Here is a 72,089-nt window from a genome sequence, read left to right on the forward strand (position 1 = left end):
AAAAAAAGAAGAAGAGAGAGCTTCATAGCTCATGGGATTTCTCCAGGACAAATAAAGATTCTGGTTCTGAGAAATGTCGTGGATTCGCTGAGATTGCGGATTTTGCAACACACACGACAACATCCGTCTCCGCACCTCTGCACGGGCAACGGCGGAATTTTAGGGGGAAAGATTTTTTGACCACATCGTTCCGGAGACATCCGGGACAGATCCCCGCTCCAGCCTCATCGGACCCAATCTGTTGCGGACCTCTGAGAGAAACTCTGCGAGCAAAGTGGCTTGACAGTGGCGAGGCTGTGCAGGCAGTGGCACAAGTGTTGTGGCCGGAGGAAAAGGGTCAGCCACAACACTGCCGCGCTGTCGCCGTTTCAGGAAGCTTTTACGCAGGTAGGAGATGTATGTCTATTACAATGTTAATGTGTATTATTACAATGTTAATGTGTATTACAATGTGAATGTACCATTTTATTGGGGGATTGTTTTTATATTAGTGTGGCCTTGGAATGTGTTATTATTGTTTTTTTCTGCCTTGCCCAAGCTTGATCAATCAAACTAATATAATACGTAATGTTTTGTATTTATTCATATTTCGTGACTTGCTTACCTTTTTCTCCATTTTGCACTCCTGTGGTTTTTGTATTATTTGTTGTAGTTACTGGACATCTGCGAACAAGCGCTTTATAGCTCATCGGATTCCTCCACCAGTTTAAATAAAGATTCTGATGTTAGTTGGCAGGTTTGACTGTGTGCAGGAACAGTGTGCCTTGTCGATAGGAACAAATGTTCTCTCAAAAATAACCGCTCTCTTTCTCTTGACCGACTGAGGCACTCCAGGAGAATGTCAAAAAGCCGCCGCGGTTTCCCATTCAAACGAGCACGGGGGGACCGTGTTCATGTTGTGGAAATTCGACACGAGTATGGTAGGGGGGAATTTCTCTCCATGAGACAACCGCCCTTTCGGACTTTCCAAAAATGTGTAAAAGTTAACCCGCCCCCCGACACCAGGATTTCAACCCACGACCTTTACATCAGAAGTATATCATTCTAATCATTACCATAGTGTCAGGAGGAGGGAGTTGTTCGGCAATAGACATCACAGCTCATAACACAGGGGGGTGATAGCTGGAGCCGAATACGCAGAGGGGAAAGGGTAGGCCATATCAGTAGTACTCATTCTGTTTGAGCAATTTGTCATTCGTTCAAGATTCGTTTTTTTTTTAGCATTCACTGCATGATGCCTGCCCCGAGTTTTTATATAGCACCCTTTAGACGTGGCCACACTGCAAGGTTGGTTCTAACATTTGTAAACGCTGTTGACGTAAGCGGACTGTGTGTCCTCCTCTTTTTGTACGCATTCCACTCACTCTCCGCTCAAAAGTCGGAATCGCCACTGAATGTGATGCCACCCTGCCACCGATTGCGCACCTGCCAACCAAGGTCATGTCCTGAAATTTCGCACGGACTTCAATTGTGCGCTGCTGCGGGGCATTGCAGGCACCGTTATGGGCAATCCGTAACGCTCCGGCGGCCCCGGAACAATGGGTTTGTGTACAATATTGCTGCTTGTTGAAATGCGGTGCTCGTGCCAATATTTGGTAACCCATCAGCATTTGTTTAACAAGCCTGACTGTTGACGGGACCCAGAATGTCCAACATCAGTCGGGGAGTTTTCTTGCTTTATTAAATGCCGCCAGTGAATAATGACGGTCTGGAAAGCCAATAGGCCACTGTACTACTATGCTTTTTTTTGCATTTACGTGTGGAAATACAAAACAAAGTTATGCTTACGCATGCCCGTGCCCTGAAAGAAGATCCCTGGCTTCCTTGTTCCGCAAAGGTTTACGGGCAACCCTAAACCGCACCCGCACAATCCCTGGCAGATGCAAACACTGCATGGACGAGTGGAAAATGAAACCCTACTGGTGTGCCACTGTGGTCGCGCGTAGCAGGCCACGGGAGACAGATTCACGCACGCGGAGTGGTGCATCGTCGCAGCGATGCAGTCATCTGGCTCATCAACCGCCACAATGCAATATTAGAGTTGATGCTCTGCATCAACATCAGCAACCATACGAAGAAGAAGAAGAAGAAGACGGATCTATAGAGACCCATACACTCATGTAGAAACCCGTAGACTCATATACAAACCCGTAGACTCATATCGAGAACCGTAGACTCACAAAGAGACCCATATATTCTTTTAAAAATCCATACCCTCACATAGAGACCCATAGACTCATATAGAGACCCATAGACTCACAAAGAGACCCATAGACTCACATAGAGACCCATATACTCATATAGAGACTCATAGACTCATATAGAGACCCATAGACTCACAAAAAGACCCATAGACTCATATAGAAACCCACACCCTCACATAGAGATGCTTAGACTAATATAGAGACCCATAGACTCATATAGAAACCCATAGCCTCACATAGAGACCCATATACTCATATAGAGACCCATAGACTCACATAGAGACCCATATACTCATATAGAGACTCATAGACTCATATAGAACCCCATAGCCTCACATAGAGACCATAGACTCGCATAGAGACCCATAGACTCACATCGAGACCCATTTACTCATATAGAGACACATAGACTCACACAGAGATGTATTGATTCACACTCGGACCCATAGACTCACATATAGACCCATAGACTCATATAGAGACCCATATCAACTCATATAGAGACCTATAGACTCACATAGAGACCCATATACTCATATAGAGACCCATCGACTCATATAGAGACCCATAGACTCACACTGAGACCCATACTCACACAGATATATATGAAGGAGGCATCATCGCAGTGAAACACCACTCCACCACTTCTGACGTTGTTCTCTGGCTCAACACACCACAATGTAAAATCGCAGTTGTTGCCCTCCATCAGCGTCTCAGCTATCCGGAGGAGAAGAAGACGATGCCCTTAAAGCACTGTAACTAAATTTACCGAAAACCGCGTTTGTAAAAGTGTCCGCTCAGAAAGTAAAAACCACGCCGCAGGTTAAGAAGTTGAAGCCTCTCAAATCCAAAATTGGCATGAGCAGCCAAGGGGAGCGTGTGGGGGGTATTAGCACTGGCGCTGGGAGTGCGGGGGGGGGGACGAACACGTGGCGGGGGCAGCCGTGAACGCGCGCGTGTGCCAACAGTGACCTCGACTGAGTCTGCTCATCACTTCTTGCAAGCCAGCACCCACCCCCCCCAAATCCCCCATCCTCCAACCAACCCCCTGCTAGTTGCAGGGGGTCAGGGGTCACGGGTCGGGTCACCCGGCATGCCGCCGCACGCGTGCACACCCAAAAGCGTCCCGCCGGTGCATTCCTCTCGGCCCGCTTGTCGGCACAGCGGCACACTCCCCACGTGCCCTGTTTACTCAGAGGTCGGCACTGCCACCCCGGGGCCGCCTCGTACCGCCGTGGCCATTGGGGCTTGGCTTTAACAAAAAAAATGTCGCTGGGCTCCGGTTTTTGGCACACGTGTGCACAATCCAAATGGGGAACGGGGCGGGGTGGGTCAAGGAAGCCCGTGCCACGTTTCGTGAGTTATCGCCCGTGCAGGTGTTATTGGCTTAACCCTTTCACTTGTCGGCGTCGGGGTGCGCCGATTGTTCGTCGATGGTGGCGCTGCAGCAGCGGCGGCCATCGTTATTTTGCGCCACCCTGCGCCATCGACGATTCAACGACGGCGGTGATTCGTGTTCATTTTTCGCGAATGGCTTTGGATGGCACGTTCAAAAAAGCCCACGCCCCAGGTCAAGGAGCCAAAGGGACAACTTGGGGTGAAGCTGAGTGTATCAGCTCCGTACCTACGCTGAATTACTGAGGTTCACGATGGCTCGCAGTCCGATCCACAGACTGCTCAGGGTGCTGAGCTTTTACTGATTTTGTGCGCAAACTACGGTCCCGGGAAGTGGAGCGGTGGTGTAGTGAAACGCGCGCACTGCACGACATACCTGGCAATTTGAGTTTGATTCCATGCGGTGGCTGACATCCGTGGTGAGTGATATCAGAACTGGTCCTGCCGCTCCCCGCTGATCAGCGTGGTGGTGAAGTATGATAGAACAACCCCCTCAACCTATGTATGTGGAAGCCTTTATCTTGCACTGGATTAACAAAGGGCTCTGGGTTGTCATGACAGTTTTCTATGCATCGAGGCTTGTAATATATTTGTGATACGTGTGGCATTGTTTTTGTACTGTTCACCTTTTGACGTTCTCTGGTCTGACACTGGTGAGACTAGGCCCGAAAGAAGGCCGTCTCTCGTGTAGGCCAAACAGTTTCAAAGACAATGCATATATAATTATCAGAGTATGTTTTTTGCCTGTTCACCACAAGTATGTGTGGTTAATGCAGACTTGATGCCTTGCAAAAAGGTTTCTATTTTATGTTGGAACATCTTAACACCTCCTGTTTTATTAGCCAAAAAGGGTAAAACCCATTCTTATTTTTTCATACTTTTATACTGGCAAAAAAGGTTTCATTTTGTAATATATTTGTTGGAAGTGGAATCATATGATCATGCTGCGGTATGTTTCTTAAGCGATGTAGAATTTTGGGATCTAATAATAGTGTCACACAGTACTGTGGGTTCTTGTCCAACATATACACAAGTTAGTCTATAAACAATCTGCCTCTCGGCAAAGGCCTTCTGCACCAACGTTACATAATAGTTTTAATTTAAGCAGGCAAACACTGGAATGGTTTTGACATTCTGGGTATCATTTGCAATTTGACAGTCAGAACTGGTAACACAGTTATAACGTGTTCATTTTGTAAAATTACAAAACTGTGCTGGTGTTCTTCCTTGACTTTGTTCATAGATTGTTTAGCGAGTAACGGTTTTTTATTTATTTCATGAATGCAATGTAAAAAGTTTTTTTAATAAAGATCTGATGCTGCCAATCAGGTTGTGAGACGTTGTCCATCCCTCTCCCCTATCCACCATTTGAGGTCTCGCCTTTCAAATGAAGCCACTCGCGACCTCATTAAATTATTAAGGAGAGTTCAAATGGAGGCACCAGTAATTACATGTCGTTTAGATGTTCCAGCTATGTGGTTAGCATTATACTGTATGGAAAAACTATATCCTGCGAACACACCCCCGCACTCCACCTCTACCGAACGACGACCACCGTTGCTTCACGTCTGAAAACCAAGCAACGAACACTGACAAAGCCTCCGTGCAAGGTTTCAGATTAATGTGCACGCTTACAATTGTGTTGCAGCTTCTTTAAATAGAGTGAAACCGCGATACAGCCGCTCCTCCAATGGACAGCCAAGTTGAGCGTTAGTTGAGGGCAAAACGCTCACGGTTCACGGAACATTTGTATCGAGTTTTAGGGCTTTATGATTATTATTTTCTTATTCACCCGAAATTCTATCCTGATTTCGCGATCCGCAGCAAGTCACGAGACGAAATATCCGTTAGGATCCCTTGGAAGTGGATGTCGCAGAGCCACTTCTGAGATCCCTTTCAGGTGACCTCTGTTAGAAGGCCAGCACTCTCCCACCAAAACCAATCGTTTGAATTCTCAGGGATCGAATTTGGCCAAATTACGTGTCGAACCAAATCGAATGTCGTTTTTTTTACATGGATACATATATACCGTATACAGTCAGTGGTGGCCGGCCCGAGACCATCGACTCGCTTGAGTTGAGAACCCAGTTTAGTGACGGGCGGCTGCCTTGACTTGAAGTTAGGATCGCAGCGATGACAGCCAGCTCTGACCTCTCAGTCACCCCGGCCACCTCCTTGTTGTACTTAAAACGTGGGATGGTAGATGTGGGAAAACGCGCGAGGCAGGCAACGTTACCGTGAGGATTCCCTCTTTATTTTAGGGTGCCACGGTGGAAAGATGATTACTACTTCGCCTGGTTATACAGTAGGGCGTGGGTTTGAGTTTGCGTGTCTCTCCCCGTGGTCGGGTGGATTTTTGCCTGGGTCCTCCGGTTTTCCCCTCCACATTTAGTAACATGCGTTTCGAGTATCTGGCTCCTATAAATGTCCACGCAATAAGCCACTTCGTTGAGCTATCATTATTACCAGGTGGCTTCTGAAAAAGAGCTACACAGCTCAGTGGGCCTCGCCTGGTAAAATAAAACATATTTTATAGTTTTAAAATAGTTTGAAGTTTCCACGTTAATAAAACATTTTTATTTTGCTTGGGATACATTTGCTTTTAATTCTTTTTGGGGTTTCTGTCTTATTTTGTTTGATAGGAAAAGCAGGCTACCTCTAGAAAACCGGCGTATACAGGAGAACAACAATAAGATAAGATTGATAATCATCAGAGTAGTGAGGAGAATACCCAATAAGATAAGTTTGATCATTTTAGTAGTGAAGAGATAAACAATGAGATGAGAATGATAATCATCATAGTAGTGAGGGGGGGGGATGAGATAAGAATGATAATTATCTTAGGAGGGAGGAGAAAACCAATGAGATCAGAATGATAATCATCATAGTAGTCAGGAAAAAAACAATGAGATCATAATGATAATCATCATATATGTCAGGAGAAAAACAATGAGAGCTGAATGATAATGATCATAGTAGTGAGGGGAAAAACAACGAGATGAGAATGATAATCATTATCAAAGTGGTGATACTCATTTTTGTACATTTGGTATTTTACCATTCTTCTAGCACAAAGTTCTTATTTTTATGAACTGATACTCATTTAACAATAGTAAAATCTTGACTTAAAGCTTTCGTGACTGCAGGAATACATATTCTATGGGTCTTTAGGTAAAGCCACGTCGATAGAAAAGAAATATCATGACGTTTCAATCGGTAACACAAGCAATCGTCTTCAGGTGAGAGAGAAAGCTGCTGAGACAAGGTCTTATATAGGCCTGAGATGGGTGCATCAAACATTAACAAGTGTTCTGAGATGCCAACCAAAGGTATCAATGTGTTTGTTATTATATATGCTGGTAATAATATGCTGCCCGTAGGCCTTCTAAGTCCGTATTTTAATATATCCATTTATTGTCCTCGAATGTTTTTGGAATGTTTTGTACTAAACGTTGAGTTTAATAGCAATTCCCTGGGTTTCCAAGAGGAAGTGTAAAAAAGTAGTCAGTGTGTTCAAATCAAAATGCAAGTGTGTTTGTTGAACTTCTTTTGCACCGTACATAGCCAAGCGTATGGGAAGTGAGTTTATGGTTTACGACTCTTAAATTGTTTGGCTCTAACCGGCGACTTTTTGGCAAGGCGTGCTTTAGATCCTTGCTTTGTAACTGTGATTGTATAGACTCTATCGGTCACATTGTAAATGTGTAGTGACATATGACGCCACTACTGTGTCGGGACTGTACGAGCGTAGTGACATATGACGTCACTACTGTGTTGGCTCTGTACGGGGACTGTAGGCGGGGTGTCACAGAGGTCGCGTCAGGCCGTGACACTCTGCATGAACCCAACAGGACACGTGACCGGACAAAGTGGGGCTGGTGAACCCAGTGGGGAGCTTAGTGGTCACGTGGTAAGGGGCCCGGACTTTCCCGAAGGATCGGGAAGGGGTGCGTGGCCGAGGCCGGGGTCGGCCACGCCGCGGCAGTTATAAGCTGGGTGTAAAGAGAGATATTGGCTGTTCAACCCTTGGATGAAGACGCCATCAGTGGTCCTCAAGTCTCCGATCTTTGTCCATGACCAGGCAGCCTGTTAACCTGCCCTGGTCACGTTATGTAGTATTTCCCCCGAGTGCTGGTTAAAATAGGAATGGTGGTCACCACCTTAAGTATAGTATTCAAGTTGGTTGTTACGTGTTAATAAATAGTGTTGTCTCCAAGTTGAGTGTGCGCCTCAATCGAACCCATTACAACTGGTACCAGAAGTGGTAAAACATTTTCTAAGTTGTAGGCTTAGTATTAGTGAGGCGGTATGTTGACGCCATGCAGACAACCCACCAAACTTTCTTCGGGCGACGAAGACGAGGAAGAGACCTTCCCTCCAACAGCCATGGGGATAGCTTCCCCGGAAGGTGCAGGCGAGGCTTGGCCACCGGCGGAGTAGCGCTGCGCGATTCAAGCAACCGCATCGCCGCCATTTCGGAGAGATCGCCGCCCTGCCCACATGAGCGCTGCAGCCGTGCTGGTCGCTGAGCTCGCCGCGGGGGAGCCGGCGACGGAAGATGCTGCCCCGGAGCCGTGTGGCGCCAACCTCGCTGCCGCTGCTGTCCGCACGCGTGATTCCCCCTGGCCATTTTGGCGGGGGCACAGGAAGCGGAGCCCGCCATTTCCTCCTTCCCGCCAAGTTCGCCGCAGAAGATTCTAGCGCTGCAACGTCGACTCCCATTCCTTAGGAGAGTTTGCGGCGGCTGGCGAGGATTTGGAGGCGTTCAAACGACACTTCTCCGCAAACTGCACGCTGGCGGGCTGGACGGAGGCAAAGGCATTGAAGGCGCTTCCCACCACCCTCGACGACGATGCTTTAGCGGCATTTTATGCCATCCCACCAGGAGAGAGGACCACGTTATTTCAGGTCTTTGCACAGATGGCTGCGGTATACGACCTGCTGTCGAGCGTTCGACACAAGTTCATTGCGCGGAGACGGGGGGAGGCCGAGACGCCCCTCGCCTTCCGCAGCGCTCTCCTGTCCTTGGCGCAGGCAGCGTTCCCGAAGATGGAGCCGGCAGGGGTTGATTCTTTGGTCCTAGAATGGTTGATGGTGCTGGTGAAGGAATTGAACATCGCCTTGCCCGATGTATTCAAGCTCACCAGAATCTCAAGCGTCGAACCGGGCTGATGACGTTCACTGCACCCGCGGAGGTGCATCAGAAGAGGATGAGCCGGCCCAGGCCTGCTCCACGGTCGACGGCGGAGGTTGGCGGAGGCGCGATGAAGAGAGGCGAGGTAGACGCGATCATCCTCGCAGGAACCTTCCCTCTTCCTGGCAACAGCCCCATCATCTTCTACAACTCTGGGCTGCCAGGACACGTCTCAACAGGATGCCGCACTGAAGTTGACGGCATCCTAGATGCCGTCAACTTCAAGGAGCCCTAAGGCAAGTCGCGGCATACCACACACTCGGCCCTCATTCCCAACTCAACAATCTCATTCTCGTGTCAGTTCGCATCCGGTTGTTGTTCGCCCTCGTCAGATCGTGGCGCGTGAGGGGTCAGTTGTGTTGGGTAATGGCTGGCCACTCCGGCCGGCTCAGTGGTCGCAGATGGCCCACTGTGTTGTTGCCGCGGCGGTGGGATCGGCGGTGGTCATCGGAACGATATAGGGGGTAGAGGTGCAGGTGCTCATCGACACGGGGGCATCCGCCACCATTATTTCCGAATTTATTTTTTATATTTTGCCACGAGGATGTCGTTCCTTGCGCCCTGTTACCGTTTGGTACTTTGCCACTAACGAGGATTCATTAGGCATTATAAGCCAGATAATGGCGACATTAAATTGGCAGGGCCTGTCCTGGTTTCCACCTCCCTGGCTGTGCCCTCTCTGTTAGGGACCATTTTCCTGAGTAAAATGCCCTTAAAAATCTTGATAGATGAAGGATGTTTGGAATTACCCTCGGGCCATCTCATCACAGTCTTGTCTTCCCCCTCTCGAGTGTGCATGGCTGACGTGACTGTCCAGTTGCTAGCTAGCGTCACGGTTAAGATCCCCCCCGGAGTGCAAATGCTTGTTCCCCTGCAGCGGCGAAAACCGCTCTTTATGGGAGGCCACCGTGGGAAGGGTCGTGTTAGGACCCTCTAACAGGGTGGTCCGGGGGAAGATGCTCATGGGGGCTCAGATGGTGATCTATAGGGAGCAACAGCCGTTCATTCAGATCCTCAATGTGAGGCCGGATGCATCGGTTATACAGGCGGGCACGGTGCTGGCCCACGAGTCGACCATGAAGGAGAACGGTAACATTGTGGGGGGAGTGAGGGTCGCGTCAGCCACGGACCAAGGGCAGGTCGGCAAGGATAGCTGGGTGGATGCCCTCTGCTCTGAAAATTTGGCCTTGTCTGATGCCCAGAGGTACGCGCTGTGCACGCTGTTGCTTGAGTTTGCGAATTTTTTAGCAAGGGTAAATTTGACATTGGCCGTATGACCCTCCTAAGCCACCATATTGATACATTTGTTGCTCCCTGTCACATCCCTTCATCTCCAATCTATGAGGGCCGAGTGTCGGGTGTGCCGGGCGAGCTGGGGTGCGCACCCACTGAGGTTGTTCCTCAGGGTGGTTCTGCGGTCCCGCCCATAGGACCGGAGTGCGTGATGCCCTCGAAGTCGCCGGGTGCTCCTGCTCCGGATACTCTGCTTGATGGGGAGTGACTGTTGACCAGCCGTTCTGTTATCTCCTATGGAAGGACCGCAGCCGTCGGCCCATATTCAAGTCCCCCCCGAGCCTCCCTGGGAGCTCAGGCCCACCTCGCCTGGGGGCCCGGCCACGTGAACTCATTCTAAGACTGGCTGCTTTACATGACTTTCACACACCATGCTGTTGCCTACACCGTCGTTCAAAAGTCACACTCACATGTCAAAGGAGGTCATTGGCTGAAACTGGCCTTTTATTGTACTGTGCGTGCGTCATTTCTAACATGGGTAGGCTGTGCTGGGGGGTAAGCGGGTGAGCCAGTATCATGTACATTTGTTGTTGTAGATTCCCCCTCTTTCCATGTGTTTTACTTTCCTTTCTCCCCCCTCTCTCGGAATGTGTACGTATTTTATATGAGGTATTTATTATCAGTCGCCGGTTACTTATTGATGTTGTTTTTTGGGAGACACACTTTTCTATTCTTCCACAGATGCGTTACAGCTGGGATGGCTGTGTTACACGAGGGGGGGGGGGTGATGTAGTGACATATGACGTCACTACTGTGTTGGCTCTGTACAGGGACTGTAGGCGGGGTGTCACAGAGGTCACGTCAGTCCGTGACACTCTGCGTGAACCCGACAGGACACGTGACCGGACAAAGGGGGGCTGGGGGCCCCAGGGGGGAGCTTGGTGGTCACATGGTAAGGGGCCCGGACCTTCCCAAAGGATCAGGAAGGGAGGTGTGGCCGAGGGCTGGGCCGGCCACGCCGCAGCAGTTATAAGCTGGGTGTAAAGAGAGATATTGGCTGTTCAACCCCGGGATGAAGACGCCATCAGCGGTCCTCAAGTCTCCGATCTTCGTCCATGACCAGGCAGCCTGTTAACCTGCCCTGGTCACGTTATGTAGTATTTCCCCAGAGTGTTAGTTAAAATAGGAATGGTCGTCACCACCTTAAGTATAGTATTCAAGTTGGTTATTACGTGTTAATAAATAGTGTTACCTTCAAATTGAGTGTGAGCCTCAATCGAACCCATTACAACTGCATATGTCCAAGAAAAATGAAACAAACGTTGCATACATTTTCATTGTGTCCATGAGTATGAAACTTTTGTTGTTGTGTCGTAGCAGTATTTCTACGTTCATCCATCCTATCAATTTTCAAAATAACCATTCTCTAAATAAACCACACCTTCTATGAACAAACAAGAGAATTGGAAACCCACTCATTGATCGTTTTCCTATTTAATACACTGCTATATATCGTTGTTTCTATGTAAATGGAATACATCTGTCCAGCACCTCGCATACAACCCTACATAGAATTTTCCAAAGGCAGTGCCTCATCTACCACGAGAAGCCAGTGACTTGGCATGAGCTGCTTCACAAAACCATGAAGGACGTAAGAAGACAAAATGACTGTAATGAAACCAGCACGATGAAGTAGCTCATTGGGCTGTGGCTAAAAGTGGACATGCTCTCCCAGTGACACATGCCTAGTATGCGCCCCAGAATGCCTTGCTGCCACACAGCATTCCATTTAGGGCGCTTACAATGCAATGCCTCAGGCCATATCATCTGTATGGTATGATTTTGTTTAATGATTATAATTTAGCAATAGTATTGACACTGTTGCATCATGAGATGCGATATTGCTAGCCACGTGCATGGATGGAGCATTTTATCGGTGTAAAAGTCCTCCGTGCCGACCGTTTTAAACGTCGCTTGAGCCATAATCCTGGTGTCACCCGCCCGTCAATGAGCTCCCCCATTCTCTGCCTGGGCTCTCATGTGGACCTATAAATCTGACCACAGAATTTCATTCTTGACGCGTTCAATGTGGCTTGTTGTGACCAGGAACTGACAATCAGCCCGGGCCAACACACGAAACAAAGGAGGCTTGCCTTTCAAACGCACGCGCCCCGCCCGCCCGCCGACTCCTTTTCAACATTCGTGGCTCCAATTTCACACCCACTTTCGGCGGCGGCGATACGCCAAGGTTACATCCCCCTAGTCGCCCCCCTCCGTCTCCCGCCTCCGCGCGTCTCCCCTCCCTTCCCTCTTCTCTACGCTGCCATTTCTTTCCTCGCACGCTGCACCCCCCCCCCTCTCTTTTTTTGTGCTGCGACAACTGAGACAACAGGCGAGAGTTCCGAAAAAGGAAAAGGGGCCCATCCCTGATGGGGGGGCCACACACCCACACGCACACGCGCGCGGGCTCTCTCTCCCTCTCTCTCTCGTGTGTCGCCGTGGCCTCCCGGGCTCGTGGCTTGCAAAATAAATTTCCAGCCGAGGTGGCGGGTGGGGTGGGGGGTGATGGCTCACCGAGGCTCGTGTTGAAGCCCCGAGCCAGCAAGACGCTAATGCCACGTTCCCAGGGCCGCTCAATAGCAGGATGGCCTCCTCCGAGGAGGATCGCTCCCGCTGCATCGAAATCGTTTCCGCGGTTCAGTTTTATTTTATTTTTTATTTTACTTTTATTAATTTAAATTTTTTACCTACGTGACTTTACCGAAAAAACCTAAGAATATGAATCCTTGCAGTCACGAAAGCTTCAAATCTAGAATTGCAAGTGCGAGTTCACATTTTAAGTGAATGTAAAAAAATGTATATGCTATATATATTTCATTGAAGCTGCTTCGTAAGTGCCCGTATTTCGTAAGTCGGGTGTTCATAAGTGAAGGAATGTATGATTCACTTTCACCTGGCCAAGCGAGCTGTAGCTGGGCCACCCAACCTACGTATGCTGGGCTGCACAGCTCGTTTTGTCAATGGATCTGTTCGCTTTTCAGCCGATCTATCCTTGTAAATAGTCGTGACAGCACGGGTCCAATGCGGAAGAGATGAGCGGCCAGGCTTCTCTTGCTCAGGCCAGCTTCAGGGCCGTGTCTTCATTTAAAACACGTGGCAGAAAATGACGTGACCAATGGATTCGAGTTTGGGATAGGGTACGATGTTAAATTGTGTTACGGTCTCGAAAACGTTACGATGGCTTCCCTAACCGGCTGCATAGCAGAGCGGGATGTGGGGGGGGACAAGACGTGAGCTCTGCAAGATCACTCCGCCGAGTTTTCATTCGGACATTGCGTCTGATTCGCGAAATTATATGCGCGTTAGTTTTTATAACAATAATTATCACTATTATCGGTGACACGGCGTGGCTCAGGTCCTCTTACTAATTGTCACGGAAACACAGCGACTGATCCTGGACTGTAATCTACTGGGATAATTTAGCGAGCGTCAATGTTGTACGATGTGTCACGTACGCAGCACCTTTTTGCCAATCCACTGCTGGTTGAGGGCTTCCACTGTGCCACGTGGATTGTGAGGATCGTTTGACCACCGTGTCGTATGGTGGTGGTGGTATTCCATTCAGGCTCAATCCTGATGTGTTACCGAGACCTGACGAAAGTATGGAAGGTTCTCGGTGATTACATCAAAGGCAATACCGTACAATCATCGTGCGATATTTTAGAAGTATGCTTTAGCTTTGGATGCTTTTAACACAAATATCTAATTACATTTCACGGAAGTTAACAATGACACGAGTTACAAGGCCGGCAGACTGGAATATAATGTTTAGTCTTATTTTGTTTTGGTTGTGTCTACAGGTTTTATGCCAGCTTGTCATAGTTTAAAGAAGAATTTAAAAAAAAACATCTAGGTTTCGTCTATTGGTCTGGAGGGTTCTATCCCCTGGATCTGGAAAAAAGTGTGGTTTGATGAATGCGTGCCGGCACGTTCTACAACAACGCAATCACCGAGCAGATGAAAACAGCGATAACTGATTAATCTTGTGTTCAGCCCGGCCCAGCGAATCGGTCGTGCCCAGTCAATGCGAACACGTGGTATTCGAGGGCCTGATCGTACCACCGTTTACGTACATTTCCATGACGCCGTGAGAGCATCGGGGGACCAATCGTTAAAGGCCAAAGGCGCAGCACTGCAATTGCTTGCTCACGCCACTGCCAACGGGAAGGTCCTCACCCGATCGGAAGCTGAGGAGAACCCCTCTAGAGAGGGATTATTGAGCCAACTCTTTTCCACGTGGGCCAGACATCTCGGTAGAAGGAGCGAATATCCACACTTTACTCCACCACACACGACCTGCCAATCGAGTAACTGTGCTGGGTTGACAGAGAATAGAGAGATTGAAGAAACATTGCCTGTTGTTTTCAACGGCCGTGCCGGAAACTCTCACCAGTGACCTCTCAATTGCACATCCAGTGTGCTGCTAATCAGGGCTTAACCTGTATTAAAAGGACTCGTATAATGCACATGCATAATGTGCGTTGACTCAGTAATCTCCACCCCACGTGGCGCAAGAGCGCAGAAGCGTGGTCACCACATCTACGCCTCGATATGAGGAACGAAACAGGTGGACTTCTCCACAAATCTGGCTGTCGCCTGATGAAGCTCATTGTAATTAGTGGCGAAACGTCGTACTCAGATTGTAAATGTTGTGGCTTGGCTCTCCAACACACCGGTGTGCTGTACTGGTGATGAATTGGCACGTTCTGTTTGCGTGACAACCCTTACTAGTTGGCTGTGTCGGGTGGTGGTAGGTTTTAACGACACATTTATATATATTTACGCGATCTAACCCAAAAAACCTCTATTATGTTGAACATTCATTCAAATATTTTCAAATTTGGACAATGCCTGAGACATTCAAGCACTGGTGTGGTAGTTTGTGTTATTCGGATAGCTTTTGGCTGTACAGTGGTCACCTCTGAGCAATTTCGTTTAAAACATTGTTATATTATGAAATAATAATATTATGAAATGATTATGTTGTGCCATCTGACTGGACGTGTGCATTGCGACAGGAGAGGCATCGCTGAGGCTTAGAGGTCACAGCTCTGAGCTGCCAAGGATGAGATCCTTGGTTTTAATCCGGATTTCAAATGATGGTCAGTCTAGTCACGAATGACTCCGTAAAAAAAAATCACGTTAAATTTGGTTATCGGATAATTTCCATCTCTGAGAATTAAAAATATCGATTTGACTGTCATGTGTGTGTGTGTGTGATGGTGGACTTCTTTCGCGCCGTACGTAGCCAACCGTGCTAAACAGAGGTGCCGGGGTAGGACAATAATTCTAGATTTGAAGTTTTCGTGACTGCAAGGATACATAGTCTTTAGTTATTTCGGTAAAGTCACGTAGATGAAAAATAATAATAAAATTTGAAAATAACTAAATAAATTTAGTTATTTTCATATTTTTTAAATTATAAAAATAACTAAGTAAATGTAGTTATTAGAAGTTGTATTTATTTATTTTAAATCTCATCTACGTGACTTTACCGAAAGAACCAAAGAGAAGGTCAATAAACTAAACACAAAGGCAATTCTAAAGAAACGAGTTTTCAATCTCGATGATTTCAAAGTGCATCGTTGCAATGCCTTCCTAATATCTGGAGGGCGTTTCAGACGGCCGCAGAAGCGCACATGACAGCGAGCAAAGCGGCAATCCATTACTCTCAGTGTTTAGATCAGTGGGGGTAAGTCGTACTTTCTCCTGCGCGAAGCAGAGGATAATTGAAGGAATTTCAGACGTAGCTCCGTGATATCCGCTTTCATGGGCCGGTCATCTCATGACAAGGCTCCAAGTAGCTCGAATCAGGATGACGTCGTGGAAAAATAAAACAGCAAAGAAGTTTCAACGAAGTGAAATGCAATCGAGAAAATAGAAACTCTCAAATGTATAAAATGTTGAGCCTCTGCTGAATCAATGTGCAATGACTTAGTTTTGCATTTGATTACAAAAGATTGTAAAATGGGGTTTTGAAAACTGAAGTCATAGAAGCCCTTCTATCAAGGTACATTTTCCAGTCAATCAGAACTTCCCAAACTGATTATTATAACTTTTAATTTTTTTTATGATGATTTGATGCATGTTGTTTCTGTATCAAACCGTGTGTTCAAGGAGGTGGGTGAGGACCCATGACTAGTTCAGATAGCATCCAACAATAAAACTAACAAAAGTAAACTTTTTATTTTAGGGGCCGTCCATAAATGACGTCACGCGATTTTTGACGATTTTCGACCCCCCCCCCCCCCATCGTCACACGGCGTCACAAAAAGTCAGAATCCCCCTCAAATATGACGTCACAAAGCTCTGCCCCCCCCCCCCTCAAAATAAAACACGCTTCAAATCACTTTAAACTTTTGTCATTGTAGTGCGTATTTAATGTGGCGCTGCACTGATGTAGGAGAAAACATTTATTAAAAGTCTATTTAATTAAGTAGAACGTGTTGTCTATATTTATTTAAAGTTGCGCATTTTGATGTGACGTCACATTTCTCAACCCCCCCCCCCTCCTCTCCTCGTCCCACATCGTCACAAATGTCTGACCACCCCCCCCCCCTAGGTGCGTGACGTCATTTATGGGCAGCCCCTTACCAGGTAAGGCCCACTGAGCTATGTAGCTCTTTTTCAGAAGCGACCTGGCTAACAAAAATTGTATCTCAACGAAGTGGCTCATCATGCGGAAATGTATCGCAGCCAAATCTAAAAGCGTGTTTCTAAATGTTTAGGGAAAAACCGGAGGACCAAGAAAAAAATTCACGTGAGCACGGGCAGAGAAACATGCAAACTCGAATTATATAGGTGTTAGGATCGGGATGGAACTCACGACCTCCTGCATACCAGGTGAGTTAACCACGGGCCAGGAATAAAAGTCATGGTGCAGTGTGCATACCGCTGCGTTGTATGGGGGGGTTCTTAGTAACCATGCTTAAGAAGAAGCACCCAATAGCCATTGCCAGTGTAACATTGTGTTTAATTAGTCAATGAGAACAACCGTACAAAATGAATGTCCAGCTGTACAATGTTAAGAAAAAAATGAAAAAAAACAAATTTGCCCCATTGCTGCTGATGGATAGGTAACAGTTGCAATTGATGCTGCACAGTCACGAGAAGTTGTGTCAGTGGTTTGCGCGCGCACGTGCGAGTGTGTATTTGTGGAAGCCGTATGTCAGTCAACCCCACCTCCGCCAAAACGTTTGGCCTGCGTGGAAGAGTAGGCCAAAACACCCTTCAAGAAGGGCTCTCTCGAGGCTCCTGCTAGTTGAGGCTCTTCCGCCAGCAGCGGTGTGATCCCGGCAATTGCAGGGCTGTGCCTGTGCCATTTGCATGTGTCGGCGTGAATGTGCTCTAATGCCGTGGGCCACGTTTGTCTCTCAGTGCAGCTTTTCCTCACTCGTTGCTGGGAACCATTGTGGGCAAATCTTCTTCCGGTCGGCATGAACATCATTGTGAAAGATGTTCCAATTGCTCCGTTGCGTAATATTGTTTCCCCAAACTACATCATTTACCGGATACTGCACTCATCAGCATTCTTAAATAACAGTTACTACCATGACCTTACTTTAATTGCGAACAATACATAAACAACAAAAAGTGTTAAATGAGAAGAGATTTAAGCGGTAATTTTATGTCAGTGAAATCGTAAGCGATTAAACAATATTTTAAATACAGCAGGCATTTGTGATTCATTTTAATGTTACCATATTCTCCGGATAATAAGACGGGTCAGAAAAGTAAGATGCATCAGTAACTTGTGCCCGTTGTCAATAAAGTTGTACAAATGTGGTTACACAAAACAAAGATAAAGATCCCCCGTATAGCCTTAACAGACTGTTAGGACAAGTGCTGTTAGTGAGCACCCATGAAGGCCGGCACGGCACACGAGGGGGTGATTGGCCTTTGTCTCGCCAGTGGCGATGTTTACACATCGCACCAGGTACCCATTTGAGGCTGAGTCGACCTAGGGGAGGCCCAGGCCAGTTCAGATAATCGTCACCGGTGTCGACCGTGAGCAGGAATCAAACTCGAGGTCGCTGGGTTTGTAGCGCAGCGCGCTAACCGCTTCGCCACCGCTCCCTCCAACACACGCACTGGATTATAAAACGCATTCTTGACCTGACTATTTTTCTCAAACACACAGGGGGAGGGTGAAAGTGGTGTCATATAAATCCGGAGAACCACGGCCATATGAAACGTGAGCTGCAGTTGTGCATTTCCGGAGAACTGCGATGTCCCTTCTTAAAAAAAAACAGTGGCGGCCATCGAAAAAACAAAATATATAATTAGAGAGTCACAATGTACACAGTTACAATAAACATTAAATTACCTAAATCGTGAAAATTATTAGTATATCTTGTCGGGAATTTATTTTTATTGATAACTATCAAAAGGAAACGACCCGTACAGTATCTGCTAAGAATCCACGATGCTATTTAAAGTCCGTCACTTTTTGTGCTGAAGCCAACATATATTACGCAGTCTACCCCAAACCTGCATCACGACAAACCTGAGCTTTGTTTTTTATTGTTAAAATCTAACAACAAAGAGGTATTTGATTTGTAGAGCTATTTCCCCCCAAAAAGTGAAAGCTACCAAAACAGATCAGAGGGGAAAATCACGTGAATAATAATAATAATAGCTTGACCTGCAAGTCACAAAATGCATTTAGAAAACGCCACGGCTGCTACACGCATGTATAAAACTAATGGCTTATATGATAAAATATATATATTTGTTTATTACAGGTAAGAAAAAGTTACTTTAGATGTATGGAAACATTCCACGTGCGCCGATTGTCTAGCATTTTTTAGCTTTTAACGAACAACAAAAAACATCCTCACACATAAGTTACACGTTAAATATCGTCGTCGTATGCGCTTGATCGGGAAACTTTAGAAAAATGTTATTCCTTTTCACTTCCACCATTCAATCGAAATGCGGGCTTTAAGAACGTCACGGTGAGTCACTCCTTTGCTTGCATTTCCGGCACAAGTTTAAGAGGACTCATAACCGTGGTATCGAGACGACCATCAAGGCCTGACCTTCAAAACGATGTCTAAAAATAATATTACAACAGATGATCAAAATCTGCAACACAACAAGTATTTTAGATTTTTTTGTGTTTTTGACAGGCTGGAGTTGTAAAAATAATGCCTTTGGTGAGAGAGTTTTTCAATCGGGGGTTGTGGTTTCAACATTCTGGCCCTTTTACGATGCTGGCCACATTTTGGTTAATTTTGAATTGCGGCATATCGCCTTGCCCCGAGCCACGGCTCCCACCGACGAGCGACTCATCTTTCTGGGAACCCACACCTCGCTCTGGAGGAATGCCGCCCCCTCCCATCGCCGCGTCCTCCGACGTCATGTCCAACCCAGCAAACTCCAAGAGCTTTTTGACCTCCTCGGACAAGCTCAGGAAAGCCAGGCCTCTGTTCGCCGGGCAAAAAGTGCTCAGGATCTTGCTCTCGACGTCGACGTGGGGATGCATGGACAACTTCTCCGCCTCCTCGCTCACGTCGAAAATGTCGATCTCCTGGTTGACCCCGTCCAGAGGGTCCTGTTCAGACCTGGACTCGGGGAAAGCCTGCAGCTCGGCTGGATGCCACGACACGGGGGACGCCTGCAAGTCCACCGCCGCCGTCGAGCCATTGTGCCCATGACGCCCGAGAAGATCCAGTGTCGGGGCCCTCAACGCAGCCGAGCCTCCGAGCTCCACATCGGCGAAACCTTCACAGGAGGCTCGGGGATGACGCTGCTCGGACGCCACCGCCGTAGGCCCCTGCTGAGATGGGCAGAAGCCGTTGAGGTGCAGGCTCAAGCTGATCTGGTGGATGTAGCTGCGCTGGCAGTTGGCGCAGCGGTGGGGCCGCTCGCGAGCATGCAGGCGCCGGTGGAGCTTCAGGTGGATGAACTGCGTGAACTTGGCCGGGCACAGCTTGCACTGGAAGGGCTTCTCGCCCGAGTGCAGGCGCAAGTGGGTCTTCAGGTTGCTCGTGCTGCTGAAGCGGCGGCAGCACACCTGTGCGGGTCAAACGGAGATGGACGCACATTTTTAGTGCTCTGGATGGGAAACTGGCGTGCTGTACTGCCCTGTGTAAGGGTGTGCAGTACAGAGGTCGCAGGTTCAATTTGGATAACAGGTGCGGCGATTAAAATGATGGTGCAAGTTATTATTCTTATATATAAAATGCTTTGATATATTTATCATGTGTTCAATATCATTAAGGCTATTACCGGTACCAATGAAGCCCTTATATATTCTTCCTTGGTAAAAATAAACAAATTGCGCTTTCGATAACGCATCCTCATTGGAACCATGTTACAGTGACCTCCTACAGCGCTTTTTCCTATAGCGCTCCATTTACTAAAAACTCACCCTTAGCGCCATAAGAGATATGCCTGTACTTAATCCCTGGGTGCATCGGTGCCTGTCATGATATGTAAGTATGTATGTTGAACTTCTTTCACGTCGTACGTAGACAAACATGCTAGCCAATCGGTAGTGCAGGGGAAGGATTTAGGGTTGGCGGATGATTCAGGGACAGGGCGTTTGTGTAGGCGAGACACCCATATACAGACAGGGGCAAGGAAGTGGTATCTCTCGGAGGGAGTACAGCAAGTAGGTTTACATATATACCCTGTCATGCAAAATGTTTCTCCGAATCGCTAACAGCCATAGACACTGCTGGACAACGAACTTCCCTTGTTTAATATACTAAAAAAAACATGTAATCCAAGAATAAACTTGAAAAAAAAATACTCAAGTTTCTTTCCAAATGCCAAATAATACTCAATAAAGAACTGGCCAAGTTGAAGCTCGCCCAGCTAAAGGACTCCATGTCTTGCTGTTCAGCCCATGCTTACACGGATGCCTTACTCTGATTGCGCAATGCAACCTCCCTATGAAAAAAAAATCAGCCACTAAAAACACACACACGGTCTGGTGTAGAATATTTTTTTTCTCAAAATTGCTAAGCAGCATCGTGACGTACATGCCGAGTGTGTCAAGTGATACGTTGGTCATGCATTAGGGTGGCTCTTCGGACTCTGGTCTAAAGACAAAAATGTATTTTTTGTTTTCTCAACAACAGTCGCCCCACACTTTGCACAACTGTGAAGTGCTTTTGCTGGATTCAAACCCACCGCCGGAACCTCCGGGTTGTTGAGGCTTCCATCTTAATAGCGAAGCTGTTTCGCTCCGGAATTCGCGAGCGCTGGGGTCGTCACAAACCCCGCCCCTCCCCCCACCTCGCGGCCACGGCTGCCCCGTTACCTGACACTGGTAGGGCTTCTCTCCGGTGTGCACCAGGTGGTGTTTCTGCAGGTGCGCCAGCTGCGTGAAGCCCTTCCCGCACGTCTGGCACTTGAACGGCCGTTCGCCGCTGTGGATGCGCAGGTGGACCTGTCGGGGGAATAACATCCTCGTCACGATGGCAACCCGTGCGGCGGATGCAAGGTGGCTACTGTATCTCCCACCACGTGCAAGCGGCGAAACGTCGGGCATCGTGCCGGACAATACTGCATGCACGCGAGCGTTGACGCTCACGTTTTTAAAAGTGACGCGTGCATCGCTGCAACTTGTTCCGCATTTACACCACTTTTTTTCTCGGTATTTCCAACAAAATGAGAATAAACGTCGATTCTTCTTGTAAAACGATCAGATAAAAATGTAAATGCCATGAAACCTGGCACCACACCTAAACATCTAGGGTGACTGAGACTCACCTGAAATAAGCTGACCGACCGCCTGACCATTCCTCTACATGTACAAAACAACTTTGCAACGGACACATTGCGCTTATGGTAAAACACTTTCGTGTTAAATCCCGCAAAAGGATGAACAAAAAAAAAATGAACAAAAAACAGATGGATGCAAATACACACCTTCAGATTGGAGAGCTGCCCAAAGGTCTTGCCGCAGATGTTGCACTCGTAGATGGTCTTGCCGTTATGCTTTTTCAGCGGGTATGGCACCGTGTGACCGTTCACGCTCAGGTTCCCTTTTGCCCTCGACTCCAGCGGCGGTCGCTGGCGATCGCACGCCGACTTGGCGCCTCTCCCCTGCTGCTGGCCCTGGGCCTGCGCCGCGTAATCGCCGGGCGAGCCGTAGCCGTAATCCTCCGGTGCCACCGCCGGGCGCACCGCCGCCGGTCGCGCAGCCGCGAGCGCCGCGAGCTTCGCGTCCTCCAGCCGCGGCGAGAAGATGCTCCACGGGTCGCACCGGCTCAGCGCCGTGTGGTCCGGGGAGCGCGGCAAGCCGGGCGGCTTCCTCCTGCACGGGGACGCGTGCCGGTAGCCACTGTCGGGAGACCTCGGCGGGTAGGAGAAGCCCCGGAAGATCTCCAGCGCAGCCGCGTCCTGCCGGTAGCCCGCGTCCCCGTTCTTGGCGTCCCTTTGCGCGGCGGACAGCGCCGGTGGAGAAAAGGCGCTGTTCTTAGCCACGACCAGGCGGTTCTTGGGGCACTTCCCCGAGCCGAAGCCGAACTCGTGTTCGGCGGCGAGAGAGGAGGCCGTGGGGATGGCCGGTGAGGGTGCGACGATGGCGGGGTGCAGAGACACGGGGTGCACCCAGGAGGAGAACATGTCCATCCTGCTCACGTTCATCGGGTAGTTTGGGAACATAAATCCCTGGTACATGAAGGGCATCGTCCTTCCCATAGGCTGCAGGAACGTGGACGAGAGGTACTCGGCTTGCAGGCCTGAAGGGAAGCCCTCCAGCACGTGCGTCCGGCCGTACAGCTCGCTGAGGCTCGGTGCGTAGCTGGGCTTTGAAGGCGGCGCGCTGGACACCGAGCTGTAGATGACTGACGTTCGCTTCGGAGGAGGAGGGAGAACAGGAGGAGCAAGAGGAGGGCACATGCTCTGACTGGGACTCACTCGGTCCGAGGGGGTGGATTTACCAGAGGACAGCTCTCCGGGAGATGGGACGACCTGGTCGAAGTCACACCTCACGCCCCTGCTGCTGCCGGTCAGCAGATCGTGGTGGGTGCTCTTAGGCGGCTTTAACGAAGGTTGGTGGCTCGGTTGACCAGCGGTAAAACTCCTGAGATTCTCGTCAACTTTGGTCACTTCTGCGGGGCATTCCCTCTTCACCTTAACCCTGACCCTGCCAGAGGAGTCCACATGGCTTTTGTCGTTCGTCGTGCAGCGACTGATGGTTTCAGGGTGGGGGTGCCTCCACTCCTCTGCCACGGGCGCCTCTCGATTCTCAGGCCTGTCTCGGCTCTCCCCTCGCTGCTCCTCAACAGTGCAAAGGGGTGCTGTGCCCCTCTCTTCAGCGGCGAGAGCCGGGGCCTCCATCCGCTCTGCGTCATCGCCTCTCCTGCGCTTGGCGTCTCTTTCGACGGCCGCTGGCGCTGAACGATCATCACTCTCGGGCTCTTCGTCTGCAGGAAAGGGGAAGCAGTGGGGGGGGGGACAAATGAGGGGGGGGGGGGTGAGGGGAGTGAGAGGGCACGCAGAGGAAACGAGGTGAGACTAATGGTCCAGCACACGCAACACAAACAAGACTCTGGGTTTGGTTGGTAAGATGAGACTCGGGCTTATCGACTCCGGATATCGGCGCTAGCTACTGACATCAACGCTCCACTCTCCTCCATCCCCCACCACACCCAATCACTACATTTCCAAACCACTCCCCACGCACCCCCCCCTCCACCCATTCAACTCCTTCAATTCCTTCACTCCAACTCATGCCACCCCCACCACCCCACCACCCTCCCTGCCACCATCTCCATCCAGCCCCCTCTCCTGTTTGTCTACCGGGGAGGGGCGAGATATCGGGATTTAACAAATGACTCCGAGTGGCTCTACTGCCGCATTGTTTGGGACATTCCTGGGAGGAAAACAAGATCCCGTGGCCCCAGCTGAGAGATTTCGCTTTATCGGCTTTCGCAACTGGCCGAGATCCAGCGCGATTACCGCCTGGGATCGAGTCGCGAGCGCTATTGTCCTGTGAAAGGTTTGTTTTGTTTCTCTACTCTTTGTTTACAAAACTTCGGATGCAAAAAAAAGTAACTGTTGCAGATGTATCTCTACAGCAGAAACTGAAAGGGATGATAGCACAACAAGCGAAGGAAACGCCGCTGACGGAATTAGAGTTTCATCTTCATTTGCTGTTAGATGTTTTCTTTTTGTCCTGCACCACGTTTTGAGACGTGGGATACTTTTCAATTGTGTACATTTGTACAACAACAACAACAAAAATCGACCTGGATTGGGAATGTGCGCGCGCGTGTGACATTTGGGCTTATCATCAGCTTTACTATTATTGCAGAGCAACTGCAGGCAATCTGTGTGGCGGGGTTAGGGAATTTGTCTGCATTGGAGCCGAAGTCTGGATTTAATAAAGCAACGACAACGTCAATGATGGAACGGCGGCATCCGACGGAGGAAACACACGCTAGCAAAAGACCAAAAGGGGAAACGGAACGGAAAATTAGACCGTACGTGGGCGTTAGATCGCGTGCAGATGCATGGGGGAATCGCAAGCAGCGGTGCCGACATCCGGCAGTGGATAGAGCATGGCCTCAAAGCGAATATCTGTCAATGACGGGTCGCGTGCGGCCGCTGTTAGCGCGCGCGTCCAAAACTAAACAAAAAACCTAAACCGGTTAACATCGGAGGTGGAGGGGCGCTGAGGTTCCAGATCACGCCAGCCAGGACGATGCCAGCAACTGATAGTGCTATTGTGTTACGGGGCTTTTTTAGCTAGGGGGTGGGATTCTGGTAGAGGGTTTTAGCGAGAAAGACAGAGAGAAGGTGGGTGGGTGGGCGGCTGGCTGGGGAGAGAGAGCAAAGGGATGAGAGAGGCAGACGGGGGGGGGGGAGTCGTGTGAGAGTTTGAGCCCGGCGAAGTGAAGGCGAGTATTATTAGATTAGAAGGAGAGGCGTGCGTGTGGGTTGTAAATACCTTCCAAAGGCAATTAGTGCAGTTGTTGGGCGCAGGTCGCGTTTTAAGGTTTTAGTGTTTGGCATCCTGCACACATTCAATAGCAGTGTGACACAAACTGCCACTTTATTTTGTATTACTTACAATATCAACGGGGAGCGGTGCTTATATTCCCCGACTAACGTTACTCTTTATTCAATCACAGTAGTGCTGTGTGCTCAGCCATAATACAAGTACATGACTTCAGTCAACTTTACATTGACCTCCTATAGAGGCACAACATTGACAACATTGGTAGTGTTTCCTTGCAAATACGCAACCTGAAGGAGCGAACGATCGTCGCCTGTAACTCATTGCCCCTGAGATTGGCGGTTTTCCCCATTGAGGCACGGGAGAGACGTGACGATAGCAGGCCATGCAACATTTATACTCGGCAGGACCGTCCTGCCAAAGAGTCATGAGACTCGGCGAGGCTGGCGTGAGTAAAAACGAGCGGGATCCATAACACCGAACGCCATCCTTTCCCAAATGGGCAAGAGACTTCATCGCGCGTCGCCTTACCAACATTGCGTGCGGTGCATTACAGAGAGATGGCACGCATCAAGAGTGTGCGCGTGCGTCGGAGGTGGTGACTGAGTGAAGCTTTGCAGCACGGGGGTAAGGCGATGTGCTATGTGGCTGGCAAGGGACCCTTGGAAATGGGGATAGTGAGAGATAACTAGCCCAGCTTTTCCCAGAGGGCAGAGGGAGCCAGTCAGATTAATCACCTGATAAGCCGGCTAAATGCCGCTTCTGTTTGTTTCCTTTTGCTCCAGATAACCCCTTCTCCCCACCACCACCAAGCTCCCCACTTCCCCAACCTTCCACACAAGCCATTACTTCCCAGCCTCTCACAATTCACCAACATCTCTTCGACAGCTCTCTGCCCCCCCCCCACCAGTAACCCCCCCCCCACCTCTAAAGCCAAGATCCCCCGTATAGCCTGAACAGACTTTTGGGGCAAGTGAACGAGCACCTACGGAGTTTAACACGTCGGCTTTCGCGACCAATATTATCCGTAATGGAGCTTTTTTGGGTAGATCGCATAAATATAAATGCGTTGTTAAACCCGCCACCACCCGACACAGCCAATAAGGAAGGTTTTTCACATAAACAAAACATGCCGATTCGTTACTAGTACAGCACACCGGTGTGTTGAAGAGTGTGGGTGGTCATTACCGCACCCACCTTTGTCTCCCGAGTGGCGATGTTTAGACACCACACCAGGTACTCATTTGAGGCTGAGTTGTCCTAGAGGAGCCCCAGGATGGTTTCAGATAATCGTCACTGGTGTTGTTGGCCATGTGCCGGGAATCGAATTCGGGCGACCAGATTCGCAGCGCAGCCAGCGCGCTAACTACTGCACCACCACTCCCCCCACCACCACCACCCAACCCACCCCCACACACACACTCCCCACACACACTCTGACACTGCCCTCAAATAGAAAGGTGATACTTGAGTGTGACAAGATTCATCACGTTTAACTTAATCTCCGCAAATTCACTTCCGCTGTTATTTTTAAACACGTAAGTTTGAAGGCTCGCTGCAGTCGCGCGCATCATTTAATTAGCTGCCAAATAAAATTGGCATTCGTAATTTATGCACGTGAGCCTTGGTTGTTTTAACAAAGGTGCCCTTTTTGAAGAAAGAAAGAAAGAAAGGTTTCACTTATTGATTGCATTGTATGCATTTCAAATCTGCTTTAGCCGACTGGCCTTTGCTAAAAACATTTTACCAGCAAACATGCCGGGATGGATTGAATCGTCAATTAAATGAATTCCAAGTCAAGCGATTCGATGGCCTTCAATTTTAATATGTTCGCGGTGTACTTGTTCACGAATTGATCGACCGCAGCGCTCACCGCATCGCTCACCCACGTCGCTCACCACGCGCGCTCACCTTGCAGCCGGTGGTGTGCCTGGCCCATGCGCCGCGTGTACTCGGGCGAGTACCACACGAGCAGCTCGCGCCCGGGGGAGACCCCGCGCAGCGTGTAGAAGAAGACGTCGGCACCGTGCTGGCACGCCACCAGGTTCTGCTCGCGCCGCGACCGCGCCGGGTTCACGAAGCGCATCCAGTTGCTGCGGCTCACGTCCCAGCCGTCCACAAAGTGCTGCAGCTCCCCGTGCCGGTAGATCTGGTGGACGCAAACGGACGCACGGTCATGCACTCGCACCGGCCACGCCGCGCGATTTTGCGCGGGCACGAGGATCGTAGGGCCGAGCTACAGCGTCTCGTTAATGACGATGGCGGTGATGAGAGATCTGTTGGATGGACAGACAGATGGGTAGATGCACGCACGAACGGACGCACGGACGCGTCATGCACTCGCACCGGCCACACTTTGTAACGTTGTGCAGGCCCGAGGATCGTAGGACCGAGCTAAAGCGTCTCGTTAATGACGATGGCGGTGATGAGAGATCTGTTGGATGGACAGACAGATGGGTAGACGCACGCACGCATGCACGTACGGACGTGTCATGCACTCGCACTGGCCACACTGTGCTCGTAGAACCAATATAAAGCAGTGTGTTAATGACGATGGTTGTAAGACCTGGTGGACGAATGGATGGCACACATCATCAAACTGTAATTTTCCCATTCATATATTTTTTTAATACGACAACAATAATTCCAACCTGTGACGTGCACAGTGTTCACTCCTGACTCTTGCGGATAGAGGCACATTAATGGACCACTTGACAGGCAGGAAGGCAGCCACGCAATGAGCTGGCACCTACAGCACAACAAGCTCTGCGATCCTCCACATATATAAGATGTTGTCAGCCAATAATGAGTGTTTATAATGGGAATCACTATTTTCACCATTCTGCATTCATGCGCGCATTATGAGCGTGATTCTAACTGCACGGTACTTATAAAAAGTAACACCTGCCTTTCATCCTCTTTGATGCGCATGCCCCATTTATTTTCGTAGTGTCCTGAGATGCAGCGGCATCCAAATTGCATTGTGTCGCGTGCTGCACGGCATGCACAACGCCAGTGTAATACAGCGTCTGGCGCAGGAAACCATCGTGGTGGGGCATGCTGTGGCAGACTTAATAGGTGCTCACTAACCCCCCCTTATATGCCACAACAGTCCATAAATGATACGTGTTATTGTTACGTTTTCACCGCGTGTGTACTGTTATTTCACACCCTCTTTTAAATTGCATTGTTTCCCCTTTAATCTGAAGATTATACATTACTATAAATGACAAAGGGGCAAAAGACCATGTGTTTACTCAATCGGCAGCTGATCCATCACATTAGCACACAATGGTCTTTCCTTTCTCCTCAGTGTCTTGCCAACTAGGTGCTGAACGTCTACACATTGATGCCAAAATTTGGCTTTGGTTTCCTCTCTTGCTGACGGGACATTTCGAACCACGGTGGTCCATATGCCCCATCCCATTCATTATTGTCATCTTAAAATACAACTTTCTTTTCGCTTAAATTACACTGCAACTTGTAAGTGCAATAAAAATAAAATAAACTTTTACCAAACAATTATTATTTTACCACGTAAAGCCCACTGAGCTATGTAGCTCTTTATCAGAAGCGACCTGGCCACAAATGACAGCTTATCGTGTGGTAATTTATAACAGCCAAATACTCTAAACGCATGTTTCTAAATGTGGAGGGCAAAACCACAAGACCCAGATAAAAATCCACGCGACCAGGGGGAGAACATGCAAATGCCAAATATACAGGCGTCAGGGTTGGGATCGAACCCATGACCTCCTGTATACCTGGTGAGGTAGTTAACATCTTTCCACCATGGCGAGTATTTTAATTTTCACTTATTGATTCCAATGCACAATTGCGTTCTGATAAGCTGCCAAAATAAAACTGTTCTTTGGGGGAAAAAATAAAGCAATTGCCAAAATAGGACAGAGGTTCACTTTGACAAACAATGGATGGGACCTATACGTCAATTTTGCACCCACAATAGCGCTGCGCTCTTGCGGACGCTGCAGACACACATTGCTTCCTTTTGGTCTGCCTGCCCCTCTCCCTCGTGAGCGGAGCGAAAGCATCTTAATAATAGAGGCCGCATTTAACATTAACGTGACAGAGAAAAATGGCAAAATGTTAATCGCAATTTCCTGCGCCGTCTATCTTTGGCCCCATTTTTTTTTTTAGGACTTCCGCAAGTGGAAATGCACGGTGCAGCGCAGTCATTGCGTGTTGTGCTTCTCCGCTGTTGACTCTTGCCACCATCCTCTCCATCTCTACCCCAACCCAGCTCCCCTCCCCTCCTCCTCCCGCTCCTTCAAATTCACGCTTGTCTTCCCCCCCACCCCCAACTCCTCCTCCGAGCTCAGGGCCACTGGGTCACGACCTGGGAAATGCGTAGGCCCTGACGGATCAGATTGGACGGGTGTTCCCTTCAATGTCTCTGGGCCGCCGTGTGAACGGAAGCCTCTGACCAGCCGACGCGGGCGGGGGCTGAGTTTGGGGGAGAGCGGCGGGAGGAGGATGAGGAGGAGGGAGGAGGCGGCGATGGCGGTGGGAGAATTGGGTTGTTGTCTAGGGCAGCGGCGTTGTTGAAGGGAGGGCAGGAGAGAAAGCAAAGGGACCGGTGGAACCTACAGGAAATGCGCGCCAGAAATAGCTCGTGCGCACACGGGCAGCGAAAAAAACAGGAAGGCGCAGCAACCTGTTTGTGACGGCGGCAGGAAAGCTTCGACTTTCCCACGCGTCCCCGATCGATCCGGCCGCGCGAGGATGCACGGGGGCCTGACGGAGGCATCCCCAGTTGGGGCAGCTCCATTGTGCGAATTTCACGTCTCAAGTTCTCATTGTTTTTGGTGCACTTCAGGGTTTTTCGTTTTTTGCGGGTCTCAGTTTAATTGCGAGTGGTTTTCCTTGCCGTGCATTTGAACATTACAGTGACGCTCGAAGGATGCCATCGTGCTGTCCGTGCGAGTTGACAGTGTATGCGCTAAGATATTAAAGCGGCGTATTATAACAAATTTAATAATAGCCACAGGCAGGGAATCAAACTCGAGTTGCCGGGTTCATAGCACAAACCACTTTATCTCCGCTCCTCCCCGCCCTACTCCATTAACAAATACTAATACATTTTTGAATTGCACTTTGTATTTTAGGTTCTTTAGTGACAATCAAAAACATTTAAGAAATGTACCCCCACTGCTGAGTCACTCAATTGCCCCTTTTTGTGCACACGCCAATAAGTAAGGGCTAGAATTTTGGCACGGTGGCCATAAAAAAAACTATTGTGAATTCGAATAAAAGACGAAAGTGAATTCTTGGAAATGGCTGAAAAGAATCGCGCGAGCTTCCTTTATTTTCTTTCAGAATTGCCCCACGCCGAAGTGAGGGGAGGGGACCAGCCCACCTTGCTCCGTCACCTCTCCATTAAGTCCCCCCCCCCCCCGCCATATACTTCGCCTGCCAATGCCACGATAAGGAATGGTATCCTCAACGTCACGAGACGGCGCTTTTGTTGAATAGAATCTGGAAGGACTGCTGCCAGATCTCACTATCTCATCAACGATGAAGATGGCGGTGGTGGTGGTGGTGGTGTTGATGATCTGCTTTAATTGTCGTTCATACGGCGTTTCAAAAAGATCAAATATGGCAAGTTACAATCGTACGCTTAATATTGTGAGCCATTCCACGGCATCCGAGGTGGTGGCTGAGTGGAGTCCGTGTGTTCCACCAGAATACACTGTGTTGAGTTGGGCAGTTATGATGGTAATGATAATGGAGTTGATGATGATGGTGATGATGGTGATCGATATTAATGATGGTGATGATGCTGAAGATACTCACTCTCCAGAAGTACTGCCGGTTGGCATTCTGCGGCACGGCGTCGCGCAGGTAGACGTCACCCTGCAGTGGGCCGAAGCGGGTTCCCTTGGGGATGAACTCTCTGCTCAGCACCCCCACCACCTGCATTGACACAAACACAAAGATCCCCCGTATAGCCTTTCACAGATTGCTGGGGAAAGTGCTGTTAGCGAGTAGCACCTATGAAGACTGACTCGGCACATGAGGGGGTGGGTGGCCAGCACCACTCCCGGCCGCCGTTGTCTCTCCCAGTAGCACCAGATACTAATTTGAGGCCGAGTCGACCTAGGTGAGGCCCAGGTACCGATTCAGATCATTGTCGACTGTGAGCGGTAATCGACCACAGCTCGCCGGGTTCGTAGCGTTACCCGCCGCTAACCATGACACAACCGCAACCCCAGTGAAAATGACACACACACACAGAGACGTACAATTTGTATTCTGTGTGAAGTGCCGTGGTGCCTGTTGCTGACACAATCTCAATGTGCTTGTATTCAGTCCTGTCCCAAAACTGGTTAAACCTGACTTTTGTTTATGCTTCCATCAGGGTCTGCCAGTTATTCTGGTCTGGGGTGGCATCCAGCAGAGACATCCACTGTCAACCGGGAGGACTTTTATATCATAAACATAACCTAAGGAATTCAAAGGGCCTGGCGCATGAGTCACCGAGGTATGGGTGATCGTACAACGCCCTGCATACCGATGTTCGTTGCTGCATGACTTCAGCGATATTGCAAATCAAGGATAATAGTCCTTAATTCTCCAGAGCAGAGGTGGCGTGTCTTCAGTGGTTCAATTTCGTTTATGTTGCCAATAGGCGATGAATTATGTGGTAACCATTTGAGAGGGGTTATCAAGTAATTAACTCCTATTGGCTATCGAGATGATTCGGTGCTGCTAAAATGTTGCCACCTCTGGTGGTACCGATTTTGTTCTGGCCCAGGGACTATATTTCCCAGGTACTACGGGTGTAACGATGCGTTGGTTCATCAATTCAGATGGTTTATTTAAGACTTAACGATACGTGAATCCAATCATGTGCAGGAATTAGTGTGTGTTTTCTTTCAATTGAAGCAGAGAATGAAAATCAATTATTGACGCTAAATGTCACATTTAGGCTGATGGCGCGCAAACAAGCCGATGAGACACCAAAACCCTCACGAGGCAGTAATAATGAGACAACAGAGAATTGATTCTTTCAATAAATCGTGGGGCCGATTCATTACAATTCACCAAACCCTTCGCTCTTCCTTGATACTTTACTGCCAATACATTTTCACTTTGCAATGTTGTACCAGCGAACGTCACTGAAACTACCTGTGGTGCACCGTGAATTATTCCTGTCTTGTTCACCAACCCTCATGCTTTAAGCATGTGATCTAATCCTAGAGAGCAACTTCTAAAGCCAGAACGGTCTCCTGGTGATGTCATGAACGTAAAAAGGGGCCGCGCTTTTCCCATACAAACGGCTCAAGATGGGACCTCCCTAACACCTAAAGTATGAACTTCAAAAAATATGTCTTCGCCTTCCTGCAGGCTGTTAAGTTCTTCGCTAAGGCCCGTGTATCATGTAGCTTAGTGGAACACAGACTGCTGTTGTGACACCAAATACCCCCCTGTTTCTGCTTTTTTATTCGTCCAGTTTTATTTGTTTAAACACAGCACACCTGGCCAATGTACGGCGCACACACACAGACCAGGTGCTTGGGATTTAAGCTGCGCAATACCAATTTCGGGATGAGCGTCGTCGTTGCCGAGTGAAAGGGTGACGTTTCTTTCTTGACGGCAGTATTTCGGCTGCCGCTCAACCACCAATATCAGGCCACATCACCGATAAATCGGTAGGCTGTTGATGTTGTTAGTGAGCGCAAGAACGAGCCTAAGTACTGCCAGAGAATGGGGTGGATAATGGCAATTATCAGCGCCGAATTCCAGCACTATTTGTAGCTAGTCAGACACGCAAATTTGTTTTTAAGCGGACTGGAAACAAAACGACGCACGCTCAAAGGTGCCTTAAGACAACAATGCACAAGAGGAAGCCTGAGCATGCTTTGCATGCCCATATGCGACATCACCATTCTTGCGTCCATTCTACACACGGCCGGTGATGGCCACCTGCTAAGTGCCACCTCTTTTGATTTAGGCAGCGGCAACAATGCGGTTGGAGGTTTTCTCAGTGTAAGTCCCTCCGGTACAATGATGGCTATACTATAGTGATGAGTTCTAAGAATGTTGAAACCAGTCATACAGCCGGTGGTTATATCAGGCTGTGTGCCGCCATTGCTGGGGGTTGTTCATTCACCGGGCCAGGGCACTCGTTTTTTTTTGCATTTGGCGAGTTGCAGCATCCGAGGCAGGCCCGGCAGCGTACAGGTGCAATCGCAGAAAAACTCTGAACGGCACCGCACGTCCCCCTTCCAACCACGCCTTGACGCGGTCCGACATGCTGAAGCCGTTCTGATTTTTTTCGCTGTAGTTGTTATCAGTGTCGTCACACCTGCCCGGTAGCGTGGCTACATTTCGGTTAAAGTCCCAGCCGTTGTTATTTCTGCCACCCACGTATTTAAACAGGGCCCTTCACCTCCGGTTTGCGCCACGTGAGCTGAACGGACAGCTGCTGCCACCCTGGAGAAAGCCTCACTTCTCCGTGCCCCCCCCCCCCCGCATAGATTTATGAGCGAGGTTGCTGAATTGGCATTTAGTGTCCCCTCACACTGAACGGTAACTCCTGACCTCACAGTCCAAACTTGTCTGGACTCACTTGCAGTTCCACACTTGCCTTCAAGGTTACAACAACCTTGGTGACATGGCTCGCGTTTCTTTTCTCGAGTGTTTCACCACACGCTACCGTGTGCATCTTTGTGTCCAGAGAGACTGACGATGTTTGCCCGCAGTGATGCGTGGCAAAAGCTCGAGAGAAGACATTCTCAAGCACACGGCCGGACCCAGAAGGCCATACTTCGATAACGAGTGGCTACGAAAACCTATGCTTTTAAAAGTAACCACCTTTACCTCACGATGTCGTTCTAGGCAACACCACGCACCAACAGTGGCTGTTAACAAAAAAAGTGACTTTACACTTTTTTTTTGTACAAGACGTGACGATGTTGTCATCGGCGTGTGGCATGATGACGTAGTTACGTCAACAGACAAAAAACCTCCGGGGCAATGAGTGAAACGAAAACAGGAAACCGAAAAGCAGCCACCATCATCGTTCACTCCTCTGTCCGCCACGCACGTCGGGGAAGCAGCAAGGCAGTGAAAAATTAACACTCAGCTCGCCCACGTGCGTTTTCGGCTCGTACTGCGTGCTGTTCGGCACGATGTCCGATGGTTCCCTCCACCTGCTAGGAGCTTCTTTAGGAACTGTGGCTATCGGCACGTGGCACCAAACGACACCGCGATATAACTCTAATTCCGTCAGCGGCGTTTCCTTCGCATCAGGCACCTCTCCCGTAGAGTAAAAAAAGAGTCACGCTTACAACTGCATTAAAAACTAAATCACATGGTGAACACAATGAATGCTTTGTGGATGGGATCAACAGATGGGATTGTAACCAACTGGAAATGCATGAACTGTCGGTAACCCTGTGGCTGATTGAAAGAGGCTAAGCTATAGTTTTTTGTTGGTAGAACTGGCCACAAATTGAGCGGGCGACTTCGGAATTGGCAGGAATTTGCGGCTAAGGGTTTAATAGGGTGGCAGAGACACTGGGGTCGGCTGGAGGTCAAAGCATCGTCCAGGCCATTGGGAGGGTGGCTGAGGGCAGAGTGGGGGTCCTGTGGGAATCAGACGGATGCCCCGAGGACAAAGTGCAGCGTTTCCAGCTTCAGAAAGCCCCAGAGTGTAACGAAGCTCTCACCTATGGAGAAGCTTCAAATGTACACTACATCGCGCAACTTTGGACTCTCTGAGACTTCTGTAATAGCTGCTGCCAAGGAGGTAGTCCAGCGTTGTTGTTGTTGTTGTCGTGCTTGCACGCTACACAACGGCACAACTTGACTCCGAAAACACCTCTCCAATTTCTCAGACCCGAGGTCTCTCTTTGCCCGACATGCAGAGTTTGCAGGCTCTCCAATAATTATCCCTGCCAAGTCTTCCCAGAGGCCTCTTTCTTTCTCAGATCTCAAACCTAACATTGTTATCCCTGAAATTACCCTTTGGCCTTCTTGGCCAATCCATCATAAATCAAGCCGTTTTCCTGCAAAGAATGCTAGGTTCCATAATAGGGGTTTATTTGGGTTAGATCGCATAAATATAATTGCGTCGTTAATCCGGCCACCACCCGACTCAGAAAATTAGTAAGGTTTGTTACGTAAACAAAATTTGCTAATTCGTTACTCGTTCAACCCACAACATTTAGAATTCGAGTACCATGACATTTCGCCGTTAATTACAACAACCAGCCTCATCAGGCGACAGCCTCCTCCTGTTTCGGTCTTAGAGGCGCTACATGTGATGTCCTCACTTGTTAGCCAATCAGGTGCAAAGACCAATGCGAGGTTATTATCCACGTTCAGTCAGTCCGGCAACGAAACCAAACATCCACTGGTGGTTTCATTAATGAACACCCTTAAGCTACTACATCCTTTCCACATTACAACAAGAATGAACCTTGCTAATTTAATCCCTTGTTCTTTTAAATACGTTTGTCTTCTGCCATTTATTTTCAAACTGTACTCCCATCCTCACGTTGAGAGATGAATAAAGGTCCATTCCGAACTTTCTAAAAAAAAACAGTGAATCCCTACACGCTAGGGTCAGGAGTGAGGTCTCTTGAATTCTATCTGGGTCGGCGTTAGGAGTGAGGTCACCGGGGTTCACTGTGGGCCAGGGTCAAGGGTGAGGTCGCCGGGGTTCACCGTGGCTCAGGGCCTCACCTGTCCCGTGTGTGACACGTGGAAGCGGAGGTTGCGTGGCAGCGTGGCCTCGGCGCGCGGCGCTGCTCCGGGGAGAGGCCCCGGCCAGGGCTGGTCCTGCACGATGTACGTGCACGTGTCCTGCAGCTCCCGCTCGGAGCGCCCGGCGGCGGCGCCGTCCTCCTCCTCCTCCTCTCCCTCCAGGGGCTCGTCCGGCGCGGCCAGACGGGGCGGCTCCCGCTCACCCATCACCATGCGTCCTCACCGCTGCAGCAGCCGCAGAGACAGAGAGAGAGACAGAGAGAGAGACAGAGAGAGAGACAGAGAGAGAGACAGAGAGAGAGACAGAGAGAGAGACAGAGAGAGAGACAGAGAGAGAGACAGAGAGAGAGACAGAGAGAGAGACAGAGAGAGAGCGCTCGTTAGCGACCCGAGCGTCAAGCGGGGAGTACGTGCGAGTGGCGTGGCTGTCGAGTGTGCAGGCGGTGCAACTGCACTCGCGATCGTGGATGAACCGGGGGGGGAGGGGTATAGATGCTGGACTATGAAGAATGGGGATATTGGACAGGGAGCCACGTTTTCATTTCTCGCCCATGCCAACCACGCCGAGTCACTACATCACGTGCGGACACTCACCCATCGCTCCCTCCCTCCTGTTTCATCTAAATTCCAATCACCTAATCGTTAACACCATTGCAATTTGTAAAATTGTCACCATCGATGTCATGTGCGTTGTGGTTACTGATAGTACTGTCATCTCCATTGTTACCAGAATCATCTCAACGTCATCTTGACATTTCCATTATGATCATGAGCAAATCTGTTGCCATTCTGTATACCATATAGAAGAAACGCTAGTTCACTTAACTCGTGTATAATTTCAATTATATACCCAAAGCTGCTCATGTTATTATAATAAATGCGCCAAACAGAACCGTTGTTTTTCAATACATTTTTTGCCAACTTAGGAAAACAGCTTTAGAAAATTTCTTCATGACTTACATCCCAGGTTTATTCACACGACTGTCAAACGCCTTTTCTTAGGCCATTACATTGCTGTGATTATCATTCCAAACGCAATAAATATCCATCATTCGTCACAGCCGATTATATAAAACTCTCTACAGCTTCCTTTCCATCCCAAAAGCACGAGTCATAACATCCTTTACTTTAAACATGATCTGGGGACTCTGCCGTATTAATAATGAGAAAACAACAAAAAGTATTAGAGTTCATCTTCATTCACTTACATTAAACCCGGCTTCCTTGGCAATTATCAGGTAATGTCACAAGAGCCAGCAGCCTTCGTTATTAAAAAAAGTAGTTAAATAATTTAAACAATATCCAACCGTGGAAAAAGAAGAAAAAAACCCCTCCACAAGTCTCGTATGCTCCTCTGGGCGTTACTCAATTCTCAAGTTCTGTCATCGACAAAAAACCGAGCGCTTTGACGATCTAAGTACGGAAAAATATATGTTTTGCTTGCAAGCGCAGGGTGGTGGCGTGGAGCTTTTTGAAAGGGTGAAACCACAGAAGGGGCTGGCTGGTGGTGAGAGACTGAGCATTATTGAGGAACACCAGCATGGGGGGCAGGAGGGAGAGAGAAAAAGGGGAAACAGAGGGCGGGGGGCCTTCCGCTGTCCTAACCGCGAGCTGCTGCCGCCGCTGCTGCCCGCCCCACTACCCACCAGAGCGGTGGCTCTTGTAGACAACCGTCACGGCCGCCCCCCCCCCCCCTCGTAGGGGAGACCGCGACTCGGCTACGCGCTCTGCCCACGCCACGCCACTTTGTGGTTTTCCCCAGGCCACGACGTTCCCCGGGGCTCGGTGACGTGGGTCTCCAAGCGAGCTGCACAGTCGCAGCGCCAACAAGAGCCGCCCGCGTCACCGTCAGAATGACGCCAGTGAGACATCGCTCGGGCATCGTGTACCCGGGCGGTTTTTACATAAAATCTGTGTCGCAAGAACGCGATATCTTGTCTCGGCCAGATCGGTGCGGTTGCCGCAACTATTTTTTGTGTGTTTTAATGGCGTCTAATTTAAATGTCCCCATTTGTTCGGTACGCTTTAGTGAATCGCCGTCTGTGATGCACTCCGGTTTTTATTGGACAGTGTGCTACCCGCTAACCAGCTCTGCATAAACATGTTATATAAGTTCACCTTTGTTTAACCTTCACATGTTTTGTATTAGCGAAGTATAAAACGTTTCAAAGACTTTTCAATATTTTCGATTAATATTGTTCCGTTGGCATCGCCGGAAGATTTTCAAAAAATGCTTAACTTCATAAAAATTGAGAAACTGATGGCCATTGTGTGTTTTTTTGTAAGCAATGTTTATTTATGGGGAAAGGAGGATAGTTTTGGCACTCAAAGATGTTACTGTTGGGATGGGACGTTCGAAATTATTTGGACGCTGACAATTATTTAGAACACTGTCAGATAAAACCATTTTATATTCACATAAAATTGTTACATGTATCCTATATACACCGTATTGTGAAAAAGAGCATACAAGTTAATCGGATTCCCCCAGTATAACTAAATAATCTGATTCTGAAATCAGTGTATATTACCCATCACGATATGAATCCGAAACATGGAAACTTATGAAGAAAATTAAAAAAAAGTGCTTTAAAGTGAAAAAAAGATATGGCGAGATACATGTTGGGATTCCACAATGAGATGCAAAAAGAAGAAGAACAACATGTGGATCAGGGAGCACACACAAAGTCGGCATCATTTTGACTGCTGGGGCAGGACACATCATCGTGAGGAAGGGACGGTGGCCATTGATCAAGACTGGTGGCGGAGTGGCAGCGGGTCTGAGAGGAATGGCCGCCACGGACACGCGGCGATGAGGAGGACAGTTCACGATGCGCAGGGGGCGCGATGGAGTTGCGGCGTAGCAATGACACCTCCGATGAGCACGGTAGGCTACAGACAGTGTGGGATGGTAATGGTGTGGGAAGGTCTCCGTCGAGCAGTAGATAAGACTGTTTGGCTCATGATGATAGAAAAACGGACTTGTGTGTATGAGAGACATTGCAAGGAACGTGTCTCAACGTGATTTAAAAAATGTATAAAATTTTGGTAATCTCGATACGAAATGTTTTGACTATCTCAGCGAATAATATAATATTATACGTAACTCCCAAAATGTCGTCAAAGCCAAGCCAACAAGTATATTAAAATAAATCGGATATGAATATGAATCTAGACTTCGCTGAGGTTGGAAGCGCTTCCCTACATCACGGCACAGATTGAGCGCCAAAGCGATCCGCCAACGGCGACGAGCTCTGCAGCAGATTTCAAAGCGGATTCCGCGGCACGTTGTTTGCATTTAGGAGGCAAACAGAAACGTCCCACGTCTGCTGTTTCACATCACAGCCTGCGAGCGGGCGTGCACAGGGAGCACCTATGCAGCGGCTTGCCCCGGTTCGATTCCCGCTCATGGGGGGGGGGCGGGGGGGGAAGCCGCCCAACACAGGTCCTGGGCCTCCTCTAGGTGGACTCAGCCACAAATGACCACCTGGTGCGGTGTGTAAATATCGCCACTGGGGGAGAGAAAGGCGGTTGGGCGCGGTGATTGCCGCCCAACCCCTGGTGGACCGTGCCGGCTTTCATAGGCACTACTCGCTGACAGCACTTAGCCCTCAAAAGTCTGTCGAGGCAATACGGGGGATCGTTGGTCTTTGTGCGAGCGCAGAGTAGCACAAGGCCAAGGACGACCCACCATCGTCTTGTAGCCCTAGCCCACTTGTAGCCCTGTGCAATAAAAAAAGTATCTTTGGGCGAGCCCCCATTACGATTTATAAAATCCCACAGTGCTGATGACGGAAGAGATCGGAAGCGATATAGGCAAGGGGATAAAGATGTGGTGAAAAGAAAAAAGGGGAAATAGAGACGATAATACAGATGTCGTGCGATGAAAGGGAGATGCAGACAAGAAAGAGAGATGAGAGAAATGAATGGGCATGTTTTATGCCGTATTATTAGGTGTATTATTACGAGGTAAATTTGAGGTGATATTTGAAACACCCTATTTTATTCATGAATGTATGTATGTATGTGTGCATGTTGAGCTTCTTTCACGCCGCACGTAGCCAACCGTGCTAATCGGAGGCGCGGGGCTCCCCGTGCTACTTGGGGCCCACCACTTTGGCTTGGGGATTTTCTTTCTTCTCGCGCCACGGCCGCTGCTGTGGCCTCGGTGAAATGGAACAACTTTCGCTCTCTCTCCCTCCCTTATCTCCCTTCCTGGCAACGGCTAAACACTCCACCTAGCGTGTTCTGAGCACCGAGGGGGAAATATACCGACAATGGCACAGTGAGTCTGGTTAAATGCGGGAGAGGGCGCATGTGTGCGTGTGTGTGTGTGAAGCCACGCTTCACCAGAAGAGGACACACACCTGAGTGCAAGCGTGTCCATCTATTTGTGTTGTCCCTGTGGGCGCAGCTCTAGTTCGGCCAGTGACGAAATGTGACGTAACAGGCGGTAATGTCAGCCCGTCCCGGGGGATTTTTTTACAGGACACAAAAGACACGGAAAAGGAGGCTGCCAGTGGCTCATCTTTGCTAATGCTTTTTTGATGTTGTTGAGAGGCTGACCGGTAAGGCAAAGACGTCAGCCCAACGTTTAATAACACCCACGCCATTCCCCATGGCGTAGCGCGGGTTGAAGGCAGTTTCCCGCGTGAGGGCAGAGCAATGTAAATTCACTCTTCAGCCCAGCGTGGTCTTCTATCTGAAAGCTCCACCATGAGTTGAGGCATGGACCTAAGACGTTTCCCAACCAAGGGGTGCGCAATGCATTCCTAGTATTGCAATTGTCTTTGATTTTGTCTATTCATTTTCATTTAAATCGCACCGTTTTAGTGCATTGCCATGTTACGGCAGGAAATCCGTGAAGAGAAGTGTCCAAGGGTGTAGAATTCTCACCTCGTTATGTCGACACAGACGCGATCGTAATGTTTCCAGAATGAAATCTACTTTAGCTGTATTCCATCGGTCGCTCTCTTTGCCTGCACTGACAGGCAAGCTTTGTTTAATTATTACTGAACCAATACAAAAAATACAAGGTTATCTCTTAGTACCATATTCACCTTAAAGGTTATTGGAACATATTCCAATTGTGAATAAAGCATTATTGATACATCTTGTCATTTTCACGATTGTTATCCGTCAACCTGTTCATGGTTTGCACTGCAAGGTAGGTAAACACAGCTGAATCATTGCTGCTTAGTTCATTGGCCAGAGCAGAAATTGGTATTCCCTAAGTTAGCACGACGTGAGTAGCACCAATGTATGTACAGTCTAATGGCTAATATAAATTACTCATTTGAATACGCCACAAACTTCAAATGGTCATCACATGTCAATGCAATGACCAAGTTATAGGCCACACTGTAACCACTGAAGTTATTCCACATCCCGTGTGGTGCCCACAAGTGAAATATCTGGACTCGGCCTCGAGGGCTGTGTGGACATGCGGCGAAAAACCGAGCACTTTGCAGGACGCAGAGCGGACATGATTCATTGAGTTCCCTATCGCATTGGTGCAACCGATTCTTGTAAAATCACTGCAACCTCACATCAGGAAATTGGCAAATGTAGATAACCGCGTGTGCACACACGCGCACGCGCGAACACACACACACGAGCGCATGAACGCGGCAAGAGAACGGGGGTAATGAACACGGTATACCCCGTATGCTGTGTACTTCAGGATATTAATTTACAGCAGAAAATGCCGCAGGCCACAGCAGCAGATGCTGTTCGCGATAATAATAAAATGCATTGTACAGCCCTTTGTCAATCTACCACTGGATGAAAGACTTTCATAAAACATCAGCGCAATGACGATTCCGAGCCTACCCAAGCCATTATTTGACATGATCGCGTCACGCTCGGAAGTCCCTGCGTATCCTGACCCAACAGTTTTTTTGCCGTTTGCCGCAGAAGGACGGTGAGGGAAACGCGTCGGAAGATTCTTCACACGGATCCATTTTAAATCGCGCGCTTGATGATTGGTCGTAATTCAAGGACGAACCCAAAATCGTTGGGACCGCCTTGGTAAGCAGTGCGTACACACACACATTAAATGTATGAACAACTCACTGGAAAACGTCTGCCCCTTAGCCAGCACATTGCGCACTGCGTTGGTAGTGCACTAAGTATGAGCACGACACATTGTCACCCGTTGATTCAATTAGCGGCGGGACGATGAGTCAAACTCAATGAATCAACTAAATTCTTGGGGGCACCCTTTCAAAAAAGAAAAGCACACGGCCGCCTGTACCTATAGAAGGCGGCCCCAAGGCAGGAACCACCCCCTACAATCCATGTCCAGGGTAAACGCGGCTAATGATCGATGGTTTGTTCCTATCCATTATCAGCTAATGGCTGTAGATCAAAATATTTAAACTGCTTCTTTTCTGAGTGTTGCGTTCAGGGCCATTGTTTGCAAGGATTACCCCAATACATATCTAAATTATACATATACACACTGCTGGCACAAGGCAGCGTTAGCTATGATAGAATGTAGGTGCTCATTCACCGGCATTTACAATTCGTAAGTTGCATCTTGGTTCAATATCTCAATATATTCACAATTTAGCACTTCTGCTCAAAATGTGTTCAACTCCCACCAATCGCCTACAATGGTGATCTTTTGCTTTTGAGCAAATAATACAACCCCCTTGCAAGCAAGTCCCCCTGATTCACAAATTATTTGTCGTACACCCTCCTCCACCCTACACAGCCCAACCAATAAAGTTGTCACGTGAACAATCGTCACCAAATTGTCGACCCAACTTTGTAAATGTCGTGGATCGCTCTCCGTTGGTGCTGCTGAAGCAAGTGACGTGTGGGTACCGTTTTATTCATCACGTGACAACTTTATGAATCGTCCGTGTTGGGTGGAGGAGGGTTTCAGCACACACATGTTTTATTTACTTTCGCGGCCATCCTGACCCATGAAAGCAATCACGACTCATATTGGTCATGAAAGCGTAAGTGATATATTTACAATTCCCTCCCCCCGTAATACATCCGATCTCAAAAGATCTTGGGGGTTAAGCGGCGTTGAGCCTTGGTTAGCATTTGGCTGCAATTACTTGACGCAAACTAAACCGCTCCTCGATACTTTTGAAGGCTAAATGCGCAGCCCGCAATCTGCTTTGCTCACGTCACCGCTGCCAGCACGGGGGCTTCTTCGACAGCAAGAATCGTCAGAAAGTCCCCCCCCCCACCCCAACTCGGGGGCATTTGGCCTACTCTTCCACACTGGCTGGTATGTCTCGCTCGGGGGCGCCTTCTGGCTCGCAGGATCAGCACGCTAAACCACGACCGCACACGCGCCCCGTTGCGCGCACACGCGCCGCTGCGCTGTCAACAACAAGCAAACAAATAAAAGAACGGGGAAAGAGAGAGAGAGGGAGATGTGAGCAGAGGCTGCAATGCTGGCGGCCGGGGAGAGCAGGAAGCTGCGTGGTGGCTACGATGCCGATCACTCGGGGACGACGTTGGGACCACTTCCTCCCGGGCCCGGGGCAGCTGATGACGCACCAGAAATAAAACCGGCGTTCGCGCTCGCATCACCGGTTTATTTATAAAAACGCATTGTACATGGAGGGAGCGGATGGGGGGATGGATGGATGGGGTGGTGAGGAGGGGGGGGGGGCAGGCGGGTGGCGGCATCCTGTGATCCTACCTCCAAGCACATGTGCGCCCTACTTTTTTTTGTTGAAAGCAGCAAAGGAAGTTTTAAAGAAAAGAAACCAGGAGGGAGGTGGAGAAAGGGGGGGGGGGGAAGCCAGCGTCGGTGTAGAATATTGAGCACAAATAAATGAAGCCACCGTTTTCATATAATTAGGTGAAATTTGGGAGCATTGGCAAACCTTTTCATGTCTTACGTGTGTATAATTATTGAAATGCAAGGCTCAGGTGTGGCTTCGATGTAACTGCGACTGTGTGTGTGCGCGCGATGGCACAAGTTGAAAGAAATGTTAATTAAGAAAAATCAGCAACCTTGATCATTAGCACTGCTGTGCTGCTCTGTTTGTTGTCCACACAACTACAGCACGCGGATGCCTTGGCAATGGGTCCCGTGGAGCGAAGAGAGGACGGAAATATTGACAGACTCAGAATTGGAGCCGGACTTATAAGCATTGACTTGTGGACTTGGACACCACTGCCAATAACGGGACCTCGATGTCTCTGCTAATAATATGAATACTAAACTCAACCCTTTGTTAATCTGCTTGCTTGATTAAAGGCCTGCTCACGCCACCCCCACCGGTGGGAGTTGTTTCACCAAACTTCTTCACGACGCTGGTTGGTTCCAGTTGGTTCAGGAATCAATGGCCACTGATGTTTGCCGTGGCCGGAAATCAAACTCAAGTTGTCGGGTTTATCGCGCAGTCAGCTAACAATGGCATCGACACTCACTGCACCCCATTGCCTGCTTGCACTCTAATATGTTTATTTTTAAATAGTTTAAAATACATACCTACACGACAAGCAGTTAAGTATATACATTGCAATTATACACCGTATTGTATATCTGTGCTTGAGTGAGTTTGTATGTATGTATGTATGTTGAACTTCTTTCGCATCGTACGTAGTCAACCGTGCTCATCGGAGGTGCATAGCTACAGTGGCTTCCTAATATCAGAAGGAAGAGCATTCCATACGGCTGCAGAAGCACATCTGAAAGTGCGCGATGCAGTGACCATCCTTGTTGGATGAATCACCAAAAGGCGCTGCGAGGATGACCGGCGTTCACGTGGTGGTTATGTTCCTTGACGAGATCAGCAAGGTACTGTGGTCCATTGGGGATAAGCACTTTGTGAGCAATGAGTGCGACCGAGTTTGGTGGATGATGAGTGAAGTGATGGGTAAGCGAGTGAGTGTGTAATAGCAAGCGTGGGTTGCATTGTCGGTGGGCGAGGACTCTAGTAATTTGGTGGCTGAGTGAGTGAACTGACAGATGGGATGGTAGATGCTGTGTGGAAGGGGAAGTGAGTGTTTAGGTGAGGTGGTGGATGAGCGAGTGAGCAAACTGAGAGATGGGTGGGGAGTTGAGTGTTAGTTTAAGTGAGGGTGGTGGATGAGTGAGTGAGCTGGTAGACGGATGTGGAGGTAAGTGAGTGAGTGTGTGAGTGCAGATAAGTCAGCACGGCCACTCCGCCGCATGTCTTTCCTGCGTCGGCTGAGAGGACGGTGGCAGATTGACGGAAGAAGACCGTCGCTTCCTTCCGCAAACTCGCCAACAAAGCGAGAAGCAGGCTTTGCGGTTTCAAAGTTCCGCGTGTCTCGCTGAGCAAACACGCGCCCAAGCAGCGCGCAGACCAAGGGTGCTCACGTGCAAAACAAAACAAAGAACACCCACCCACCCCTGTATAGCATGTGACAGACTGTTGGGGCAAGTGCTGTGAGCGGGTAGCACCTATGAAGGCCGGCAACGGCACACCAAGGAAGGGTGGGTGGCCAGTACCACGCCCGAACGCCTTTGTCTCCCCAGTGGCGACGTTTTTACACACCGCACCAGGCACTCAACTCAGGCTGAGTCGACCTAGGAGAGGCCCAGGACCGGTTCAGATAATCGTCACTGGGTGTTGGCCGTGAGCGGGAATCGAAGTCGGGTCGCCAAGTTCGTAGCGCAGCGCGATAACCACGTGCGCACACACACACACATACACTCACACATACACACACACATACACTCACACATACACACACACATACACACACGTACACACGCATACACACATACACACAAGTAACCTGGCCCCTCTCTGCAAGCCACGGGAGCTGTCTGTCACTCTTTAAAGAACATTTTTACCAATCCCTCTTATTTATACTATCACCACACACACATGGCATCGCAAAAACGTGAGGGATGGTGATTGATTGGTGAGATCATCCAGCAGTAGATAGACCATGGTTGATGATGATGATGACACATAGCACAAAGCTGCACATATTAATATCCTGCACATGCAAGATCGTTTCTATTTGCTAAACAAATGCAGAGACTGGAAGTGTTCTTCGAGGAAGAGATGTTTGCAAACTTTGATGTTGATTTACATGCAAACTCCTTCCCGAACAAAAAAGAATGCACGCGTTTCTGTGCTTGTCCCTGCGGCTCGCATTTCATTTTCCCCGCGATGAACAAGATGCGGCACACACACGCACAGACACAACACGCGTGAACACGCGTGGTGTGTCTGTGCGCGTGTGTGCCGACACTTCACGTGGCCTCGAAGTGCACCTAGCCTGGCACCAAGCGCCGCGGTGACGTCACCGGGGGTTCGTCGTCGTTTCTGCCTTGACGAGGCGGCGCTCTTTAACACGGAGACTTTCGCGACCGATATTATCCATAATCGAGGGGGGGGGGGGGGTTGGAGGGGGATCAGATCGCGTTACGCGTTACGCGATCTGATCCAAAAAAAAAACTCTATTACGAGGCGTACTCTGTGAGCAAACCGCGACTACGTGACCTTAGCTGTGCAAAGAGGGAGTGTGTGTGGGGGGGGACATAATTTATCCCTTTGCTATGCGCACTGTTTGTGTTCGCGTGCAGACAGGCGCTAAGTCAGGGGGGCCTAAAGGTGCGCCTACAGCCAGATGGAACAAATGTCTTGCACACAATAGCCTTTGTTTAGGCCCACTGAGGAATAGAGATCCTCACCCAGGGTGGGCATCTCCCCTTAGTCCAGGTGGAATGAAGGCTGGCACCAGCCCTGTCTATTCTCAGATGGGTCGCCACCTCCACCCCCCTCCCCATCACCACCATCCCGTCAGCACCAGACGCTCTCTGTCTCCACAGTCCGCTGTCTACCCCCCTCCCCGCCCCACCCCCCTTACCCCGGCGATTACACAAACAAACCATCACCTTTGGGGATGGTGGCTTTTGTAGAGGGAAAGCCCGGGAGGTGTGGGAGATAATGCTGTGTGAACATTGTCACCTATTCAAATGTTTGGGGGGGAGGGGAGACCTGGGGGACTGGGGGACGGGGAGCTTTGCTACAGAGGCCTCTGAGGGATGCTGAGATTTGCGTCGACGAGAATAAGTGAGTGGCAGCATTTGAAAGCTGTCCGGACCAACGAGAGCGCCGCAAAGGCAAAATGCACTCGGTGAGATTTGTCCCCGCCGGGAGCTTCTCGCGAGCCTCCTTCAGCAGCTCCCTGTTCGCTGCTTCCCCCCCTGCCCGCATCTCGGCCAGCCGCTGTGTTCTCGGGAGGCTCTCCCAGGAGCCACCACGCCAGCGACAATCGTGAATCGTGAATCCCGCACGGACGCGAGCGCTGTCGGAACATTCGTCGCGCTGCGCGTCGGGCGGGAGGGGAGGCGGCGGGCGGTCGGTTCACGTTGGGAGTACATTTGCACATTTTGTTTAGGGAAAACGATCCAGTGTGGCAAGCGAAGGTCCGCGTGCCTCTCGAATGCCTATTCATGCTGTTGCCCGTCGTGGCGTCCTTGCGTCCATCCGCACCTGTGCCGTTGTACAGCGCAGTCATTTGACCATTTGCTGACAAACGACCCCAACTAAAACAGCGTCGCCCGTTGCACTTAAGTGCCTAAAAGCGATCGCTTGTTTATTTAGAGAATGCAGCAACAACAACAACAAAACACGGTTAATTCAAAATGCGACGGCTTGAGCCTGCGCTCAGATTTGCCGACGGCAAAAGATGCCGTTTCTGCCAGAGAGCCTCCAATCCTCTGTAAGACAGGCACTGACCTACATAGACAACTTAATCCTCATTTCCCTACTGATCATCCCATAAAGGCCGCCTCCGCTAAATATGCCTGATTTCTGAACGCCGGATAAGGGGGGCTTTTCCGTTGCGTTGACGGGTCTGCTTGGGGCAGCCCGGGACAGCCACCCCCACCGCCCCCCACCCCCAACTCCGACCGTCGCAGGTTTTAAGTCCGTCTGGGCCGATTTGCTTTTGCCCCAGCGCCCCGTTAGGGGCCGCCTGCCTGCCTACCCCGACCGACCAATAAAAAACAAAGAGGGGGGGGGGGAGGAGATTGCCTACAATTTTTTTAAAATAAAATGAGCTGCACATTTACTTGACGAGTCTATAATTTGCAGATGAAGATTAGCTCCGTAGATTTAAAGACGCTTTAATCGGCCGGTACGGTAAAGAGTGGTGGGGGGGTGGGGAGGTCTCAAACAGATGCTTGCTGCGCCAGGTAGGAAATCAGATTGCGCGGGATTGTATTTTCTTTTTTCTGCTTAATGCAGTGGAAGCCAGTCCGCTCGATAATGCTCAGGCTTAACAAGCGCGCGTTATTTTCACGTCGAGTTAAACAAAAAGGTTTTGTTTTCTTACTGGGGAACGTTTCGACGGCGTCGACCGAACGGACGGGCCGACCTGCCCTCCATCCCGCTTCCCATCATCGTTTGCCCGCTGCGTGATTCACAATACGGGCGATCGTTTTCCGAATATCAACAACAACAAACAAGAAAGAGCTCAACACATTGGTCCATGACACAGTACTGCTCTTATTCCTGGCACGCGATTGAGTATGGTATTCTCTGTGTGTCGCCGATGATCTAGTAATGGCTTCCTTTACTATGAAACAAAACGAGTCACGATGTTTTATATCAGATATATGCCTTGTTTTGCCAGCAGTCTAATCAAATCTAGCATATTTATACACACACACTGATGCGTGGAGCGGTCTCGCAGTGGCCAGCGAACTGAACCTGGTGGAATCACTTTTTTCGTATTTAGCTAAGGGAGAAATACAGTGCATGAATTTTTTTTTCCAACAAAACTTGCAGATAACACAAACAAAAATTGGCATTTTGACGCAAATACAGCACTACTGTTGCAAATTAATAACACCGAGTCTTTGATTGTCCTCCTTTCTTTGATAATGCCGCGTAACAATATTGTTCGTAGGAAAAAACACTGTGTAAGCCATGCAAACCAGCTCAATGGCGGGCACACAGGTCATTATGTTAGCCAACCAGATTCAGTACGCACTACATCATATTCATCATCAGCACTGCATAATTTATCTGCAAAATGCATTCGAGATGCAGAAGTGTCAAATTGGTCAGAAAATGGAAAGAGTTCAAATAACTACTGCACACAATAGTATAGTAGAAACTACTGTATGCGCTTTTACACAATCTCATTATTGTTATCATGTTCACAGCCTGATACACACATACTAATTTGATTTTTTTTAAATGTGAAAATAAAGACCCAATGGGCAGGTGAAAGACTTGGGTAAAAAATAATTAGTGTAACATATGCAGTACAATATTGACATAAAACGGACAAAAAAATATTAATTGTAAAAAAATATATAGCTTTATCGTAAGTTAAAGTCTGAATTTTGTACAAATGACGGTGCTATGTGCTAATAACAGAGAGGATTGTTAGCCGAGAAACATGATTAAAAATAGCTTTACAAAATATTAGTTTTATCATTCGATGTGGTAGCTTTCTCGACCACAACCAAATAAATCACATGCGGTAATCACTATTAATCTCTCAAGAACACAAATTGTTTCTGAAAAAAAGTATAATAATGGGCGGATTATTTTTATATCACTCTGCATTAATGTCGGGGAAAAAACATTGCCCACAAAAAAAAACTCTGCTCATCCGCGCGGCAGTTTAGATTGAATGAGATCGATCTTGAAAGGATGCATTTTGTGAATAAGTACGTTAACTTGGCAGCAAAACCACGAGGAGACTTTTCCTTGTGTATTTCGCCTCATAAAAGCCTAGCCTGTGTAAGGTTACCGAAATTATACGATACAAATACAGGGCATTGCTATTTCGTGTCAATATACAAAAGGTGACTTGGGTTCCTCTGTTAGGGGCCAATTCTAAGAAGCGTTTTAAAAGGGAGGTTTTTTTTTCAGTATCCACTCTGTGTCACCAATGTTCTAAGAATGGCTTCCTTAATTATCAAATGAAACCAATACAAATTTACAGCCCTTTGTCAATGCCAGTGCTGGACGAAGGCATTGGTGGGCACTGTTTGGCCATTCTTCACCGCACATTTCAGCAGCGCTGGCTGAGTTTCGATTCAGTACTCCCGGGGATAATAAATAGTACACACAATAGCATAACGTCGCGTGAAAATAACAGCTCGCTGAATATAGGATCGCAGCACTCGATGCGTGCAGTGTTTACGTTCTGAGACGCGCGTCACATGACATCTTGCCATGTGTGCGCTCGTCATCGAAACAAAGACGCTTCTGCGGCCGTCTGAAACGCTCTTCCTTCCGATGTTAGGAAGGCGCCGGAGAAATGCACTTTCAAATCTAGATGTAAAACACATTTCTTTCGAACTGCTTTTTGTGTTTAGTTTGTTGTTCTTCCCCCGCACATCCCACTCGCACGGTTGGCTACGCACGGGGCGAAATAAGTTCAACATACATACAAAGCGAATGAATGAGAGGACGAATGGTTTATGACTTGTTCTAATTACCTGCCTAAGCATTGCCACCAGGAAACCTATCGTACTGCCTCCTGTTCAAAAGTGCACGGTGTTCCCAATTGAAATCAGTTTTCAAAGGCGGTGGAAATCAAGGAGACTGAATTTCCACAGTTAAATAATTAATAGTTTCTCCAACGTTTAAGTTACGTTGTTATATTTGAGTTTGAAACGGTAAATTGCGTCTCGCGTTGTCGCACATGAACGGTTATCGTCGTAATAACCAAATATATATTTAGAATTTAAAAAACCCGCACGGTTTTATTTCACAAATTGTGGGTTTGACATTTTATTTTGTAGGCCTTTTGATCGCCTTTCGCAAACTTACTTTTCATACCGAGGCCTCCTTTTGAAAACATGCGACACACGGCTGCAGGTTTAAGGTGGGGTGATATTCTGTTACACAAACAAGTTTCTTAAAGCGGTTCTTCAAAGTCGATGGCTGGCTGAGGCCTTTCCAACGTCAACACACCACCGCCGTCACCTGTGGTTCCTTTCTATGGCGATCCGTCTTCACGCCACTTCGCCTGATCTACAGGAGGTCGTGGGTTCGATCGCGACCCTGACGCCTGCTGTATATTTGGAGTGTCTCTCTCTCTCTCTCTCCCCGTGGTCACGTGGATTTGTCTCCGAGTCCTACGGTTTATCCATTCACGTGTAGAATCAACGTGCATTTCGAGCATTTGGCTGCTATAAATGTCCACGTGATGAGCCACTTTGTTGAGCTATCATTTTGTGGCCAGGTAGCCCTGAAAAGGAGCTATATATCTCAGTGGGCCTTATTTGGTAAAACAAGAATAGTAGTTAGTTATCACTCAACCTCTTCTCTGGCCACGCCTTTGCGTGCATTCCCTGTTCGCCCGATAACTTTCATCCCATCATTAGCGTTGTCCGTCACGTGTGCCCTATGTCGCTTGGTTATATCGTCCCATTGCTTCTGCCTCTACTCGTGTCCCTTTGACAATAGTTGTGCCAGGAGCCCAGGTTTCATTTTATTCTCTGATGCCAATGTGTCTTTCGTTCTGACCCCTTCAAATAATTTCAAAGATGTGCATGTTTTCAGACTCTGTAAAAACAATAGTGGGTGTGTATATATATGGGGAGCGGTAGTGCAGTGGTTAGCGCGCTGCACCTTGAACCCAGTGACCCGTTATAAGTTTTCACTCACGGCCAACACCAGTGACGATTATTTGAATTGCTCTTGGGGCACCCCTAGGTCGACTCGGCATCAAATGAGTAGCTGGTGTGGTGTGTAAGCATCGCCACTCGGGATACAAAGGCGGTCGGGCATGGTGCTGGCCACCCACCCTTTCGTGAAACCATTCCGGCCTTCATAGGTGCTCAATAACAACACTTGCCCAAACAGTCTGTTAACGGCTATACGAGGGATCTTTGTCTTTCTATATATCACATTTTGTGTCGTTTTGTAATTTTTTGGTGCGTTACAGCTGGTGGGGTGAAATCGTTGAGAGAATTAACCATTCCAGCGGTTTTATGCTTTGACCGCTTATCGAAAAATAGTCGAGTGGCTACGAGATACACTATCGTCAGGGAGCAGCCGTAGCCGTGAGCGCAGTGATGACACCGCGATTGCGTTCAAGTTGCCTAAGGTTCACTGCATTACATCATGTATGGGGTACGACCTTTGTGTCGTTTATCGGCCGTTGCATGCGCGCGTGACGTGCTGTTTAGTTGCACCACACTTGTAAAAAAAAGAAAGCACGTAAAACATTGCGTGGTGCGTGTGTCATAAAATGTAATGTAAAGAATAAAATATTGAACTTCTGGAGAATTATTATTTTTTACTTTGGTTTGGGTGCAAACGAGTGCTTTTAAATATTGTAAGATCAATGTTTTCAGCAGGGGCCAATGCAGCAACATCTATTGTTGTACTGCACTACGCTCCAATGTCTATGCTCCACTGCTTTACCAACCCGCACTGACCAACGTGATGAAGTATGTTCATAACCCCATGACCCGAACGGTGTGGGGAGGCCCTCATCCAGCATTGGATTGACGAAATGGCTCCACGTGTTCACCCTTGCTCACAGCTTGAGTGAAGTAAACGTGTTATCATATACACAGATGCTGACATTTCACACCGGCACTGCTGTTGGTGGCAATCGTAGCACTGAAATGTACATATGGTGATCTGCTTTCACACGGTATGTAGCGTGGAGACAATGTTACTTTTCTCTTAAGAAAACTAAATCTGACTCGGATAGTCAAGCAAAATCTGACTGGGATACAAATTCGCCAGCACTTCAACAAGTTGTTTTTTTTTGTTCAAGAATTGCCCATATGTTAGCGACAAAGAATTATGTTTCGGTCCGTAAAATGAAAGTCCAAAATCCGGTGGCTTTGAACTTTATTCATAATCATACTTCTCTGAGAGTACATTCCTACCGACACCGTTTCTGAGAAGAGATATATGGGTGCTATAGGTGAGCTCAGTATAAGAGGCAATGATAGAAAGCTCTTGGAGTATCCGGTTTCTGGTGACGTAACTGCTAAATGATCCCTCTCATCAGCACAAAAAAGCGGCTTGGAATATAAAAGTAAAAAAACAGTAATTCAAATAATCCAGAAAGGTCTCAACTTATTCTCAAGACTCTTTGAGAGGAACCCTGCTTGGAATGTTTGTCCAATTCCTTACTCGGCAGTTTGATGTGTAAGCGGAAACAGGAGTATGCAGATAAGACTCACTCGTGTAATGGGATAACGCTCAAACATCCAAACAAACACAACAGAAACCTACTTTCAGTACTGTCTTATACTAGCCACCTCGTATGCCCCAATATCTTTGTTTTAATCACTATATAATGTATTACACTGAACAACTCATCCATCGCCACAAAGACATTCAAACAAGTCATAATTTTTAAAACATTTAAACACCTTTACATTTTGTTTTAAAATCCAACCCTAACCTGAGCGGAAGCCATCCAAAGGCTGCCAGCAGCAGCCTATCCCTGCATTGCCCTGTCCAAAAATGATCTCCTTGTGAGCCGTTTACAGGCCTGTAGTAACATCTTCACCGTCCAATGACTTAATCGCCGGCCTTCTAGGCGGCACGGCAGATGTTTACTGCCCATTCCATCATTAGACGCGGGCCCCCATAGCTTTATAGCCTAAGCGGAGTCAGAGGAAGAGCATTGTTAACATTTCCCAGGTGACAGAGTGGCGACTGGGGATGTTATAAACTGGCTCCTATCAAATACCTTTGGGATGATGCACACAGTTTGCATAACTATAAAGTTGTTAGCGTTCGCAAGGCAATGACTTTTATTCTTTTTCACCGCACTGCCATTGTAGCAGGGCACAATGAATGAGTGAGTGATTTAAATATGCAAAACGTTTCGCACTGTTGTACGTTTCATTTTCGAGTGTATTGACCTCAGCGGTGTCGGTCAGTCTGTACTTTTATTTCAACTCGGGATAAAGGCCTGCAATTAAAATAAATAAAGACCTGCAGTTAAATAAATAAGTAGAGGTCTGTATTTAAATAACTATATAAATGCCTGAATTTTTATGACGACACCCTTTTAAGGGAACAATATGCCATAATATAGGACAGCTACATTATAATGAGCCATGATCAGTCCACTGCTAGATGAAGGCCTTCCTAAAGCAGCATATGAAACGAGTTTGCACACTTTATAAGTGTGCCACGCTTACTGCGAAAATGTTAAATTAAACGAATTGAGTTGTAAAATAATTACAGCTTTTTGCTTGTGACCTGCATACATAGTACAATGTGAAATAGTTATGGAACAATTTACTACTTTTCTCTTGCAACCATTACACATTCGTGAACAGATACCTGGTGTGAAAAGATACGCTTTAAGTTATGAGATGTCACAAGGTAAGGGAATATGGACATGTCTTAAAGCCGTTTTCAAAGTCATAAGCGATAAAAATAATATTTTAAAATGTAACTTTGAGAAAAATGTGTTTACACACAGAACACAAAATGTTTAAACAGACTACGTTGGTTGTATTGGTTGTGCGTCATACGTGCAATACTGGATATATAAAAAATCTCTCCAAACACACATCAGCGGTCATCACGTGTTAGATCAAACCAGATCGAACACGCTGAAGGCTTGTTATCAACAGTATTGGTGTTTTCTCTATCAATACCATCTTAAAACGTAAAAACACGGCACACTGCCACCCCAATCCCGTTGAGGACAACCTCGATGTGGCGCAGGGCGAACCCATCCAGTGTCGGGCAGAAATAAACTGAGACAAAACCAGTCAATCCCAAGATATGGCGTAATGTGTCTGTGCCAGTCGTCTCACTGACATGTACGAACAACGAATCCCCCCCCCCCCTTCCGCGCCCTTAATGCTAAATAATGAATGCTGCCAAAAGTGAACGATTCGCGTCTTTGTAGATGAGTTCCCTCCACAAACAGCTGCGCACGCGTGTGTGCGTGTGGGTGTGTAGTTTGTGTCGGTCGTTAACGAGGATCTCGGAAGCAGAAACGGCCGAGGCTGTTTCACGAACGCCACAACACAAAAAGGCGAGCGAGTGAAGCTTTGCAAAAGCGTGCTGACAAAATAAACAACAAACTCAACCCTCTGTTTAAGATCATAGTTTGCTGGTCTAAGTGTTTTTGATATCGACTTATTTACACGTATCTTTTGTTTTGTTGCTGATTTTTTCGTATTGGCTCGTTATTCTTTTTTTCATTTATAGGAATCCAAGTGTAAATTACGCTTTTTTTATCGGCCAAAAAATATGTTTAACCTAACAACAACTTATTGTGTAAATGATGTGTCATTATTTAGGCAGGCACACACAAGCATTGAACCCTAAGCCCGTATGAAATGTATTCACTGATTTGTTCCTGGTGTAAAATATATTATAGCAGATATAAACTGGAAAATGTTTAAACACCACAACAGATGCAATACTAAACAAATCAATCACCTGGCAGTCTATGTTCAAGTTGAAAAGTTAAAGGTTGCAGGTAACTTTTTCGAACTTTTATGAAGTTACATTTGCATAGTTATTGCTGTTTCATAAATTTCTTAGTCAGCCAGTGCTTTTTAATTATGTATTTGGCGTATCTATTACAGTGCTATTTCTTTTTTCTTAAATGATGTTCAGTTATTAGTTTACAACAAAAACAAAACACGTTTAAACTGGCATAGGTTGCAAACTTAAATGTTTCCGCATATTACGTTGAGGCATTTAAATTTAACGTTCGAAAGAATGTGATAAGTGCTAACACACAATCATCCCACCCCATTAAATATTGAAATACCACATTGGCGAATTTACGAAATGAACTTCACACTATTTTGGGGTTGTTTCTTCGTCTCTAAGGGAACGTGCGTTATTGTAATTTTAAAAATAGACACAGAACCCAATCACATACGTACACATAACATACGAATTCTAGACTTTTTCACATTTTCTTGCTGTGGTTTTCACACCTGATGACGATTGCTTGTGTTGCAATGGAAACGTCGTGATAATTTCATTGTTTTATTTTTATTATTGTATTATTTCCCTTCTACGTGACTTTACCGAAAGAACCAAGAATATGAATCCCTGCAGTCACGAAAGCTTTAAATCTAAATTGAATCCTATGCTGTTCAATATGTAACAAAACTGCACTGTGTGGATTGTAAACACTACACGTTATCTCCGACGATGCGTTACGTTCCATCAAACAATTGTCTCCATTCTAGTTCAAGCGCACACACGTGAACATAAATCCTAAATTGATTGAACTCGCTGAAGTGGCTAGCATAGCAGATATCGTATCAGCGAAGTCGGCGACAGACAGAGTACAGGAAGTAGACCCCTGACTCTGAATCCTCTGAGGCTATTATTAGGCAAGCCCGGATTGCCATCACGATGTTTCTGCGTCGTGTGCACGGCTTCTTTGCCCTGAAGTGATCACAGATCGAGCAGCTGACATGTATTATTCACGCGCACGGCGGCGTGACTCACGGCAGGCAAATTCGCTGGAGGGCGATGTAAATATTTTGTAAAACGCGCGGGGTTGGGATCGAACTTCGTGTTGTGAGGTTAAAGGCAGACGCCGTGGACTGTCGCCTCGTCACGCTCCGGGCGCGGTGTGTGAGGAGACCGCCGAGTGCAGATACAGCCTCACAAATGTGTGGTACTTAGTCCGTTTACTAAGTCCACGTAAGTATTTTTGCAATTACAGCAACAAATAAACCGTCGATTTTCATTACCAAAAAACGCGCAACCTCAAGTGTTCGTTAAAATTGTCAGCGTCAATGAAGGTCGTTACATAATTTCCCCGTGGATTATAAGCTCTCTCGCGCTGTCCAATACGCGTTTACGTAAACAAGGGAGCGAGCTTACACACACACTCACTGAATTGTTGATGACAAGTGTTCTATTCCTCCAGATGAATGAATCCCCACGCGGTGTTGGCGATCTGTTTTGAGTTTGCAAGCGCGTTCGAACTAAATGCAGGCTTTTCTCGTAGTTAACAACGTAGGCTTTCGCGACCAATATTATTCATGATGAAGGTCGTTGGGTTAGATAAGCTTAAATGCGTCGTAACCCTCCGCCACCCGACACGGCCGGTAAAAGGCGCCAATTAGTGACGACCTGAGCCCACAGGTGTGTTGGAGAGTAACATCCACAACGTTTACAAGTCGAGGGCTCCCTCACCGCGCTTCACTCACCTGTTGCGCCGGACGAAGACGGGTGACGAAGGCGGACAGGTCTTCTCCGTCCACGTTCTTCCCTGTCACGCGTGAAAACAACGACATTTTCATCAGAACCGGGCGGCCCAACGATTGCTAAATTGTGTCCTTCAAGTTCAGAAGCAGCAGAAGAAGAGGAGTACAAAAATGCAGCAGTCAATTTTTGTTTGCACCGCCGATCGGGGGACCCGTCAACTTTCGGCACGTCTCGCCTGCTTCAAAATCGACGGCGATATCCTTGGGGCAAGACGCGGCTGTCTCGTCCGCCGGGGCTGCTGGAGACTCAAGGCGCATTCACAGCGCTGCGTGTGAAAATCTCAACGTCGTTGCGCTGCTAGACAACTCACCTGCAAGTGCTGCCGAGTCCCCTGTGTTTAATCTGTGACCCCCTCAGAAGACCCCCTTTTTATCCCCGTCTTGCCCGTCCTCTATCTCGACAGCGAATGCGTGCCCACTCCCCAAAGCGGCCAACCTTTAAACCGGTATTCTGCCTCCGACCCCTCCCTTCGCCTCCCCCTCAACTCCCCCCCCGCCTCTCTAAACCAAGCCCAGGGCTCTCAAGCAGCACCCACAATGATGTTGATGACGCACCCCCCACCAAGCTAAAGGAGGGGGGGAGGAGGAGAGGGGGGGCTCCTCCCACTCACCCCCCCCCCCCACCTTTTACGTCTCAAAGGCCACGTGACTCATATCGCACCCAGAACACTAAACCCAGAAACCTTCTGGATCCCCCCCCCACCACCTCATCCTCCCTGTGACACCAACTGACCTATTTCCAATTGCGTATCAACCTCCCAGTTGACACATAATAGTCGTGCTAACTTTTCCTGAATCATCAAATGGACATGCGAATGGGGTTTTTTTTAATGAGCATTTCCTTTTTTTTTTACTCGGGATTTTTCCCCTCCCACAAAAAAACTTTAGCGATTGAATGGATGTCATTTAGCCAAGCCAACATTTATTTTTGGCGGCCAACTCCTGTCACATTTTGGCGTCAATCAAAACACGGCATTCTTTGCGATGGAAGGCGTTAATTGACTGTCAGTTAATTTCGCGTGATTTAGTTGCCGGTGATTTTGCCACCAAAACACAACGGCTTCATCAACATTGACGCACTCATTATCTTTTTTTTATTCTTCTCTAACGACAGTACTTTGCTTTTGGTATGTCCCGGTGTCGTTACCGCAGCTGGAATTATTGGTAACCATCAACACTTTTTTATACAATATGTTAATCATGAGAATATCTATCACACGGAGCTTTATATATTAGACGTCATAAAATGCGTGACACTTGTTTTTATATATAAACATGTAATATATGCACCTCCTATATTTGCATACCTGTTTAATTACTTTGGGTGTAGCTGTGACGTGCGGATTGACAAACTGCGCCAAGAACCCGATGACCTGAGTTGTATTCCGAGCCATGGATAACATCAACATCAGATGATGCGTACAAAGGTTTTACATGGTTATAATTTTATAATTAGTTACACGAACAAAACATTGAGTAACTGTATTAGCAGTGATGTACAAACACGAGTCGACTGCTAAGTCAGGCTCCAGATATAAGTCACTAAAACATATTTCTGTACTATTTCAAAAACGTACTTTATTTAATTACCATATCGTACATCACCAAGCCTCTCGCAATGTCCACGCACATGAGGACCTCCTCACGCCGTGCACGTCATGGGGGCTCGTTGGCCATACTTCACCGCGTTTGGCTAGCGCAGGTTGGCAGTCAGGAGGCAAATGCGATGGAGCATAGAAGTACGGCACAACGGTCGCTGACGATGCGCTGTCGTTCGCTTGCCATACACGTCGTCCAACAGCGGACTATGGTGACGACCTCTCGGTACTCAGTGCGAAAGAAGTTCAACATAAATATCCAACCTTAACGCTGAGATGTGACATTACGGGTGCATTCCAGGTGATTTGGTTAAAGGCTTCACTAGCATACAGATTTATTATATTTCCGACGAGTTATAGTTTCGGTTTTCAGAACCAAACGTGAAAGACAGGTTGGTGTGTCGAAGGCAAATGACTCTTCAGAGTGGAATGTTTATATATGGTTATTTCAAGATGTCTTGTTCTAAACTTAGAACTTTTGACTTCGTGTAAGGTGTGTGTTGACATCGCCACCTGGGAGAGAAAGGCGGACGGGCGTGGCGCTTGTCACCCTCCACCTCTTGTGCCATGACACCTCATTCGAGTTGAACGTCAGCCGAGCCTCTGTTAACGCCTGATGATGCTGGCTGTAAATCTCAACCGAAACGTCGGATACAATTGTTGGAAAAAAAATCCGCTCGCTTGTGGACATTCCGGCTTTTTGCTGAAAAAAACCCGAATCGATTGGCACAATTGCCCTCGTGACTAGTTAGGCTACGTCGGGTGGCGGCGAGTATAGCTGAAAATTGGCATGACACCTCCACGAACTAAGTAGTTCTTAATCACAACATTGGTCGTGAAAGCCTCCGTATAAACTGACCTGTTGTTGTTTACAGCTGTATTTGCCTCCCCACTGCTTTCATCTAGAGCTGAGGCTGTTATCCGATTGCTTAAAGTAATGGATTATTCTGCCGATTATCAGTTCCATTACTCGACGAATCAGACAACACGTACATATTTGGAGAGGAAAAAAACGTCTTGCATATGTCCCTTGTGCCGCTGGACAAGAGGTGATGGACGGAGCTTGGTGACATCATCAACATCATCACGTTTGACGTGGATTGTAAGTGTTTCCTGCCTTTTTGAGAAAGGGTGTTGAGAAGGCCTTCATCCACCAGTGGATTGATCACGGCTAACGATGATGATGATGCACTGTGTCAGTCGGTATGCTTTTAGTGATTATTTTTTGTGTGGTGAGATGTTAACTCCCTCGCCTGGTATGCAGGAGGTCGTGGATTCGTTCTCGACCCTGACGCCTGCTGTATATTTGGAGTTTGCACGTTCTGCCCGTGGTCGCGTTAATTTTTCTCCGGGTCCTCCGCTTTTTCCCTCCATACTTAGAATCAACAACACGCGTTAACAGCATTTGGCTGCTACTATAAATTTCCACGTGATAAGCCGCTTTCGTTCTGCTATCATTTGTGATAGCCAGGTCGCTTCTGAAAAAGATATCCATAGCTCAGTGGGCCTTACCTGGTGAACAAAAAAATGCTTGATTGCGCGTGCACACACACACACGCGCACAGAAACAGCAGTGCTGGGCTGCCACCTAGCCCCTCGACATTGCAAGTACAGCATTGCGTTTGAGCACTTGTGGCCATGAGCAACAAACCGGTCTTTATTACGCCACTCTCCTTTAAATCAGGCGACACTGTTGAGATTCATTGCGTAAGCATTAAAAGGTTACTTACAGAGTAGATATTCATATTCTTGGTTCTTACCGAAAGAACCAAGAATATGAATCCATGCAGTCACGAAAGCCTTCAATCGAAATTTTACAGAGTAGATATTTCGAGGAATGGTTATCAGACGTGGCCTATTGCTAGCGCAGTTGCCACTTGTTTGTTTGTACGTAGAAGTTGACGGTTCGATTTCAGCGGCCACCCCGGTGATTTCTGTGGCTGTATTAACCGTCACAATTCCCACCGTCTCCTTCACAAGCGGACGTTAAAGATCCCCTGATGCCAATCACAAGGGCAGGCCATTGTGTGTGCCGGCGGCAGAGTTCACATTTGCCAACCAACACTTTTTTTTATTTGCGCCTGCAAATAACTAAATTTGGATTCCTCACACAGCGGCAATTATCATTCCCTCGTGGCAAAAACGAATGCCTCATGTCACTCTTGCAAATGAGACTATTCTGGTCTCTTGAGTTCTCATCTGTTTAGTTTGTTCCCCCCCCACGCCTTCGATTAGCGTGGTTGGCTACGTACGATTCGAAAGCAAGTTCACAATACACACATGCATGATTCAACAAAACACTTGAACTTGATTGTGCGCAATTGTAATACGCATGTAGAGACCACACATTTTTTTATCTGGCATGTTTTGGCTTAGATGTGAGCACACTGCTGGATGAAGGCCAGCCTATGTTGTGTCGCTCATGGGAGTTGTTTCGGTCATACTTCATCGTTCTGGTCATTGCGCGTTGGTGAAGAGGGAGGTGCTCAGGACCAGTGCAGATACCACTCGCCACAGACTTTATTGTGGCTAGAAATCAAAATAAGAATCTTCGTCTATCCTGGAGAAATCCGATGAGCTATAAAGATCTTTTTCACAGGGGCACGGGGTCAGAAAGTTCAAACAACAAACAGTGCAAACATCGATAGGAAAGCAAACTTTAGTAAAGAAAAGCATATCACAAAAAGTAAGTACATAACATAGCTAAAGTATATATAAGTTCAAATTTCTTAAGTGCATTATTTCCCAAGCTTGGGCAAAGCAGCAAAACAACAGCAAGAACAGTCCCACACCACACCAAGACCACAAATCGAGCTCAGTGTTGGAGAGTAAACCTACAACATTAAACATTCGAGTACGACGTTTTGCCAGTAATTACAACGAGCGTCATCAGGTGACAGCCAGGTTTTGCCTGATGATGCTAGTTGTAATTACTGGCGAGACGTCGTACTCGAATTGTAAATGTTGTGGGTTTACTCTCCAACACACCGGTGTGCTGTACTAGTAACAAATTTGCATGTTTTGTTTACATGACAAACATTACTAATTGGCTGTGCCAGGTGGTGGCGGGTTTAACGACACATTTATATTTACATGATATAACCCAAAAAACCTCTATGATAGATAATATTGGTCGCGAACGCCTACTACGTGTTAAACTCATATTTAAGCAAGTGCAGCACATTTTTTTCTCAGAATATTTTGCCCAATTTCTGAATTGAGAATTTTTGTTACGTGTGGAGAGGAAAACCGACATTGCAGGTGGAGCATCACTCACCTCTCATGTAAACAGATCAGAATGCCAACTGCGCTGCCACATTCGCGCGCCTCATTGCCCCTGCGAGAGGCTATCACGAACATTCCAACACTCCGCTGAAATGCATGATCCGCCAACAACACCGCCAAGCCGCTGGATAAAGTGCACGTTACCGCCACACTGCTTGCATTACATCATAGGGCCCTCTGACATCCTCTTCCCAAACTTGGCTGATAATGTGTCACGATGTTGGTGGATTGGTGGGTGGTTGGGTCGGTGGGTGAGTGGATGGGGGGTGGATGGGTGGCTTGGTGGATGGTTGGGTCGGTTGGTGGGTGGGTGGTTGGTTGGTTGGGTGGTTGGTTGGTTGGGTGGGGGATGGGATTCTAGGCGGCGAAACAACCATCGCTGCTGCGGACGCAACAGCGGCGCGCTCTCCAACCGTGGGGCTCGCTCAATCGCGTGTGGTTCAGTTGGGTCTGGATATTTAATGCTGCAAAATCACCAGGTGCATGGCTTACATAAAGCGGAGATTTCACGTCTGTGAGTGCTGCTGTCACACTCGCTCCGTAATTGGCTCCAGCGTGGCGGCTTAACTCTGTTATAGGATAAGCGAGTTTGTTGTTGAAGAAAATCCCATTAGCGGAATAACCTCAATCTCCAGTCTTGCGGATGGGTGTCTGCTCGCAGGCTGCAAGCAATTTGCTGGCTTTCCATTTCCCAGTGGCACAGGCAGCTTAACGAGCAATGGCCCACATCCGAGTGGATAAGTGTCCCAGTGATGGCCTAATCCGTGGCACCATAAACGTTAAAACATATCTTGCTTTAACCTCCAGTTTTAATTTGGCTATTTTAAAATGCAATCTCTCTCGCCTCGGCGAGTGCAGATCAATTAGCCGCTTGGCACGCGAGTGTGTAAATAAGTGCACGTGGATTTTCTTTTACCGTTTAAAAATCTTTCACCGCATGGAAAAGTGAAAGCATCCACGTTACTTCTGGGTTCAACAATATTATTTATCATTAATCTAACTTGACACGTGTTTTATACATCAATTTAGGAAGTATGGAAAACGAACATGTGCAACAGTTGATTGTTGCAGATAACATATAAATATTTAGGATGCTCGTGATGTATCAAACTTGTTAAGAGAATCAAAACTTTAAAAAACAAAGCTTTTTTCCGTAGGATAATAGCAAATTCGATTTTTAAAGACACAGTATGATAAGGATGAACTCTGCCGATGACAATATAGTCTATGTTATTAGCACATGCTCACATTTTTTCAATCAGATCAAGTGCCATTCGACCTATTTACCAGGCATGGCAGACGATGGTGAAAGTCACGCTGGGGTGGCAGAGCGGACAGATGGCGCACACTATCGTGGGTCGTGCAACTAACATAACGACCTAGCACTTTGCCGACCCTTAGTTAATTAGCCAATTGTAATCAACCCGAACAGTGCCAGTTTTATTTCCCCGTCATCGAAGAGCAGTTGGGGGCAAAAACTGTTATTACATGAAACACTCGACCGCTATTAAATCTCCGGCTCAGACTTAAGACAATGGGCTCGATAATCTGTGCCGGATTGAGGTGGGTCTCCGAGGATAATCACGGGGATTTAGCGTTTAGTGGCAATTTACTATCAATGACTGAGTCCCACCTGGTCACCTCCTGCAGGCGGCCTTAACAGATAGATCGATACAGGCGCCATGCGGCACCACCGCTTCACAAGGCAACCCGCGGTTAATCGGCATGGGCCGGGTAATGATGCGGATCGAAACAAAAACAAGTTTTTTTACTATTTACTTTTTACACTCTTCAATAAACAGCGCCGGGCGTTTGAGTCGTAGGTACGAGTATGGGGCTGCTATAAATGTCCACGTGACGAGCCAATTCGGTGGAGCTATCATCTGCGATGGCCAGGGTCACTTCTGAAAAAGATCGATACAACTCAATGGGGCCTTACCTGGGTAAAAGAAAAAAATATATAATATATATAGTTTGTAGGTACGATGGTTCAAGCGCTAATCCTAGAGCACAATCCTTTTCGCAGAGATGCGGCGTCTTCCGGCAGTGACAAATTATTTTGGCACGGTGTGTGTCGTCCCGTAATGATCTTAAACCGGTGGAATCACCTTTCTATCGCTGATTGTTATCAAGATTTTAAATGTTGTGGGTTCACTCTCCAACACACTGGCGTGCTGAACTAGGAACTAATTGGCATGTTTTCTTCACGTTACAACCCTTACTAATTGGCTGTGTCGGGTGGTGGCGGGTTGAACGACATTCATTTAAACGTGATCTGAACCAAACAAAACCATATCGTGGATGATTATGCTTATTTACCAAGAAAAGCCTCACTTAGTCTCAAGACTTGTTTTCAAGAGGGTGGTAGTGATGTTGCTGCGGCTGCTGTGTGTCATCCCAATCATTTTCAGCATCGTGATGTTTGGTCAAACCCCACGGTTATCTTGTACGTGTTATATATATTTTTTTCTTCGTGAGCTGATGTAGAAGACTCTGAGGGTGGATTACCGGTGAGGGCGATGAGCGTCTTTCATCGGCCTCAGATGGGAAATTGACCGCTGAACTCTTTACATCACAAGGGTGATTTGAGCTTCAATTTTAACACAATCTTCTCCATTAGTTCGTTACCAACAAATGCACGTTTTGTTGTTGTTATTGCCACTCAACGCGAGCCCAGTGCGAGGCACCGATCACAGTACAGGAGGGGGATGGGGGACGTGGTGCGGGGAGACAGAAACTCCGTGAGCAAAAAAAAACGCCGAGACCGGCGCGCCAGCGGCTTAGCGAAGGGGGTGTGGGCGTGGAAATTCGGGCTCTCTGCTGCCACCCAAGTGGGTACCACCGAAAGCGAAAACTTGTAACAAATGCAATTTAAGTGTGTGTTTGTATATATTTGATAAAATACACATCACAAATTAAGAACTACAAGCTCATCGCAGGGGTGTCCGTCTCTTGACGCTATGAGTTCAACGACAGAGGGCAATTGCGTTTGTCTCCAGAATTAAATGTGAATTTAAAAGCACGGCTTGAATGTGATCATTTAACGAAACACATCAGCTGATTGCGAGAGCCACGTGACGTGCCGTGACAAATACATAAAGAACAAACACGCACAAATTCCACCTTCAGATATTATTAGAGTCGATCGGACGAAGGTGGCTTCCGGACTATAATTGAATACGCTAAAGGGAGCAAACTCAGGGCTGGTTTCGACCTTCTGGATCTCATCAGCAGGGCCAGGCATATTATGCACATGCATGGAACATTGCACATCTGTCGCATTGCACACTGGGGTGGATAATGCATTGTGTCGTGTTCAGTGAGCCGCGGCTCACTTGGCAAAATTGCGATGATATCAGCAGGTCATCGCCACCATCATGTACCAATCTCATTTCCAAAGGCTCACAACTCTGTGGTAGTGGAATTGGGCTCCCTCCTACACACACCCAGGGTCTCGTGATTGCGCCTTCTGTTTCACGGTAAGCGTTCTCGCGCCGTGCCCCCTCTTGTAGCTCATCGGATTTCTCCTCCAGCATCAATACATATTTATGATTCTGATTCTGCTTCGTTTCCCCGATTGTCTGCCACCGACCGCTTCTCGTGCTGGTCTCCTCTTCAAGTTCACTTGTTTTACTTCACGGTGAATGCGATGTCTCGATTTTTTCCTTAAACTTCGAGTCAGCGATGTCCACGCGGGTTGTCCCACGCGTGCATGTTGTCTTTTGCACACACACACCTTTGAGAAAAACTGAAATTTGTTTTTAAATGTCAGCGAAAATGTGTGTACTTCAACTTTTTGTTTCTCATAGGCAAGCTGGGCAAGTAGCGTCTCTGCCAAAAAGGACGAATGGAAAGACCGTCGTGGGGGGAGGGAGGGGAGAGGGCGGTGGGACGGAGAGACGAAGTGGTAGTGGGGGGTGAAGCGGGTAGTGGGAGGGAGGGTAGAGGCTGGTGAGGGGGAGGGATTCGGAGCGCAGGGGGCATGGGTGGCCAGCCAGTAGGGAGTGGGGGGTGCAAAGCAGCAGCGTCGTCAGCAGACGGTCAGTTTTTCTAGAAGATTAGGGTGAGAGACAGCCGCACAGCTTGTGCCACGGCGACAGCCACTGGCTGGCTCGGCCCCAGCGCCCCCCTGCTGCTAAAACCTAACTCCAGGTAATGGTTGAGGGATGGGTGGGCAGAGGGGAGAGGTGGCTGCTGCAATAGGTCTGGGGCGCCCAAGCCCATTCTATTGTTCCGCTGATGGATCTGAGTGTGGCTACAGGCGAACTGATCAGCGGAGGCCAAAGCTGTTTGTTTTTTTGGAGCAGAGAAGACCGCCCCCCCATTGAATCACCTTCTCGCTGATGAACCAAATAATGAAATAAAGAGTCTGAAGGCTTTGCTCTTTATTGTCTCGGGTATCTGATCCGCAGAGAGCTTTCTTCCCCCCACCCCACCACCTTTTTTTGGGGTTCAAACCTTTCTCCAAGATTGCAGCTAACGGAGCGACCCTCGCGCGCTTCATCTCCGCTCTCTCACCTGAACTCCGCTGCGCGTGCGGGCGAGCAGGCGGGGGGGAAGGGGGCGCGAAGGGGGGGGCGAGCGGTGGGGGCGGGGGGGGTGAGCGGGAGGGCGAGCGGGGGGGGTGCGAGCGGGGTGGGGGGGTGAGCGGTGGGGGCGGGGGGGTGAGCAGGGGGGGGCGGGGGGGGTGAGCGGGAGGGCGAGCGGGGGGGCGAGCGGGGGGGGCGAGCGGGGGGGGCGAACGGGGGGGGGGGGGCGAGCTGAGGGGGGGGGGTGAGCGGGGGGAGGCGTTCAATGATCGCACGAAGTGGCTGAAATGGCCGAGGCTCGTCGCATCGGGTACTCGATGGAGAAATCGCCTTTGGTGGTGTCAGGGGACAACGTCGCTTGAGCAAAGGGAGACGTGGAAAAATGAAATAGCGAATGCCATGTCAATCAAACAAGGGTTATGTGTAAATGAAAAACAAGTACATCAGATAATGCAACCATGGCATCTGAATGTGTGTTTTCTATGGGTGGAGAGCGGTGGTGTAGCGGTTAGCGTGCTGCGCTACGAACCGATTTCCGTTCACGTCCATCACCAGTGACGATTATCTGAATCGATCCTGGGCCTCCCCTAGGTCGACTCAGCCTCGAATGAGTACCTGGTGCGGTGTGTAAGCATCGCCACTGGGGAGACAAAGGCGGGCGCGCATGATGCTGGCCACCCACCACCACGTGTGCCGTACCTGCCTTCATAGGTGCTCGCTCACACCACTTGCCCCAACAGTATGTTAAAGTTATACGGGGGATCTTTGTCTTTACTGTGCGTGGATAAGGGTGAGTTTGCACCACTTACGAACGCTTTACAAGTTCGATTTCAGGGCACGACTAACATCAGTGGCGAATGTCTGCACTTGTCTAAGTTGGCCTGTGGCTTTAAACGAGTGGCTGGTGCAACGTGGAAAACACCGGCGCTCAGGAGACACTGCCCTGGCCACAACACTTGCTTCATGCCAGCCTCCATTGATGCTCGCTAACAAAACTCATACCCTGATAGTCTGTGTCAGGCTATACAGGAGATCTTTGTCTTATGCACTTGCAGTGGTATAGCGGTTAACCCACCGTGGCACCATCCCATGGACTCAAGTTTGATTGAGCTGCATAACGCTCATAGCGATTGGTATCAGAATCTGGCTTGGCTTTTCCCTTAGGCTGTCTCGGACTACAATCGAATGGTGCCAACGTAAGTCCCAGGGAGAGAGCCTCAACAAATGGGCATGTTGTTGTTCGCGTCACCCCTCCGTTGTGCCACGCCAGCCTTAATGGACTTCTCACGTAACAGCACTTTCACCGCAAAGTTTATATGAATCCATGTGGGACGGACTCTGTGAGACTTGTGCTTTACACAGACACACGCGCCTTTGGTGTGCAAGAGAGAGAGAGCGACGCTTGAGCAGGCAGGAGGCAGCGTGTGCTCCTTTCGCCCCCCCCCGCCCCACGCCCCAACAACTCTATTCACCACGCCGTTATCCCTGTGCAGCTGCCCTCCCCTCAAACCAAGCCCTAAATAAATGTTCTCTGCAGGAAGCTTTAAATCTGGGCGCGTCACTTAACGGCTAGAAATTACCTGATATGCACATGGGAGGTGATGGAAGAGCGCGGGCAAAGGTTAAGGGTTAAGTGGGGGGCGCGCGCTATTACCCATCTCTACGATGTGTCTTTTTGCCCCCCTCTATAAAATACCCTAGCTATGTGTGTGTGTGACGCCTGTGGAATGGAACCCATAAAAATGGACAAGGCTAGGTTAACAAACCCCCCCCACCCTCAAAAATGTTATTTAGTGGTGGACTTGTTTTAAAGTCGCTGCAAATGCAGGCGCGGCGGGGGGGGAGGAGTAATTTGTATGAATTTGTTGCGCACTGATGAATGGGCAGTGCAAATCAGCCGCGTTCGCCATCTGTGCCTTGGCACTGCGGTTTACCAACCTGGGGTACCGCAGGCCATTGGCTGTATTCCACAAGGCCGTGGGAAGTGGGTCCACGCAACGGTTGCAGATGCTACAATGTTTGTATTTTATTTTTAAAGCCGGATAAATTTTTTGTTACTAACCGATACAACACAACTATTTAGATTAGGCGATGTGTGTGTGGTGAACTTCTTTCGCACCGTACGTAGCCAACCCTGCTAATCGGAATGATGAGACATTTGTGCGTACGCGTCCATAAATTATATCATCATCATCATAATCTCAGGCGCTGATGTCGAGAATTCTCGTTTTACCTCAATGTTTAATTTATTATTTAATATTTCATTCTATGTATACATAAAAAGTATTGTTCGTGTAAATACTCATAATAATGTCAGCCCATTGTTCAATCCACCGCTGGATGAAGGCCTCTTCGCACTGGGTCAATAATGGGGGCTGTTTGACCATACTTCACCACGTTGGTCAGTGTCGGTCGGTGTAGCTAGAGGCACAAGACCAGTGGTTAAAAATAATCACTCGCCACTGATGTTAACTTTGGCTGGGAATTCAACTCATCGTTCAGTTCATCAACCACAGGTGCACAAGCTCAAATAAGATTAAACTCACCTCTTAAAAAAACCTTATTCATTACATGTTGATGGATTTTTTTTATGTTGTATCAATTATAAACTGTCTATTGTAATTGTCAACTTCAATGTTTCCAAGGTACCACCACGTGAAGCCCGAACTTCAGCTAAACTTTTTTCTGAGGTAGGCCCATATCCAAAAAAATTTGCTTTTGATCGACATTTTTCTTTTTTAAGGCTGCATTAATGAATCAATTTAGCGTAACATTCCATGTACATATAAACTGTAATTGCACATTCATTACAAATACTGTGTTCGTGAGCAGTGACCTCAAAACACCGGAGGCACAAACACATTTTTTTTCCCTTCGACCAATCGCTGATTATTTATTTGCACAGACACCTGATCCAAACGTTGGCCTGCTCTCCCTCTCTGAACACATCGAGCAGAGCCGCCCCCTCCGTCTCCCCAACATCTCCGTCACCTTCATTCCACATCGCGCGCAGCCACCACCAATAACCACCAAAGCCGGCTCCCTTTCACCCCCCACCGCCCACCCTTCCCGGCCTGCCCGCACCCCTAGAAAATGCCCCCCACCCAAACCCCCTCTCTCTCTCCCTCTCTTCACTAATCTGTGTCACGCAGTGCGGGCAGAACCAGCGACGCGACACACAGGGAGGGGGGGGGAGCACTCGCAGTAATGATGTAGCTGGGAGCATCTCCACACACACACAACACAGCCTCCTATTTATGGCCTTAAACAAACAAGGAGATGTTTATCGGGGTAAATAAGCTTCTCCATCAGGCCCGCTCTCTGGGGACAATGCCGACTGCACCTACGTGCAATGGAGGTGGGCGTGCGATGCTTTTTGTGGGCGGGGGGGTTAACGTCTCTTTGAGGGGGGGGGGGTGTTTCACAAAACTATAGAAAGCAGCAGCAGCAAGAACAACAACAACAAAAACTTTCGTCCGCAATATAAAAAAGGAACAAAAGAAAAAAGGTTTGGGCGGTGAGCGCGGGCATGCCACCGCTTGTGCACCCCCAGCACCCCCCCCACTGCACCTCCCACGTCTTCCAGGTGTTTCGTAGGGTAATTGACGGTGGTTAAGGAACACAAGAAATCATGAGGAATATCGGCCAAACGCTTTTTTTCCATAATAGAGGTGGGGTTTTATTAAAAAAATTTGGGGGGGGGAGGGTTAGATCGCGTAAATATTAATGTGTCGTTCAACCCGCCGCCACGCGACACGGCCAATTATTAAGGTTTTGTTACGTAAACAAAACGTGTAAATTCGTTACTAGTCCAGCACACCGGTGTGACGGGGAGTGAACCCACGACAGCGTTAACAATTCGAGCACCGTGATGTTTCGCCGGTAATTACAACAACAACAACAAGCAGCATCATCAGGCGGCAGCCAGAGTTGTGGAGACATCCTCCTCCTGTTTCTGTCTTAAATGCTTTTTGTTGTAAACACTGCAGTCAGCTTACCGACAGAGTTTGCCTTCTTCGCGCTGTTGCGTGGCAGCTCAGGTGATTAGCTTGTGTTCGCACATTTATAGACCCTTTAATGAGATAGGTTCGAGCATTTATAGGCCTTTAATGAGATAGAGGAATATCCCCTCCAGGCCCGATCATCTGTAAGGATTTAGGGAAATTGGAGATTTGGTAAAATGCGAGATTTTGTTCGCATGCTTGGGCCACTTTGATGCAGCCAGCTTTCTTCTGGGGATGGACGCGCATTATTTAACGGGGGGGCGTTCATTGGCAGCGATGCACAAGAGCACACACAGTACGACAACTCGAAACTTTAATTGCCAACAACACTGCCCTAAAGAGGAACGAAAAATAGTGAATGACAACGAGAACTCAACACGTTCGTCCATTAAACGGTGACCTTGATAATGTTTGATATAATAGGCAATGTTTTGAGTAATGGTCCTCGTTTATAGCTATGAAGGTCAGTTTCCATATCTGTTGAACATTTATTTTGTATTGGACTTGTACCCATGTGTGTTTACATACGAGTGCGATAACCACCCTAAATCCGTATTGTTTCTGTAACTTCATCTCAATGTTCCTGTGAACGGATATTTAAGTCATTGGTCAGAGCCAACTTTTGTGACAGAAAATGTATTTATTTTATAAAATATTGATTAGTGTTTTCAATTTCTTCCGTATTTGCTTAATTGTTGGATTTAATTTTTTGCGTGATTGCTTTTGTGATGTTGGTGCAACAGGTTATTATAGCAAATGAGACCATATCCTAGTCTCTTGAGTTATCTCACCTGGTTAATCAAATAAAACTTGAAACTATTATTAAATATAATCAGGCAGCCAAAACGCATCAGTACATTATCCGCTGATGCGGAATATGAGAGAATGACAGGTTGATTCCTAAAGCCAGGAATTACTACCTACCATACTGCAAGAGGGTAGGTCAAGTATTATATTATCCCATGACAAAAAAACAGATTTGAAAACGGGTGACCACTAAATGATATTTTAAATATTGATTCCTGCCCCAGATGCACACAACACAAGTGGAATGTTGTACTTGACCCTGATCTGGGCTTCACCTGCGTTTACCCAGCCCGAAAATTAGCACCCGATAGCTGGCACATTACCTTTAATCAACATTAGTGACGAGTGGACACCAGGTGGCCGGGTCAACACAGTGCATAGGGCGCGCTCGCGAATAGCCATCACCCCAATAGTCCGTAACGGCTCACCGTCACATCTTGTCTCTCTCTTTTTTCTCTTTGAAACGCACAAAGTGAACCTCTCGATTCGATTCATGGCCAGCTGACAATTTATCAGAGCCAAGTTGACTCGTGCGGGCCCCCCGCACACCCGTGAATGTTCCCTTACGAAACATTCAAGAGCGCGCACTAGAGGGAATGTAACGCAACTAATGATCTCCTTGCACGCAGCTTACAACTCTGGGACAGACGGTCGATGGGGTAGCGGGGGGCGGGGTGAGCGGGTGGACGATGCCCGCGAGTCTGGCCTGGAGTTGGGGAGGATTTTGGAGGGAGGATCGAGCAGTAGGGGTCGGTGCCTGAAACTGTACCCGCGTTCCTTTGAAAGGGATCAAGTGGTGTAAAAATACCGAGGCTATTGAGCGTGGAACAATGGGGGGGGGGGGGGTCAGGCATGCGTGGCTGGCGGGAGAGGCGGGCGCTGTTTTCTCTCTGTCGTCTCCTTCGCTCATGCGACGACTGCCCGACCTAATGGGTAAAGCACCGCTACCGTTTCAGA

General features: G+C 48.1%; 1 protein-coding gene across 2 annotated transcripts; it reads right to left on the minus strand.

Annotated features, from left to right (window-relative positions):
* Nucleotides 1-17,042: 17,042 nt before the first annotated feature.
* LOC144734122 (PR domain zinc finger protein 1-like) lies at nucleotides 17,043-57,329 on the minus strand. 2 transcript variants are annotated; one of them, XM_078616188.1, is made up of 8 exons: nucleotides 57,221-57,329; nucleotides 56,853-56,914; nucleotides 35,720-35,965; nucleotides 30,821-30,940; nucleotides 26,918-27,155; nucleotides 21,970-23,471; nucleotides 21,359-21,487; nucleotides 17,043-20,104 (listed from the first exon to the last, which is right to left on the minus strand). In XM_078616188.1, the coding sequence occupies exons 3-8, from the start codon at nucleotides 35,951-35,953 to the stop codon at nucleotides 19,277-19,279; spliced, it is 3,051 nt and encodes a 1,016-aa protein (XP_078472314.1). In that variant the 5' UTR covers nucleotides 35,954-35,965; nucleotides 56,853-56,914; nucleotides 57,221-57,329; the 3' UTR covers nucleotides 17,043-19,276. The 2 variants fall into 2 exon arrangements, with proteins under 2 accessions (XP_078472314.1, XP_078472315.1); XM_078616189.1 differs by lacking the exons at nucleotides 56,853-56,914; nucleotides 57,221-57,329 and adding an exon at nucleotides 36,949-37,295.
* Between the last annotated feature and the right edge of the window lie 14,760 nt (nucleotides 57,330-72,089).

This window comes from Lampetra planeri, chromosome 50 (assembly GCF_965212315.1).
Source record: "Lampetra planeri chromosome 50, kcLamPlan1.2.h2, whole genome shotgun sequence".
Classification (NCBI taxonomy): domain Eukaryota; kingdom Metazoa; phylum Chordata; class Hyperoartia; order Petromyzontiformes; family Petromyzontidae; genus Lampetra; species Lampetra planeri.

Bases quoted from the DNA above. Each gene is read 5' to 3' on its own strand.
- LOC144734122 (XM_078616188.1), bottom strand. From the start codon at position 35,953: ATGGTGATGGGTGAGCGGGAGCCGCCCCGTCTGGCCGCGCCGGACGAG. The intron at 23,472-26,917 runs GTGAGCGCGCGT...CCTTTCCTGCAG, and splicing joins GGCACACCACCGGCTGCAAG to ACGAAGAGCCCGAGAGTGAT. The intron at 21,488-21,969 runs GTGTGTATTTGC...TTCCCCCGACAG, and splicing joins GGCAGCTCTCCAATCTGAAG to GTCCACCTGCGCATCCACAG.